This window comes from Quercus lobata, chromosome 12 (genome assembly GCF_001633185.2).
Source record: "Quercus lobata isolate SW786 chromosome 12, ValleyOak3.0 Primary Assembly, whole genome shotgun sequence".
In the NCBI taxonomy this organism is placed as follows: Eukaryota; Viridiplantae; Streptophyta; class Magnoliopsida; order Fagales; family Fagaceae; genus Quercus; species Quercus lobata.
Window position 1 is genome coordinate 15,289,660 of NC_044915.1, and position 71,728 is coordinate 15,361,387.

A 71,728-nucleotide genomic window follows, 5' to 3' on the forward strand; every position below is an offset into this window, starting at 1 on the left:
GTTTTGACCATCCAAGATAGAGACGGAATTATGGGGAAGGAGATAAATAAGCTAAGAAAGGAGATAAATGATCTTCTTGATAGCGAGGAAACCTTTTGGCACCAAAGGTCCAGAGTTCTCTGGTATGGGCAAGGGGATCGCAACACAAAGTTTTTCCATTCAAAAGCCTCGCAAAGAAGGAAGAAAAATACTATCAGTGGCATTTGGGATGAGAATGGGACTTGGTGTGAGACAAATGAGAGTATTACGACGACAGCTATAGCCTATTTTGAGTCACTGTTCACTACTTCAAATCCTTGCCGCATTTCTGAGGTCACTGATACAATAGCCACCAGAGTAACAGAGGAGATGAATCAAGGGCTGATTGCAGCATTCACAATGGAGGAAGTGGTGACCGCTCTGAAACAGATGCACCCTACAAAAGCTCCAGGCCCGGATGGTATGTCAGCTATTTTCTTTCAAAAATATTGGGATGTGGTTGGGGATGATATTACATGTATGGTGCTGAATGTGTTAAATTTTGATATGTCTATTGCTGATATTAATAGAACCAACATCACATTGATTCCAAAAATTAATAATCCATCCAAAATGTCTGATTTTAGGCCGATTAGCTTATGCAATGTAGTTTATAAATTGGTCTCTAAAGTTATAGCTAACCGCCTAAAAAACATCCTTCCTCAAATTATATCGGAAAACCAAAGTGCCTTTCTTTCTGAGAGGCTCATCACTGATAATGTACTAGTTGCCTATGAACTAATGCACTATCTTGAACATAAAAAGGAGGGGAAGGAAAATTTTATGGCGGTCAAGCTTGATATGAGCAAGGCCTATGATCGAGTGGAGTGGGGCTTTATTAAAGGAGTTATGGAAAAAATGGGATTCCATGAAAAATGGATCCAATTAATTATGAAGTGCATTACCACTGTTTCTTACTCTGTGATTATTAATGGTGCAGTCCATGGTTGCATTTTCCCTACAAGAGGTCTCCGACAAGGAGACCCTTTATCTCCTTACCTATTCTTATTGTGTGCAGACGGGTTTTCTTCTCTAATTAAGGAGGCAGCTAGGACACAAATGCTAAGTGGTATCTCTATTTGTAGGGGATGTCCTATGATTACTCACCTATTCTTTGCAGACGATAGCCTCTTGTTCTGCAAAGCATCTGAGCAAGAATGCCTCAAACTCATGGAGATCCTTGAGCTTTACGAAGCTGCCTCAGGCCAGAAAGTTAATGCAGAAAAATCCTCTGTTTTTTTTCAGCCACAATACCCCTCAGGAAAGAAGGTGTGAAGTGTTAGACATTCTTGGAGCGATGCAAGATACAAGACATGGGAAATATTTGGGACTTCCATCCATCATTGGAAGGTCTAAGACTGAAGTATTTGCAGAAGTGAAGGAAAAGGTTGGAAGAAATTTGGCAGGGTGGAAAGGGAAGTTATTATCCATTGGAGGAAAGGAGATTCTAATAAAGGCCGTAGCACAAGCGGTCCCTACCTACACTATGAGCTGCTTCCTAATCCCAAAAGGGCTATGTGAAGAGATAGAAGGGATGATAAGAAATTTCTGGTGGGGGCAAAGGAAAGAAGAGAAGAAAATTGCTTGGGTAAGCTGGGAGAAAATGTGTAGAGCAAAGGCAGAGGGCGGTCTAGGCTTCCGTAACTTCCATGCTTTCAATCTTGCAATGCTTGCTAAGCAGGGTTGGAGACTCTTGTCAAACCCGGAGTCCCTTTGTGCTAAAGTCTACAAAGCTAGATATTATCCAAATGGTGACATCTTGAACTCAAAACTGGGCTGCAGCCCTTCATACACATGGAGGAGCATATTTAAAGGCCTTGAAGTGGTTCGGAAAGGTTCCCGTTGGAGAGTTGGCAATGGGAGACTCATTCATATTTGGGAGGACAAGTGGCTTCCCACTCCAACAACCTACAAGGTAACTTCTCCTCCTAGGCCTTTTGATGATTTTCCTATGGTTTCAGCTTTAATTGATGTGGATACCAAAAGGTGGAAGGTTGATACTTTGAAAGCCTTATTTCTCCCTTTTGAGGTTGAAACAATCCTCAATATTCCACTAAGCTATAGTCTCTCTGAGGACAAAATAATTTGGGTGGGAAACAAGAGAGGGGAATTTTCAGTGAAAAGTGCGTATTATGTGGCACTCTCTGTGATCAATCCGCCAGATAGGGGTGAGTGTTCTCACGGTGACCCCAGAACGCCCCTTTGGAAGCGAATATGGCAACTTAAAATCCCCCCAAAAATAAGAATCTTCACTTGGAAAGCTTGTGCTAATGCTTTGCCAACAATGTCAAATTTAAGGAAGAGAGGAGTTAGCACGGATGGGCTGTGTCCTGTATGCGGCTTGGAGGAGGAAACTATAATGCATGCTCTATGTAGATGTAGTGCTGCGAAGGAGATATGGGGTTTGTGGAAAGATTGTCCGCTTGTTTTTGGGGCTGAACCATTGGATTTCTCTGATCTAGCTCTGAAGCTCTTGGAGGCAAGCAATCCTAAAGATCTTGAGATTTTGGTTGTGGCTGCATGGGCCATTTGGCATAATAGAAACTTGAAGGTGTTTGAGTCAGATAGTCAGGGAGCTGAGCAGACTTGGGATTTGGCCATTAGTATGATCCATGATTTCAAAGAGGCTGAAAAATTTTGTTCCCTGGGTCCGGCAGCTTGTGATGTTTGCTGGAGAAAGCCGCCTGATGGAGTTTTCAAGATAAACACTGATGGGGCAGCAGCTGACGATGGGAGGCGGTCAAGCATAGGCGTGATTATAAGGGACTATAGAGGATAGGTTGTTGCAGCCCTTTGCCGTGTCCTTCCTGGCTGCTTCACGGTGGATGAGACTGAGGCTTTGGCAATTGAAGCTGGAATCCTCCTTGCTAAGGAGTTGGACCTTAATTAGATCATTGTTGAATCAGATTCTTTGTCTACTGTCCAACGCATTCTGTCCAAGGATTACAGTGGGGGTTTTGGGCACATTGTCAATGGTATTGTAAGCTTCCTTGATGGCTTTATGAGCTGGCAGATTCGGCACCTGAAGCGAGACTTTAACAGGGTGGCACATGAACTAGCCCGGTTTGCTCATTGTAATAACGTTTGCCAAGTGTGGAGGGGTGTCTCTCCTCCTGTGGTGAGAAACTTGCTGCACTTGGACGGCTTGTAGGATCTCTGGAGCTGGTTTGGTCCTTTAGGAGCTGGAAGGTGAAATATCTGAATTGGGAAGACAACAGAGCGGCGCATGAGCTTGCTCAGTTTGCTAATGCAGCAGGCTCTTCGCAGCAGTGGACAGGAGTGGAGCAGCCTTTGATCCGGCAAGTGTTGCTGGTAGATAGGGCCAAAAGTTGAGTTTGTATTGTTCTGTTTTTTCGTCCCTGTTGCTGTGTTTTTCTGTTGTATTCCAATTTCAGATTTATGAAATGCAAGCTCAGTTTCAAAAAAAAAATATATATGAATTTACAATCTTTATTATTTCTTTGATTTGAAGTAATAACTTGTACGTAAGTATGTACTCTAGTTAGTAAATTCCTAGGTATGTTTTGACGCAAAGATAAAGTACAATTATATATCCGAGATATTAATTTGGAACATGACTCAATTTTTTAACCTCAATCATTTACAATGACAACTACTATAATACTAAGTGGACTTTATTAATTTTAAACTGATAACATATGTACCGAAAGCGATATGAGATACATGAATTAACGCCATAATTGCTTATATTAAACGAGATTGATGAATAAACCAAGTAAAATTATATATTTCTTGTTAGAGATGACAAAATGTCATATCCTATTTTGTCTTGACCTAACATTTCTCATTATTATTTTCAAAATACTCAGTTTTTCTCTATCAGTGATCTTATCGTCTTTCTCAATTTTTTCATATTTATTTTACTCTCATATGTGGGACAAAATTTGCTGAATAGCATGTTTTTAGAAAAAATTTAGGAAAGTAACACACAAATGAAGTTAATTAGTAGTAATTGTTTTTGGAACTAGACTATTTTTGGAACTCGAGTTTGGGTTGGAATTCAAGTTTGACAAATTTGAGTTCCAAAAATAGTCTGCTTAACTAATTAACTTTGTTTGTATGCTATTCACCAATTTTTTTTTTCCTAAAAGGGTACTATTCAGCAAATCTTGCCCTCATATGTGTCAGTATTTTCTTATTTTCCCACACAAATCTTCTACACCAAATGAGGCTAAACAACTATAATTTGATTATCCCATCTTTAGAGCATTCACATATGGTTATTAAAAAATTTAGCATTTAACACCCCAAAAAGTTAGTTTATCTATTTTAACATCTCACTTAATAATACACTTTACTTGTCATCTCATATTTTAAGATATAATCCATTAAAATAATATAAACAATCTAATAGAAATTCATTTCACTATAACAACCATCGGAACCATGACACTATCATGATCACCCACCAGTTCACATCACCCACAGCACTATCTGAACCCAGAATCACCATGATCCACCACCACCACTGACACCTAATAAAAAATCCACTGTGATCAACCCAATTGAAAACCCAAAACAAACTCAACCAATTGCCACTGGTCCATCTTAACCAACCCAACCAAAAATCTAGACCAAACTTAATCAACCACCACAATGACCAAAAACCTAGATCAACACCACAATCCATGAACCCAAAGATCAGATCAACCATGACCCACGAATCTGCGAACCTACCATATCATAGTTGCGAGAGCCATTATTGACACAACCCATCCACAAGAGTCGTTGCCATTATCAACGCAACCCATCCATGAGAGAGAGAGAGAGAGAGAGAGAGAGAGAGAGAGAGAGAGGGTAAAAAGAAGCAGCAACTTTCTAGTAGCAGCTTACTATATCAAGTTGATAAAATTTCAGATTTGTTAACTTTGGCAACTTAGATATAAGATGTTTTTGGTATTTGGGGGGTTAAAATAGTTTTTTTTTTTTTTTTTTTTAAGCACCTTAGATGTCAATGATAATAATTCTCATATAAAGTGGCAACCTAAGAGCTTTACTTTTTGCTCAGGAAATCAACATTTCTTCCATCATCCTCGAGGGTGATTAGGAAGTAGTCATCAAATCTTTGATAAGTGATGCTGATTCTTTTGCTTCATATCAACATTTCTTCCATCATCCTCGAGGGTGGTTATGAAGTAGTCATCAAATCTTTGATAAGTGATGCTGATTCTTTTGCTACATATGATCATCTGATTAACAAGGTAAAAATTCCAACACGTTCCTTTATTGATGTAAGTTTTTTTCATATTAGGGGACATGGTAATTTTATTGCACATAATATTGATAGATTTTGGCTTAATTTTCTTTATAAAAGTTACAACATTCTTCTCGAAAGAGGATAAAAAAAAAGTCCAAGCACCTGAAAAATACACTCAATTATTGCATCTCATTTTACCTCAAAGGTCCAATAATTTCACTAAAAATATATAATATCTCATTGTGACAACTAAAAAAATGTTTATTTGACAAATAAAGCTGTCAAGTATTTCTCATACAAATTTCCAATAAAAATATCCAAATGACCGTTGCTTCAACAATTGATTTACCCCATAAAAAAAAAAAAAAAAAAAAAAAAAATTGTGTCCTATTGTAAATTGTAGTACTATTTATGACGCTCTCTCATTTTGTTTCAGGAATTAAATTATAGTTTTTTTTTTAAATAGGAATTAAATTATAGTTATTATCAATCAAATCTAGTCACGTGATTTGATATTTATGTAAATAAGCAAAGCATTGAAGGGCTGTCTGAAGCATGTCAGTTTCTAGGAAACTTCGTGCCTTCTCTTTAAAACTAAAACCTTTCACTTCACCTACATTTCTCGAACGCTGTCTCTGTTTTTTCAACTCTTCCTTAATAAACAAACAAACACTGCACCAAACACACACACAACACAACACATATTCTTCAAATTCAAACCTCTATTCGATTCGAATCCCTATATTTATCTCCATGAATCCACGTTCTCTAACGTTTAACCGGCGATCCTGCGACGGCGCCGTCAGAGTTCCTTCGTCGTCGAACTCCTCCTCCTCCTCCTCCTACTACAGGTCCATGCAGACCTTCCCGCCGGAGAGGCACACCGACCTCGTTCGCAGCAGAGGAGGCCTAATCACTGTCCCCAGAAGAATTTCTCCGGCACCGGAGACTGGTGGTGGGTCACAATCTCCTAGGCTGACGAAGTTGCTGCTAAACGTGACGATCGAGAGGAGCTTGGGGCCGATACATGTGGTAATATCGCCGGAGAACAAGGTCCGGGATTTGACGAAGACGGCGCTTGAGATTTACGCGAGGGAGAAGAGGAGGCCTTTGCTGCCGGAGACTGATCCACACTGTTTCGAGCTTCACTACTCCCAGTTCAGCTTGGAGAGTGAGTTTTTCAACTTTTCACTTTATAGTTTATACCTCGTGCGAGTGTGTAACAAAAATGTGCTGTTAATGTTGTTATAATAACATTATTTGTATGTTTTTAAGATATGTGTAAGTAAAAAAAAAAAATATAAAAATATATGTAATATTGTTTATAAAGAAAAAATTGTGGTTTAAAATACACTATTAAACACCCCTAGTTTCTTTGTTCTGATTCTGAATTCAACTTTATAACACGTATAATATAGTTTCAATCTGCACCATCCACGCAGCTCAACAATAATAATTGCAATCAACTTTTACTTCGAGACTCGTAGTGGCCAGTGGGCCATTTTTTGGAGAATTATCTCGAATTTGCATGAAACCCCCTCTGTTGTTTTTGGATTTACTGTGTTGTGTGTCGGTTTTCTTTTGTCTATCAAACGATATGGCATCTCGGAAATTAAACAAAATCTTATCTGCGAAATGAAGTTTTTACACCTAAAATGAGAAAGAGACGATTGCATTGCTTCACAGCAATACAAAAGAAGCAGAACCTTTCTCTAATCATTAAGTTATGGCCGTTTGGATAAAGATTTTTAGTATTATTGTTTAAGTGTTGTGAAAATATTTATGAATTAAAAATATTGTAAAAATATGTGTTTTTTTTGTTTAAATACCAAAAAATTTTGTTTAAACAACCTATTAAATATACCATTTTAATGTTATATATATATATATTAATCTACTGTCCTTTTTTTGTTTTGGTTGCCTTTTGGGCCTCTAGAATGGAGCTTTCTTAACTGGGAACTGTAGATTTATATTTTGGTGGGGTTGGAGTGTAGAAAGAATTTTTCGGATTTTTTTTTTCCGTCTTTTTCCTTTTACTTTAGTCTTTTGTTCGCAATTTTCTACACCCCAAGTTTTTTTATTCTTTCTTTTCTTTATGAACTTTTTTCATATTGGATCTGGACTTGCAAATAGTAATTTTAGAGTGGCGTTGATGCCTAATTTGTGATGATTTTAAATATATACTGTTTTGAGTTATATATATTAATTATATTAACATCAGTGAGTAACGCAAAACCTGGGGTCGTCCCTTTGTGTGAAACTATTGACACAGTGATTAACGTCATTTTAGAGTGGCATTATTGTTCCTTTTATTCACTTGAGTGTTCGAAAATTTTGGAAAAGTGCCTATATATTAACAGAGCTTGTCTTCTTATCTTAATTATGCCACTATACATGTTCATTTTTTATCAATAAATTAACATGGACCGGCTTTGTGTGGATGGTGCAGGTTTGAAGCCGGAGGAGAAGTTGATAAACTTGGGTTCTAGGAATTTCTTTTTGTGCTATAGGCCTTCTACCTCTACGGGTTCATCTTGCTCTAAGGAAGCAAAGAAGGCAATTAACACTGCATTTCCACTAACAAAGCTAATGGATTTCTTGTTGTAGATCTAAGATTTTTGAGTTAATTAATGATAGCATGTGTATATAGATCTATGCTTCTTAATTTGTAGCGTAATTAGCTTTAATTTTTGTATTACCTATCCTATAATATTAGTTTTTAACCAGTTCCAAGTTTTCAACCAAGAAAGGAAAAACCTTTCCGTTGCTTTGTCTAACATTTTTCCTGCACGTGAAATTTAATTAAGTTCGATCGGATTCGTAAACCCAATTGTGGGGGGCACATGTTGAATACTCGATCAGTTCCATCTCGATTGAATTTAGTAGCATAACGTACTGCTTAAATTCACACTATTCATTTCAGGGTTGGCAAACTTTGTTAGCCGAAAGTCGGTAGCCACTAGAACTCGCAATTGCGAACTGAATTCACTTTTTAAGTGTAGTGGGCCGATTCTGCATGGGCTGGTGACATATCAAGCTGACACGCAAAATGTGTATAGCATATATGACCTAATTTAGCACCCAACTTCAGTCATGGATGGCAACGTATGGTTTACATGAGTAGGGGGACAAAATGGGCTTATGCCCTTTTCAAGAAAATTAATTAGTCTTTTACCCTTCTTCCCAAACTAAATAAGAAAATGCCCCTCTTTTGAAACTTCACTTTCTCAAAATCGAGTTAAAAAAAAATTCTAGAGCCCTATAGTGACGTTTTTGTAAACCTATAGTGACGTTTTAAAAACCTATAGTGACGTTTTATAACTTGATATCCATGAAATCGAGTTATAGACAATTTTTAAAATTGCCTATAACTCGATTTCATGGATATCAAGTTACAAAACGCCACTATAGGTCCTTAAAAACGTCACTATAGGTCCTTGAAAACGTCACTATAGGGCTTAACTCGATTTTGAAAAAGTCGAGTTTCAAAAGAGGGGCATTTCTCTATTTAGTTTGGGAAGAAGGGCAAAAGGCTAATTAATTTGCCTGAAAAGGGCAGAAGCCCATTTTGTCCTAAGTAGGGTTAGGACAGATAGCATGACCTAATTTAGCACTCAACTTCAGTCATGGATAGCAACATATGGTTTACATGAGTAGGGTTAGGTCAAATTTACGGATTTCCTATCCAGCTCAACTCACACATGGGTCAAGAATTTACGGATTTCCAATCCAGCTCAACTAACACGAATCGGTGGATTGTGTTTATATGTTTTATGAGTTTGGTTGAATTGGTGAATTATATTTATATGTTTCATGTCTTATAAAAAAATTGGGTTTCATTAATCATTTAAGCACTTTTTTAAATAATAAATTATTTTAATTTATATAATATGCTTAAATTATATTCTAAATTTTCAAATAATCATATATGGCATATAATTAATATTAAATATGTAAATTTGATAAATCTTATCCTATTTTCTATTATTTCATTTGAATTTTCTCATATTTTGTGTAAAAAGAAAGCATATAAACCTATTCTAGCTAGATGACATGTACGTTAATGATGTAACATGTGCAAAGAAAGCATTTTATTTTTGGTTATTTATTTATTTTTAATTTTATGTGATGCAAAATCAAACAAATATGCTGGAATTTTATGAAGTAACGCATGAATTGAATAAGTAATTTTTTTTTTTTTTGAAAGCGAATAAGGAAATTTTTTTTTTTCAACTTCAAGATTTCAATGAAAAAGACATATCTTGTCAATCATTTAAGTTCAAAAGCCTCATGAAATTAGACAAACCTTAATATACATATGAAAATATGATGCATGAAACATATGAATCGTGTGATGATGAACATGTTATCATGGCACGGATCTAAATCAAGTTCATAAAAGAATTCTAGCCCACTCAAATCTAATCCTGAAAGCATATGCTACCTAAATGTTACGTACACTCATCTTGATAAGCTTTAGTGGCGAATCCTCAAACCTTGAACGTGCCGGATTTCATGAACATATATGAACTTTGATAATCATGCTGCTTCCTTCCTCCAATTGGATTTCCTTAGTAACCAAACTCCTTTCTCTTTCTAAATTCATGAACTCTCTTCCTATGAATTTTAATGGAGTAGATGTGTGGTTTGGTTGGATGCTTCCATCTGTTGACAAAGATTATTGGTTGATCTACCAAGAAAAGGACTTGAAACTCGTGTCAATGATGTGATCTATGGATTCTTAAGGGAATTAAGTCGTGTCCATGGTGTTTCTTATCGATGGATGTACAAACATGGTGATGAGAATTCGTGGGTTTTCGTTAGGGGTGGCAAATGGGTGGGTTTGGGCTGGACATAATTGGATTGGGCATATAAAACCCATTTACCCATTTAAATCCCATTTAACTAATTGCTTCTAACCCAAGTCCAACCCAACCCAATTATTATGGGTAAACCCCAACCCACCCAATTACCCAATTATCAAAATTATCAAAATGCCACTAAAGTGAAAATGACCAAAGTACTCTAAAATCTTCAAAAATGACCAAAATACCCCTAAAACCCAAAAATGACCAAAATACCCCCTAAAACCCAAAAAATGACCAAAATACCCCAAAAACCTAAAAATGACCAAAACACCCCAAAAACCTGAAAATGACCAAAATACCCCAGAAACCCAAAAAATGACCAAAATATCCCCGAAACCCAAAAAATGACCAAAATACTCCTGAAACCCAAAAAATGACCAAAATACTCCTGAAACCCAAAAAACTACCAAAATACCCCCGAAACCTAAAAATACCCCCAAAACACAAAAAATGAACAAAATACTCCCGAAACCAAAAAAATGACCAAAATACCCCCAAAACCCAAAAAATTACCAAAATACCCCCAAACTCAAAAAATGACCAAAATACCCCCGAAACCCAAAAAATTACCAAAATACACCCGAACCCCAAAAAATGACCAACGTACCCCCAAAACCTAAAAATTACCAAAATACCCCCCAAAACCTAAAAAAAGACCAAAATACACCCAAAACCCAAAAAACTATCAAAATACCCCCGAAACCCAAAAAATGACCGAAATAACCCCGAAACCAAAATACCCAAAATATGACCAAAATACCCTAAAAACCTTAAAATGACCAAAATACCCCTAAAACCTAAAAATTACCAAAATAATCACAAAACCTACAAAATGACCAAATACCCCCACGAATCCAAAAAAATGACCAAAATACCCCTGAAACCTAAAAATTACCAAAATACCCCCAAAACCCATAAAATGACCAAAATTCATTCGAAACCAAAAAATTACCAAAATACCCCCGAAACCTAAAAAATTACCAAAATAATGTCGAAACCTAAAAATGACCAAAATACCCCCGAAACCTTAAAAATGGCCAAAATAACCCCGAAGCCAAAAAATTGACGAAAATAACCTAGAAACCAAAAAATGATCAAAATACCATTGAAATCTAAAACATGATCGAAATACCCTCGAAACCCAAAAATTAACTGAAATACCCCTTGAAACCTAAAAAATGACCAAAGTACCCCTGAAACCTAAATATGACCAAAATAACCCCTAAACCTTAAAATGACCAAAATATCCTCGAAATATAAAAAATGACCAAAATACCCCGAAACCTATAAAATGACAAAAATGCCCCTTAAACCTATAAGTCGATAAAAATACACCCTAAATCTAAAAAAATTACCCAAATCCCTCCTAAAACTAAAAAGTGACCAAAATGCTCCCTAAACATAAAAAATGACCAAAATACCCCCTAAACCTAAAAATGACTAAGATAGCTCGGAAACCTAAAGAATGATTGAAATATCCCCAAAACCTAAAAATTTATTAAACGACCTCCAAAACCTAGAAAATTACAAAAAATGGCCCCAAAATCTAAAAGTTAACGAAACACCCCTTAAACCTAAAAAATTAGTGACATTCCCTCAAAACCTACAAAATGACTGAAATACACTTAGAACCTTTAATTTAACGAAAATACCCTCGAAACATCCAAAAACAAACTTAAAAGGGTGTTTTTGTCATTTTTTTACGTTTTGGAGATATTTTGGTCATTTTTTAGGTTTTGGGGTTATTTTGGTCATTTTTTAGGCTTTGGGGATATTTTGCCCCTTTTTTTTGGTTTTAGAGGGATTTCGGTAATTTTTAGGTTTTGGGGGTATTTCAGTCATTTTTAGGTTTTAGGGGTATTTTGGTCATTTTTTGGATTTCAGGCGTATTTTGTTAATTTTTAGGTTTCGGGGGTATTTTGGTAACTTTTTGGGTGTCAGGGGTATTTTGGTCATTTTTTGGATTTCAGGGATATTTTGGTAATTTTTAGGTGTCGGGGTATTTTGGTCATTTTTTGGGGTTTCAGGGGTATTTTGGTTATTTTTTGGGTTTTGGGGGTATTTTGGTAATTTTTAGATTTTGGGGGGCATTTTGGTCATTTTTTGGGTTAGGGGGGCATTTTGGTCATTTTTTGGGTTAGGGGGGCATTTTGGTCATTTTGTAGGTTTTGGAGTTATTTTGGTAATTTTTAGGTTTTGGGGGTATTTTGGTAATTTTTAGGTTTCGAGGGTATTTTGGTCATTTTTTGGGGTTCGAAGGTATTTTGGTCATTTTTTGGGTTTTGGGGGGTATTTTGGTCATTTTTTGGTTTTGGAGGTATTTTGGTAATTTTTAGGTTTTGGGGGGTATTTTGGTCATTTTTATGGTTTTGGGGGTATTTTGGTCATTTTTAGGTTTTGAGAGTATTTTGGTCTTTTTTTTGGGTTTTGGGGGATATTTTGGTCATTTTATGGTTTTTAGGGTATTTTGGTCATTTTTTGGGTATTTTGGTTTCGGGGGTATTTCGGTCATTTTTTGGGTTTAGGTGTTATTTTGGTTATTTTTTAGGTTGAGGGGGTATTTTGGTAATTTTTGTGGTTTTGGGGCATTTTAGAGTTGGGTGATTTGTAGAAATGATAGTTGGATCATAATTGGGTTAATACCCATTTAACCCAATTAATAATTAGGTGGGTTTGGGTCTAATTTAAGTGGGTGGGTTTGGGTGGAGAAATGGGTTTGGGTTGATTTTGCCACCCCTAGTTTTGGTAGTAGTAAGGTTCTTAAGTACGAGAACTCTAAACTATGCTTAGGTAGATTAATTATGAACCTCCTTCGCTTTAGTTGCCTCCCCCTCTTTACAAAGAAGTGTTTTTAGGGCTTAGGGTTGTGCTTTTAGAGATCAAATCTTGCTTTTTTTCTCCCATGTACAAAATTGGAAAAAATTAGAAACAAAATAGAGCTAAAATTAAAAACCTTGGAACTAGAATGTTGTTGATACCCATTTTTGCAAATTTGCATCCAAAAGCCCATAAGGAGAAAAGCTCAAAAAAGCCCCCCAAGAGATGAGATAAGAGTATGAGCAAAGAGATAGTAATTGGGCTATATTCTAAAAGCCTAAAGTGAAAAGAATGCACAAATAAAGTCTAAGTGATGGCCTAAAAAAGAAGAGTAATTTGAGAATGAAAAATAAAGCCCAAAGGTAGGCCCATGGACCCCTTTTGGGAGAAGAGTAATAGGAGGCCCTTCTTGAAGAGTAATGTTGAGAATAAAAATGAGTAATAAGAGGCCCTTCTTGAGGAGTAAAATGAGTATTAGAAAACCCAAAAGTAGAGAAACAAAATAGAGCCCAATAAGTGAGGCCCAACAAAATAAATGAAGAGAAAAGAAAGTAAAAGGGTTAGCAAGACCAACCTGATGTAGTGAATAAATGAAGATAAAAGAAAGCAAATGGGTTCGGCAAGCCTAACCCAATATATGGTAGAAAGCCCATAACGCCCTTGTGTAAGGGGATAATGATGAATTCCAATTCTGCAGAAGTAAAGCAAGGTGAAACTGTACAAAACCACCGCGGTAGGAAACACACAAAGAAACAAGACAAAGCCATAGTGGCATGAAGTGCATGAAGAAGCAAGTCAAAATCAAAAGTGGTAGAAAACGCGTGAAGAGGAAACAACACAAAATCAAAAGCCACATAAAATGCATGAAGAGGAAGAAGCCAAAGATTGGGAAGTGGAGTAGCTGGAGCCCCATCGACCTACAACCTAGCCAATGCAAGTGAGGCATGACCCATGACTAAAGAGGAATAGAGGGTGTGGTTTGGTGGAGGGGGGAAAAGACCTAGTTTTGGTATCCTGCCAAAACCCCTTTTAAGAGATGCTTTTTTGGGTATGCCCACTTACCAAAATGGGTAGGAAATTGGTGGGAACTATCTGATGCATATTAGGAAGTGAGGAAATGAGAGATTTACGAGGGTTTGTCGTTAAGAGAAAGAGAGAAATAGTGGTATTGTGGCTGGATTGGCTTTTGCCCAAAAGTGGAAAGAAGTTCGTCGCTAAGTAAGTAGTAGGACCACTTCTAGTGGCCAGAAGGTAGTGGAGTGAATCCACCTATACACGACCAGAACGATACGTTATGGGTATTGGTTGAACGCTTGCAGCAGATAAAATGGTTGATGAAAGTAAGGGAAGAAAAGGGAAATCACCTAAGATTGATCTTGGGTACAGAAGGAACAATATCTATGAATATGGGAACAACACAACAACAATCATCAGACAACAGAGAACAAGAAGAATACAGTAACCCAGAGAATCAGAATAATGAGTTGAAAGTGAAAGAAGAGAGAAAGAGGACAAGAAAGGGGGATGTAAAAGAGAATAGAGAGTGAAGAAAGTAGAGTATACACGATAGACCTAACATGCATCACTAGACAAATTTTTCTCTCCTTCATACAAAACCATACTCTCTATTATCTCAATCAAGAGGATAGCTATTCTAACCCATTCTCCAAACTACATAACTTTATGGCCTTGTAAAATAAGGTTAAAGTAAGTTGGAGTTTGGACTCTTTTTAGTATATATCCTGCGGAAAAAATTTTTACTTTTGTTATTCTGTTTGCTGTTATTATTATTTATTTCTGCTGCCAACATTCTCAATCTAAGAGTTATTTTGATAATACTATATACATATACATACATACATACATACATACATATATATATATATATATATACTTCTCTTTGTTTGGAGTGTTTGGTCTTGTGTGCAGATTAGTTCCAAGGGAATCCCGCGAAGAGAGCCAGGCCCAACTTCCTTACCCTATATAGAAAGCCTTAGCCCGATAACTCAAAAAGGCACTCACAAATGTCAATCTACACTCTAATAATTACTAAAGTTTTGATTAGGTCTACTATTGATAGGTAGAAATTCTTGAAGTAAAGCTAACGAACTTGTGGTGGCTGACGACTTTGCTTACATGCCAGTAAATGACTCTAAGAAACTGACGATCCATCTCAAAGACTGACGAGCACACCTAACAGTCGTTAATGTATGGAATAGAAACGATCAGAAGGCATTGACAGACAGCGAGGCTGACGGGTTCAGCATAACTTGGTCTACACGTATAAGTATTTAAGAAATATCTTGCGCCCCACACCTAACCCTAATCAAGAAGACTCCTACAAGAAAAGGATTCCGCAAGATACACGAAATAAAGAGTTTCTTTCCTACAAGAAAACATCTTCTTAATCAAGGTACGGATGTCAACCCTACACTACTATAAAAACCCTAAGACCCTTACAAACCAAGGTATGTATAATTCATTCCAGTTCTGGCACTTTAGAGTTGTGAGAAGTTTTCTAACTTGACCTTCGGAGGGTCTTTGGTCGGCGTCACACCAATGCTCTCTGTTAGGTCTTCTCTTTTTGTTGTACAGGTACTGTTGCGAACGTGTAAGGGCTGTGTGGCTCATTGGTGATTTTTCGGCATCATCAATTGGCGCCATCTATGGGAAATGGTGATCAAGAGATAAGCCATATTCACCACTTCTCGGACAAAAAGTTGCATGGCACTTACTCGTTTGATGGCAACAACCACCAACAATCAGAGCGATGAACTGCGACCCACTACCCTGGAAAGGCAAATCCAAACCCTCACAGCAGCAATGGAACACCTTACCAAGCAGAATCATGACCTAGAGGAACAACTGCGCCAGAAGAATGCAGCGATGGATACCCAAGAGGAAGACCAAGAAGGCACTAGTGCTTAGAGAAGGAATCAAGAATGACCGGAAGGTATCAACGCCCCGAGCGGCCAGAACGATAGGACACGAGTTGCCCATTCGTCACAGATACGGTTCCACCTCACGTAGCTGTCGAGATGCAAATGATAAAGAAATGGATGGACTTTATGATGAATGCCCTTAGAGGACAGGTGTCTAGCGACTTCAACGACTTGGTCCATTGAACTGATTCGCCATTCACAGCGCCCGTCACCTCATTCCTCTTCCGCTAAAGTTTCGTATGCCGCAAGTGGAAACTTACGATGAATCCAAGGATCCCTTGGATCACTTGGAGTCTTTTAAGACCTTGATGCACCTTCAAAGAGTGCCAGACGAGATCATGTGCAGAGCCTTCCCCACCACACTGAAAGGACCCGCAAGGATCTGGTTCAGCAGGCTAACACCCAACTCCATTGGTATCTTCAAGGAGTTAAACACCCAGTTCGCCTTGCACTTCATCGGGGGGCACAGGTATAAGAAGTCCACTGCATGCTTGATGAATATTAAGCAACGGGAGAACAAGACGCTGAGATCTTACATAACCCATTTTAAAAAGGAGGCCCTCTCAATCGACGAAGCGAATGACAAGATACTTATGGTGGCATTCACTAATGGACTGTGAAAGGGTAAGTTCCTATTTTCACTGTATAAGAACGACCCGAAAACTATGTCAGATGTGCTTTACAGGGTAACCAAATACATGAATGCGGAAGATGCACTACTAGCCCAGGAAGACGTGCGGCCGGACAGGGGGTGGAAGATGGTACGAACCAGAGAATGGTGAGAGGATAGACGCTCCAAGCCCCGTGCATGGAAGTTCACAAGTTTCACCCCGCTAACTACCTCGATCGACCAGATTTTGATGTAAATTAAGGACGAAGGAGCCTTGACTTTTCCCGGCAAGCTGAAGGGGGATCCTAATAAGAGGTTTAGAGACAAGTACTACTGCTTCCATCGTGATCACGGCCATGACACAACTGACTGCTACGACTTAAAGCAATAAATTGAAGCCCTCCTCAGGCAAGGAAAGCTGCAGAAGTTCGTCAGTAAGGAGAGGACGGATCCACCCCAAGAGCAGGCTCTTCAATGAGAAAACGAGTGTCTTAGGCCGCCCATAAGAGACATAAGAATGATTGTAGGGGGCACAAAGGCTGCCAGGTCGTCCAAAAAGGCCCGTAAGACTTACTTGAGGATGGTCTATAACGTTTAATTGATAGGTTCTGTGCCAAAGATTCCACGGATTGACAACCTCATCATCGAATTCTAGGAAGAAGATGTCTGACGTCTTCACCACCCGCACGACGATGCACTTGTTGTTAGCATACGAGTAGGAGATTACAACATGCACCGGGCTTTAGTTGACAATGATAGTTCAACTGACATCCTTTACTACCCAGCATTCCAACAAATGAGGACTGATAGAGAGTGACTAGTTCCGACGAATGCTCTGCTCGTTGGTTTTGGAGGAATAAGGGTATACCCCCTTGGCACAGTCACATTATTCGTAACGGTGGGCTACTACCCCTAGTAGATCACTAGGGACGTAACATTCCTTGTGGTCGACTACTCATCTGCCTACAATGCCATCTTGGGATAGCCTACCCTCAATTCATGGAAGACCGTAATCTCAACCTACCATTTAATGATCAAATTTCCCACCGATTATAGAGTAGGGGAGCTGCACGAGAATTAAGTAGTCACACGCGAATGCTACATAACTATGATGGAGATGGATGACCACCGCTAGGCCATGAACATAGAGGAGCACCGAACAATGACAGAGCCCGTTGAAAAGCTTGAAAAGATACTCCTCGACGACTCCAAGCCTGATCGAAAGACCAGGATTGGTACTCTAGCCAACTCGATGATCCACCAAGTACTTACAACTTTTCTCAAAGGTAACCGAAATGTATTCGCTTGGAGTCATGAAGACATGCTAGGAATTGACCCTTCGATCATGGTACACAGGCTAAATGTATTGTCCTCTTTTCCACCCGTCCGTCAGAAGAAGCAAGTATTCACTCCAGAATGGGACCAGGCTATAACAGAAGAAGTTCACAAGCTATAAGAGGTGAACTTCATCAGAGAAGTTTATTACCCTAACTGGTTGGCAAACGTGGTAATGGTCAAGAAAGCCAGCGGGAAATGAAGGATGTGCACAGACTTCACCGACCTAAATAAGGCATACCCCAAAGATAGCTACCCCCTCCTGTGGGCCGACGTCCTAGTTGACTTTACGACCCAACACTAGTTACTAAGCTTCATGGATGCCTTTTTCGGTTATAACCAGGTCCGAATGGATGAGTTGGATCAGGAGAAGACTTCATTCATTACCAGCCAAGGCCTCTTCTGTTACAAAGTGATGTCGTTCGGCCTCAAGAACGCAAGTGCGACATATTAGAGGCTCATGAACAAGATGTTCGTGAACCAAATTGGGAGGAATGTTCAAGTCTACATCGACGACATATTGGTAAAGAGCCAAAGGGAGGAGGACCATTTGAAGAATCTTAGGGAAACATTCGACACCCTTCACTCTTACAACATGAAGCTCAATCCGAGTAAGTATGCGATTGGTGTTACGGCGGGAAAGTTCTTAGGGTTTATGGTGTCTCAAAAAGGTATTGAGGCCAACCCGGACAAGATTAGGGTCATAGTAGAGATGGGCCCCCCCAAGAATATAAAAGAAGTACAAAGTTGTCGCCCTGAACAAGTTCGTGTCAAAGGCAACGAATAAGTGTCTACCCTTCTTCTGCACGTTGAAAAAGTCTTTTAAGTGGACGGCCAAGTGTCAGCAAGCGTTTGAGGATCTAAAGGCCTACCTCCCTTCCCTATCGCTATTGAGTCCTTCACAACCAGGGGAAGAGCTCTTCCTCTATTTAGCTGTCTCCCTCATAGCCATTAGCACGACCTTAGTCAGGGAAGAAGACAAGGTTCAGAAGCCCGTGTACTACACCAGTTGAGCACTTTGTGGTGCAGAAGAAAGGTACCCGCCAATGGAGAAGCTCGCCTTCGCTTTGGTTACAGCAACCCGCAAGCTCAAACCATACTTCCAAGCCCACACTATGATCGTCCTAATCGACAAGCCCTTATGGTGGGTGATGAGCAACCCTAAAGTTGTCGGGCGATTGGCACTATGGGCGATAGAGTTGAGTGAGTTTGATATTTAGTACCGCCCACGTACCGCCATCAAGGGACAGGTCGTTACTGATTTCATAGCGAAGTTCACCAATGGGGAAGGCAAGGGGGTAAGAGAGTATCATTAGTGGAGTATACACACAGACGGATCATCCAACAGACGGGCTGGCGGAGCAGGCATTGAACTTCGTTCTCTAGAAGGGGACGAGATCGAATGCATGGTTTGCCTTGACTTCCTTACGACCAACAATGAAGCAAAGTATGAAACTCTAGTTGTGTGACTAGATCTCGTCAAAGCAACAGGAGCCGCAAGTGTGATTATTCATTGCGACTCCCAGGTCATCACAAACCAAGTAAATTGTGAATACGAGTGTAAGGGCGAGAGGATGAAGAAATACTTGGCGCAAGCAAAGAGAAGGGTGGACGACCTATAGGCCAAGATTGTTCAAATCCCCAAAGGGGAGAACGAATAAGCCGATCGTCTTGCCAAGGTCGCATTAGTAGAACACATGGTCATTCCCGACAAGGTACTCTCCTTTATTTAGCTTTCGCCATTGATAGATGTCATCGATGTGCGGGAAATAGGTTCCAAGAGCAATTGGACCACCCCTTTAATCTCCTACTTGAAAGATGGCACATTAGCTGAAGGTAAGAAGGACACCAAAAAGCTGAAGGTTCAAGTGGCACGGTTTGTCTTGATAAGGGACATATTGTACAAGAAGGGCTTATCTTGCCCATACCTAAGGTGCTTGAGCCCTGAGGAAGCAGACTATGTCATGAGAGAAGTCCACGAAGGGATCTGTGGGAACCACTTAGGGACACGATCGTTGGTACACAAACTGATTCGAGCCGAATATTACTAGCCCACTATATAGAAGGATGCCCAGAATTATGTCAAAACTTGCGACAAGTGCCAAAGGTTCAACAACGTCATTAGACAGCCGTCAGAAGAATTGGCTTCGATGACAGCCCCGTGGCCATTCACTTAATGGGGGTTAGACATCATGGGCCCATTCCCAACAGCGGTACGACAGCTGAAATTCCTTATAGCAGGCATAGACTACTTCACAAAGTGGGTAGAAGCTAAAGCCTTGGCCACCATCACAGAGAAGAACGTGCAGAGCTTCGTCTGGAGGAACATTATCTGCAGATATGAGATCCCCAGAATCCTGGCCTCAAATAACGAGAAACAATTCAACAATGACTTTTTCAGGGATTTTTGCTTATAGTTGGGGATCAAAAACCACTACTCTTCTCCCGCCCACCCTCAAACCAACGAACAGGTTGAAGTCACAAACCGATCCTTGCTTAAAATTATCAAGACTCAACTCGAGGGGGCAAAGGGTATATAACCTGAAGAGCTTTCCAAGCATACTATGGGCATACAAGACAACGGCTAGAACACCTACAGGAGAAACACTGTTTTGGCTAGCATATGAGAGTGAGGCGATTATTCCAGCGGAAGTGGGGCTCACAAGCTACAGGGTGGACAATCACAATGAAAGAAAGAACGACAAAGCAATGCATCTATAGCTTGACCTACTAGATGAAGTCAGGGCCACAGCTGAGCAGAGACTCACATGTTACCAGGACCTCATGGCTAAACACTACAACTCCCGGGTCAAACACATAGACTTCAAGGTTGGAGACCTCGTCCTAAGGAAGGTAATAGGCACTGCCAGAGACCCCACCCAAGGAAATCTTAGCCCTAACTAGGAGGGACCTTACAGAATCACGTCTTGACAAAGGAAAGGCACCTATCACCTAAAGACGCTAGACGGATAGAAGTTGCACCATCCATGGAACACCGAGCACCTCCAAAAATACTACCAGTAGAGAGGATAACATGAAGAATGACACCTTATTTTCCAGTTCATTTTAGTTAATTTTTGCTACAAATACTATTTAAGCCCAAAGGGCAGGTTTCTTCTTCTTTAAGGAACAATTTTTCTACACGTATTTATCATAATAAGAGGAGTTTATTAAGATATTTTTTGTTTACTATATGTATTTATCAAGTCCACAAGTGGACGAGTTCATGATTTAGTCCACAAATGAACAGATTTATGATTAAGTCCATAGAGTGGATGAGTTTATCCCATAAGGATGAATTAATATTATCAAGTCCACAAGTGGACGAGTTCATGATTTAGTCCACAAATGGACGAATTTATGATCAAGTCCGTAAAGTGGACGAGTTCATCTCATAAGGATGAATTCATATCCACAAGTGGACGGATCCATAATTAAGTGGACGAGTCCGCAATTAAGTCCATAAAAAGGATGAGTTCATCCCACAAGGATGACTTAATATTATCAAGTCCCCAAGTGGACGGGTTTGTGATTTAGTCCACAAGTGGACAGATCCATAATTAAGGTAAACGGATTTATAAAGTCCATAAAGAGGACGAGTTCATCCCACAAGGATGACTTAATATGGCTTGATATGATCCATAATTAGGGTAGACGGATCCAGTAGAGGATGGATTCATAACTTAGTCGATAAAGTTGACGAGTTCATCCCATAAGTCCACTAGTGGACGGATTCACGATTTAGTCCACAAGTGGACGGATCCATAATTAAGCTCATAAGTGGACGAGTTTGTATCATGAGGGTAATTTCCACAAATGGACAAATTCATCACATGAAGAGATTAAAATCCATAAAGGAACAAGTCTCTTAGCCCACAAAGTGGACGAGTTCATTATAAAGTTCATTAGCCCACAAATGGACGAGTTCGAAATGGACAGACCAAAATTATCAAGTCAAAAAGTAGATGGATTCATAAGGGCAAAGAATGAACATACACATACCAATAAGCAACACACATATTAAGAGCAATGAATTCGAAATACCATAAATAAAGTGAAGTTTTTACAAAAAAAGCCCAAAAAACAAAGGGGCATTAAATGTTGTATGGAAATTAGATCAAATTTACAATGAAAAGAAAAGAAAAAGGCTAAGTTCAAGAGGTTGGGGGGTCTTGTTGGTTTCCATCACCCTTAGGAGGAAGGTCCTAGACGTCTTGAGCATGAGGATCTTCAGCATTAGAAGGGTTGGTTGACGGGGTCAGAGGGATGATGGGTTGGTCCACGGCAGGTTGGGCGAGGATGACATTGTCATCTTTTGGAACCTTCTCTAACTCGGTGGAGTCATCAATCTCTTCAAAAATAGTGTCACCTATAGGTGTCGACGGCAAGGGATCATCCATAATGACCTTGGATAAATCCAAGTGAGGGAAGAAGGACTTAACCTACTTTAGACAATCCTCAAATCTGTCACCTTAATAATCGGCACAAGAGTCTTTAAAAGACTGTGAAGCCTTAAACTCCGCTACGGCATCAGCCTTGACCATCTCCATTTGACCTAAAAGCGTCGTCAACTCTTTTCCACCGACGCCTTAGCTTCTTGTTCTTTCTTTTTCTGACGACCCTCCTCCTCCAATTTCCCCCTCAAATCCTTCACCTCCCGATTAAGGGTACGGACAGCACCCTTATATTGTTCTTGCTCGTCGATCAGGATCTTTACACGCTTATACAGATGGGTAAATCACCACTTCTTTGGCGACGCCCCTATCCTGCAAAGCTTTCATACAAACCTGCGCCTATAAACAAAATAACCGTCAGCTATTAAGCATAAAAATGAAGAAATAGAGAAAGAAAGGAAGAAACATACCCAAGCAAGGTCAAAGAGGCTTGACGCCCCCAACTCCTTCATCCTTTGCTTAGCACAAGGGTCCACGTCCTTGTCCCTAATGATGGACTCCATCATCTCCAAGGCATAGCCCTTATGAGTGAGAAGACGGCGGTCAGGATCCTAAGTGACGGGGCCTAATGTCGTCATTAGCCCTTTGCCGGCCCCATGCTTTGGCTTGAGAGGTGACGGCTTCTTGGGAAGCTTCTATCCAGGAGTGACGGAAACCTTTTTGGATGGGTGGTCATCCTTTCCGTCACCCTTCCTCTTAGTCGCCCCCTTACCAACAGCCTTAGGGGCTGATTAGGATGCTCCCTCCTTTCCCTTGGCCTTTTCCTCCTTTTTCTTGCCCACAACAGCAGCCCTTACCTGCGCCCTCAGCCTAGCCGCCTCCATTTCTGCAAAAGGGCAAATGATGGCCTTAGACAAGCTGATGGAAAAGAAAAAAGAAAGGTTAAGGTGGATAAACTTACGACGACGGGAGTAAGCGTTAAGACGACGAGCTGCTGGTGTTGGCTCAGGACCCCCACAATAAGCGTGTAAAGTGTCGAGTGTAATGAGATCTTGACACTTCCGTTCGTCCAACGGGATTTCTGTTACCTGATGAATAAAAGCTTCTTGCTCATCTGTGATATGTGGACGAACACTAGCTGAAAGAAAAGAAGAAAAGTAGACGATGTTAGAAATTCGAAACAAATAATCTGAAAGAAGCAAACGGGATTAACCTGAATCCTTGACATAAGCCCAAGTGTTGTCAAAACCATGAGGCATCATCTCCCACTCTTCCTGACAACATACCAAATTCATCACTTTGACGAAGAAATACCTGCCCTTCCAATTCCTATTGGAATCGGGCATATCGAATACCAGCCTTAACCCTTTTTTACTTGCAGCAAAGTGGTATATTTCCTGGGACGAGACGATGTTTTGAGGACGATAGCACCAAAAGAACTCGTCAAGAGTTAGTTGACAGTTTCCTTCACTTAGACGATCCCACAAAATCTCAGCCCCAATGAATATTGTCCAAGTGTTGGGGGCAATTTGGCTAACGGACAACCCCAAAAAATTAGCCAATTGACGATGAAGTGCCATTAGAGGCAGTCTCAATCTTGTCGCGAACATGGCATCATACATGCCGACATCCGCGATCTTCCCTGAATAGCACTTCTCAAACTTCCCAGGGAAATGAATTGGGATGTTGTCCAGAATTTGGTAATGGTCACGTAAAATGTTGAAAACCTTGTCCAACATCATCGATAGAAAGTCATTAACCGTTCATTTTTTAGGGAGAATGAAAGGACGATCATCTCCTAGGCTTCCTGAAGTACTCTTTAAGACCTCCTCATCACTGTCATTTTCATCCCCGTCACTTTCTCTCCCCCTTTCATCCTCGTCATTCTCGTCTTCGCCCTTACTTACTACCTCATCTTCTCCTCCACAACTTTCCATTTCCTCTTCAAAAGATTGGGCTGACATTTCCCTCTCTGACGACCCTCCTCGGGCTCATGACCTGATGAGAAGACCTCGTCGTAGCCCGCTCCCTTGCGGATTGACGATTGTTCACTCGTCGCCTCTCTAGACATCTGACTACCTACAAGCAACGGAGATATTCTAAGAACCTAAGTTGACAGCCTTTCTAAAATAGTTTTCACAATCAACTAGGATAAAAGTAAAAGATAAGAGGCAGTGAGAGCAAAGGTGACTTACCAAGTAAAGCAGACGGTTTCGTGAAAGGTGACGGTCTTAAGCAAAAGCACGATGACGTGGGCGAAGTCCTTGAAGTGACGAGTTCTCTCTGATGATCAACAACAATGGAATAGAAGAAAATAAGGAAGGAAGGGAGGTATATACAGGATAAAAAACGCACAGAAGACGAATCGACACCCTCGTCCAGAAACAAGGCCAATTGGCTTGAGCCACATGTTCTGACATTTATGGCTACTCGAGGAACCAATCAATAAATTCCCCATTTACTAAAATATATATATATATATAAATTAACTCCACAACTTGACAGCTGGAATTGACGGGATTATGGAGTAGGGGGCAGTTGATAGGTAGAAATTCTTGAAGTAAAGTTGACGAACCTGTGGTGGCTAATGACTTTGCTTACATGCCCGTAAATGACTCTACGAAACTGACGATCCATCTTAAAGACTGACGGGCACACCTGACGGTTGTCAATGTATGGAATAGAAACGATCAGAAGGCATTGACGGACAATAAGGCTAACGGGATGAGGCTGACGGGTTTAGCATAACTTGGTCTACAAGCATAAGTATATAAGGAAATATCTTGCATCCCACACCTAACCCTAATCAAGAAGACTCCTACAAGGAAAGGATTCTGCAAGATACGTGAAATAAAGAGTTTCTTTCCTACAAGGAAACATTTTCTTAATCAAGGCATGGATGTCAACCCTACACTACTATAAAAACCCCAAGACCACACTGGTGCTCTCTGTTAGGTCTTCTCTTTTTGTTGTGCAAGTACTGTTGCGAGCGCATAAGGACTGTGTGACTCACTGGTGATTTTTCGGCATCATCAATTATTCAAAGTTTTCCACTTATTATGGACTTTTTCTTGATTATGTCTCCCAAATGATTTTTTTTTCTTTAAATTTTAAGGTAAGTACATTATTAAACAAGATAAAATAATTATTTGAGATAACTCAAGAAATTACATATTGGATTTTCTTGTACTTTCATGTTATCATTGATCATGATTTAAACCAATAGTAATATTTTGAAGGGCCAACTGAAAATAATCATAATGTTCCTACACATGCATAGTACCTGTAGGGACACATTTTGTAGCCCAAACCCAAGACGTATGGGATCTTGGCCTAGTGAGCCCAGTACAATAAATTTGTAGAGAGTGAGTCAAAGAACTAGGCTCTAATGAATTGGACAACGGCTAATATGGATTTAAATGATGATCAAACAAGAACAAGAAGCACTGATCTGAATCAATTCACTGTCCAAGGAGGTAAGTCTTTATATAAATCAACTAGACTGAATACACGTATAATTTTGATGGCTACAGTGTTCTCTTTCTGTTTTTCCAATCCCTTCCTCATGGAGGGTCTCTTACATTATATAGCTCCTTTTGGACCATCTTGACCCTACAATTATTGATTATCTGAGCCTTTATTTGAGTACTTGTCCATCAGACACCCTCTTGGCTTTCTGTGAGTTGTGGTAGTCAAGGCAACATTATTTAGAAGTCTTTTCCACATAAATCCGACCAGAAAAGTAGCTGCAGTGCATTCAATACAGTGGTAGTAGCTTTCCCTTAGATATTTTTGGGTTCCGCTCATTCTCGTATGTTCATGATGCACGTCTCTATTAATGGAGTTTCATGGAAAGTCACTCTAATCATTGGAATACATATTTGAGCTGTACTTATCGTATCTGAGGAGATATTCATCCTCGGACAATCTTCCTATTTGCATCTTGCTCATTAAATCCTGAGCCTGAACCGTTCATTAGCATTCATTCGTCCTCGGACTACTCATGCTCTTAGCCAAGGCCCAAGGCCTAATATGTGATTTGGGCCCTTAACCCTATAGTACCTATGGTAAGACCTTAACTAATAAAAATCGACCTTTCATATTACCTAGGTCAAAATATGGATTTTCACTCAGAAAAAACCAGTTTATCCTTAATTCAACAATGACCTTACTATTTTGTCGATTTAAATGTTGAATGTTGAGTGTTGAATGGTGAAAAACCAGTTTATACACTATGAATTTGAATGTTGAATGTTGAATATTGAATGGGGAAAAACCAGTTTATACACTATGAATTTGTATGTTGAGGTCAATTATAGAATTTTCTACCTAAGTGAAATTACTATTTTGTCCTAGAAAAGTGAATTTTAATGACTGCAAAATAGAGTATTTATTTACACATCTATTTTTAACCTAGGATTTATGTTTATATATTTGTTTGAATAATGATAGATAGTGTTATGAATTATGTGACGCTAATAAGTAATACATTTATCCTATTAAATTTACAGAAGATGAAACTATATACTAAGTGTGAATTATCGGTAGGCTTATTACTTTGTGATATATTATGGGTTTAAATTTATTTGTTGAGAGTTATCAAAGAGAATAACTATATCTTCTCATAAAAAATAGTATAAATATATCTAAAAGGACAAAGTTTAGTTATAAAATTGGTTGTAGATTAAGGCTACTACCTTACTCAATAAAATAAATATTACTACATATTTTAAAAATCTAACCGTTAAATTGCTTGTCTTTTACACTCTTAATACACATGTCAAACTTTGTGTCAATCGGATATTATTTACCATATGATCTGTAAGTTTATATTTTATGCATAAGAAGTAAATGTAATTCAATAGTGAATTTGTCAAAATTCATTTCCAGTAAAAAAATATTGAATAATGTTGTAGTTAATTTTGTAGCTAAAATTTATCCTATCTAAAAATATAGTAATTTTTAAAAACTACATATAAGTGAATTAATTAAGAAGCTAATACAAACTCACACGGATTCATAGCATCTTATTTTAGTTTTTTGATAGTGGTTTAGAATCTGTACATTAGCAAATGAATATATTAACAAAATCCTTTATTATGTATATTAGTCTATTATTACATATTATTGTTTTTGTTTTAGGTAGTCATATTCCTTTTTTGTTTGTTATTATAATTTTTGTTTTCATCCTTTTAGATGTTTTATGTTTATTAAGAATTGACCCAAGAGGACCGTTGATTATCGACTCCAAAGTCTAAAGTCTAAAAGGGAAAAAAAAAAGGAAAAAAGACAAAAGAAAATGTATATCAATCAATCATACTAAAAAGTAAAAACAAACAAGTAAAAAAGAAAAAATAAATCTCCCAATTTACTCACCCTCGGAGCTCCGCGTAGAGATTCCCAAAATCTGGACCGTCCAATCCCTCCTCCTTCGTGGCTCCTGCACCTTCCTCCTGCGATCCTTTTCTTGTAGTCTCAGTCTCTCTCAGCCGCCCAACCCCAACACACACGCACACACGGAGCAAATCCGTGCGCATTTCGCACACGGTGCAATCTATTAAGAACGACGCGTTGAGCTAAGGAAGCCAAATCTTCTTCTTGTTTTTAATATATTGTAATACAGAGATTTGATATAACCGAGCAGAGCAAAGCAGAGGTGAAGAAGAAGAAGGAGGAGGTGGAGGTAGAGGTAGAGGAGCATGGCTGAACTCTATTCGTGGCTCGTCTCCTTCTTTGTCCTCATAGCACTTCTCATCGTCATCGTTTACCAGGTCAATTTCTCTAATCCTAATTTCCTCTTTTATAAATATGTTTTATTTTTTGGTTTCCCTGATTGTTTAAAGTTTGATTTTTTATTTCAAATTTGCAATAAAAGGGTGTTAAAGTTTTGCTATTTTGGGAGTGTTTGTAACTGAGTTTGTTTCATAAATTGTTATTCACCGAGAGAAATGGGATTAAAGTGCTTTTTGGCAATGAAAATGGTATCAATGAAGCTCTCTGTGCTATACCCATTTTTTGTTTTTTGGGATGCAAGAGTTTTAGGTACTCTACTGGCAATGCCCAGATGGAATATACTGTTTAGAAATATATATTCTCATATAATAAGCACTCTGTTTTTTTTTTGGCAGTCTTCGTCAATGCCCAAGTATAGTTCTTCATATTTAAACTGGTTCAGCTGTTTATACATTCTTCTCTTTTCTGTTTGTGAGATGTAGCTCATAGGTTTCAATTCATAATGATTTTAATACTCAACTATGCAGTAGTGTAGTTTACATAAGGAGTAGTATCATTTCCTCCCCTTGCTCTGTGATCTTTTAAGGATGGGGGGTTTTAGATGGATTGCTACTTAATTTTGAGTCACACTTACACACACATCTTGGAATGAGTACTGGCTTTTGACATCTTACCTTTGACCTTAAACTACTGAAGTTAGAGCTTCAAGTTGTTTTATGAGAAACAGCCAAGAACCTTGTGGCTTAGTGGCATTGCTTGTTCTCTTTTATGAGGAGAAGTGTAGAACTAGGGTTTGTTTGTATTCCCTCGCTCCTACTTGTAACAATTGAATTATAAAAAAGAAAAAAAATTTCCTTTAAGAAAAACATTTTTGTTCTGAAAGTTAGTGTAGTAAAACTTCTAACTGCAAAAGAATCCCCTCCCCCCCCCCCCCCCCCCTTCCCCCCGGTGGATGGGGTGCGGACAAAGAAGAAGGAAAAAAGACTACTATAAGCAAGTAAGAATTATGCTGTCTTTAGCATGCATTGGTTCTATTGTATTTGAACAGGATTCATTGGCCTGTTTTGGTGACCAGTGAGTTACTTTCATTAGTAATAAGTTAACTTATTATAGCATATAGGCCTCAAACTCAACCTTGAGGGGTTGGCTCAGTGGTTCTTAAGGCCTCATGACATTCATGAGATCTTGGGTTCAAAATATCTTGGGGCCACCCCCAAGAGATTCCTCTTTGTAATAACTTGGTGTGTGTAGGCTGGGGGGATTGCACCTGTTCGATAGAATTGTTAGATACTCGAAAAGGTTTGGATACCGTCATTTCTAAATATATATATATATATATATATATATACTCATCATTGACTTGTCATTTAGTGTGGGCTAATGTTAATGCTGATAATACTAATAGGAAGCAATTCAAGTTTCATGTTAGCTATTTGGCCTCTTTGCCTAGTAGTATTGTATAAGTACTAAGGGATCTGAATTGGAGTTGAGGTTAGGGTTTTGAATCTTCTTCTTAATTCTTATCCAAAAAAAAAAAAAAAAGAGTTTGAATCTTCTTGACCAGTTATTTTCGTTGACATAGGACAAATTAGGGAATTTGTCCGTGTGGTTGTGGTGGGTTTAGGGTTAGGAGAATTTGTGGATCTAAGTAGTATGTGGGGACTGGAGATTTAGTGTTATGATAGGTAAAAGAAAGGGCTTGATTTAGGGTTGTAAGGAAGAGGAAAAAGAGAGAATATTATGGTTTATAGGGGCTGTGTGAACAGTATCACAAGAAAGGGAAGTAGAAGAAAGGAGAGAAGAGAAAGGGTGAAAAGAACCCCCAATGGCAAATGTGCTTCTATGCTCAAAACACTCAATTTTATTAACCAACTCCAATTTCTTTTGAATACATTGAGAGCATGTATATATATATATATATATATATATATATAAAGACTCTTTCTTGTACTAGTAGTATTAGGACTCCTAGATTGACTAGTAAACTAAAACCTAAGATCCTTAAGATCTACTAGAAAATTCTGGACTCAATTAAACTACCAAAATACCCTTAGTTCGCGGAAATTGCAGATTTTCCCTTGACCACAAAACTGACCATAACTAATAAAATAAAAACCTGAATGAAATTTTTTTTTAACCCTAAAAGACTCATACCTATACCTTTAAAACTACATGAATTTTACTTCAATTGGACTTTACACGTGGACATTATAAAATAATTTTTAAATAGGCGAATTTGCAAAGTAATAGCAGATAAGTTTTTCTGGGCTACGTCACTAGTCATCTAGCTCTCACCCATAGCATGGATTATGTGGTGTTTGGCTCTTCAATTGCCTGTTAAACCATTGAAAAAGATGTTCCAAGTTGCTAGAATCATGCTTGTGTAAGTGTGTTGGAACACGCTGGCTCCATATAATTAAAGCTCAGGAAATGTTGTTTGGGTTTTACATGTAGTCACTCTATTGGCATTCTGTGGTTTTACATGTAGTCACTCTATTGGCATTCTGTCATTGTTTGTCTAGTGTTATTTTAGATGTCTGAAATATGGATTTTTTTTGGTTTAGTTTTGTTTTGAGAATCCTGAAATTTGAAATTTAACAGTGAAAATTTTGTTGCAGCTTATGTGCCTCGCGGATCTAGAGTTTGATTATATCAACCCTTATGACTCTTCATCTCGAATAAATAGAGTGATTTTGCCAGAGTTCATCACACAGGGAGTGTTATGCTTATTCTATCTTGTAACAGGGCATTGGTTTATGTCACTGTTATCTGTTCCATACCTCTACTACAATGTGAGACAGTAAGTTTATGTCTTCAAACTTCACCAAATATGAGATTTTGTGTCTAGCAGAAAATGTTTATATCAGGATTTTGCTTCTCTTATTAGTGATGTGTCATAATTTTTTGGATAAATTCTGGAGAACTCCTTTGATGTTTGTGACAATGTAAATTACCTGTCCTAACATAATGTGGAAATAGCATTGGAGTAATGGGGATATTTACAATCAAGATGTGGATAACATTTATATTGCTGCCATGATGTCACTAGTTACTACTTGTCCAAAAAAAAGATGTGTGCACTTGTAGTGGTCATGTCTTGTTGTCCTGACCCCTGGAGAAGCTAGAATGTGCTAAGTTCATGATCTTGCTAATTTCTCCCCTAAATGTGACTAGGTACTTGCAAAGAAAGCATCTGGTAGATGTCACTGAGATTTTCAACTTGCTTCATTGGGAAAAGAAGCAGCGGCTATTCAAACTCTTCTATCTTATTTTTCTGCTCTTTCTCACCATATTTTGGTACTGTCACCAGATACAAATTACTTTTTGTTTCTCAGAAATTTAGTTTTTTAATTTTGATTCTACATAAAAAGATTGTTTTGACTCTTGTTTGTACTTCTGTTGTAGGATGATTCTAACTGCATTGGATGAGCATGATTAATTGGGGGCTATTGCTATGGAGTATTACTGGAGGGTCTTAAATCTCAATCCTGTGACTGTTGCCCGAGTGTAAGAGATAAATTGCTGCCTTCTAGCAACACCCATTGTACCTGAAATAAGTTCAGGGTTTGTATTTGAATTAAATTTCAGGGTGTTGCTGTCTCCTAGCAACACCATTTGTAACCGAATTATTCAATTATCCAACACCTGTTGGATAACACGTCAATCTCTTCAGGTTCAGTATTCGGGCATTTCCGCCCGTTCATCCTCCCACTTAATCATTTTATTTTTCTCCTTCTCTCCTCTACTTGCTTTTGGATTTTTGCCAATTTGTGTGCATGAAGAGGGGATATTTATATTAGTAACCACAAAAAAAGTGTTGATTTTGAATGTAGGCCACGGTATGTACTATGTAGACGTCTATGCCAAATATAAATTAACCTTGTGGGGTTTTTATTTATTTTTATTTTTTTATGGTGATGAAAAAAAAAAAAAGGAAAAAAGATGCCAAGTCAATTGAAATTTTTTGAGATATCTGAAATTCTGAATGATGTAAAAAAAAGAAAAAGAAAAAGAAAAAAGATACAAGTCAATTTCACTCTAATCATGTTGACCAGATACGGTTTCATCAAAGTATTTCTTAGCTTGCATAAGTCTTGCATGGTAGCTAGATTAGTTAGAACTTAATACAGGGCTATTGTACAAACCGATAAAGCACACATAAATCATGTTGACCAGGTTCGGTTTCATCAAAGTATTTCTTAGCCAGCATAAGTCTTGTATGGTAGCTAGATTAGTTAGAACTTAATACAGGGCTATTGTACAAACCGATAGAGCACACATAATTGACAAATATGTCACTGAAATGGGCATTCTACCATTGTCTTTCCTGAGGAAGAGACCTTGGTAAACAGGGATGTTGATTAAAATCAATAGACCATATAGAAGAATTTGCAATATAAATGGTTCTGAAACCAAAGTTTGCACATCCACAATCACCCTCTTCATTCCTCCAGCAAAACAGAATGCGTTCAGCAATGCAACTGTGGCTAAAATGGTGAACATTGGAGAAGGTGTACCGAACTCCATCACCTCTTGCTCATATCTCTGCGACACATCGTTGTCAGCCACTTTTGTTGTGATGGTAAATGTTAACTGTGAAAACCCCATAGTTTTAGGATGACGTTAAAGAAGGCAAAGAAGTAGGAATTCGTTCTTTTAAACAGCCACATCCTTTGATCATTCCACCAACCTAGTAGTGTGCCACCACACCATACAAATTCTCCTAGGCTATATGCACGGTGGACAAAGATGACAGATATGAATGGCAGGGCCCATGGGTTTGAAATCTGCTGATGCAAATTGATGAAGTTCTTAAGAGATGGTTTAGCAACAATCGTAGAAATGTATGGTTTAAGAAAGAATAATGCTATTCATTACTATAATTGGGGTAACATTGCTTTTACTTGGATTCACCACAGGCACTAATTTAATTACGCACAAATCACAGTAAATAATGTATACAGTTGTGAAAAAAAATTATGTATCAAGACTTATTGGTTAAGAAATTAAAGTTTCATACCTCTGGAAACAAGCAGATGCCTTTAAGCAGAAATATTGATGGCACAGTAACATAGTACAAGGTAGGCAAGCAGTTTACAGCCCAAAGCATATAGGGACAATATGAAAGTAGAAGTTTTAGAGGAATGTTTTTATGCCCATTCACCAAGGGGCAATAGCTTGAGGCAAAGATCTGAAAACCACCTTCACACCAGTCTTTCTGCTGTATAAGTGACTCCAGTAACGTAGTGGGAGCAACTCCTAGGAAGCCATTTCTTTTCGGATTGAAGTATATTGATCTCCAGCCTCGATATTGTATAGCTAATCCTGTAAAGATATCGTCAAGTCGACACCCATACTTTAAACCCATCTGCAAGTCAACATATAAATGAGGTTCATATATATATCAAGTGCACTAATTATTGTTGCATATATTTAGGTAATACACTGCCGGACATACTACATACTTCAGCTAAAATCATGTTTTCATGAAAACACGATTTCAATTATGATTGTGAAATGGAGTGTCTAATTATTACCACTCATGGAGAGAGAGAGAGAGACCTCCTTTCCCCATTGAGTGTTTTCTTCATAGGTACAACTTGCAAGGACTTTGCATGTTTCTTCTAATACACTTGCACTCTCTCGTGCCTCTAATTTATTGATCCATTTCTTCCAATCTGCCTTATGTTCCTTGTTATATCTCTGCCCACAGAGAGTCTCTCTCCTGTGAAAGCACCCACTACCAACATAACTAGACCCTCCATTCCCATCAAACCCTGGAAGCTCCACCTTTATTGCAAGGCATACCATGGGCAAAAATTTGGTTAAAAGCATTTGTAGTCAGGGACACAGGTTCAATAAAATAGTTTAAAATCAGTTTAAGTTGTTTGTTGATGCTCACCATCTTCATTACATGGAATGAATTACTATATATATCATTCTTTGTAAGATTTTCCATTGCTTGTGGAAACTGTGCGAAGCCAAACTCATGACCCTTTTCTTCATCCATAAAAAAACATAGAGCATCTCTCACCGATTGTGAATTGTTCGAGTATATGTCGCAGTCTACGTTAAGAATTATGGGTCCATTGCTTATCCTGGATGACACTCTTATTTTTTTGTTTTTTTGATTATTAAGGACGGTTGATTAGGATCATAAAATAAAAAAATTAAAAATTAAAAAAAAAATTTAACACACGAATTCTTTGGAAATGGAGATTGCAAAATATAAAACAAAACAATATAGCTTGCATTTCGCATGCAGCTTTTAGACTATACTTGCGTGGTATTCCAAACCAATAAAAAAAGGTCACCCAATATAAAAATTAGGTTAGCTGACAAGGTACTTTAAACCAATAAAATTAAGACATATAAGATCCGTTTGGATGCAGCTTATTTTGCTAAAAATTGAAAACATTGGCTCCGTATGGTGGTGCATTATCTAAATGAAAACTTGCGTTTTTTGTCAAAAACACTGGAAGCTATGCGTTAGGCATTATGTTTTTGAAAACCTCACATTTGCGAAACACAATGGTGGATAGCTTTTGATGCAGTTTGGATTCAGCGTTTCCACTGAATCCTGTGTTACCCCTTTTTTTTTTTTTTTTCACGCGTTTCAGGGAGGAGACAAAATTTACTATTCATGAGACAAATATCACTGTTCACACATTGTTCCGGTACTATTCATGTATTGTTCATGGGACCCACAATCACTTTGTTCAGAAAAAAATTAAAAAATAGATCCCACAGTATTATTCACACATTTAAAAATTATTTTACTGCAGTGTTTTCAATTTCAACAAAAATAAGCTCAATCCAAACGGACCGATTGTAGCAAAATAATTTTTAAATGTGTGAAAAATTACAGTTCACCTTTTTTTACTGTTCATATGCATTGATATACTGTTCATAGGTGCACCAAGCGCTGGTCTTTAAAAAAGAAAAAAAAAAAAACGGAAACACTAAGAGCAAAACACGGATCCAAACCCAACCATAATATAAAAATTAATGTTTTCATATGACTTTTTGAGTTAATTTTATGTTAGATGGCTTGTTTTTATTGGTCTGAAATACCACACCGACTATATTCCCCAATTACCGATAGTTTTTCATGATATAAGGTTTACCAATGCATTCATGGCTCCTGCTTTAAAACTGTGGTGATATTGGGGTCTCTTTTCACGTGCCAAGTAAACCAGAGTGGGTAAAGTTTGTCCTTCAATGCAAGGATGTTAATTTCGTACCGTACCGGCCGGTACGGCCGATATATATCGTACCGGCCAGCAAACCGGTACCGATACCCCCTTTATTTCGTACCGGAAAAAATACCGGTCGTACCGGCCGCGTACCGGCGAAATCCGGCTGTTTCGGCCGGTAAATGCATACCGGACTGAAACAAGAAAAAGAAGAAGAAGAAGAAAAAAAAAAAAAAAAAACGTTCTCACTCTCTCATCTCTCCACTCACTGGCGTTCGCAGTTTGTCAAACTCATAGTGCACAATCTTTCCTCCCTCAAATTCCAGATCGATCTTCTTAGCCGGCGTTCTCCTACTCTCTTTCAAATTTACTTTCTCTTCCCTCTTTCTTGGTTGCGTCCAATGTATGCCAAAGAGCCTGAATTTCAAACTCTTTAAACACCCAATAAAGTTGATAGCCTGCAAAGTGATGTATAAAGTCAAAAGTAGCTTTCATATGTCAGTTTTTTTCATTTTTTTAATTGTTTCTTAACCCCTAAAACGGTCAAAAGTCCTCTCACATCATCACATGTCAGTTGTTCTTTTTTTTTTTTTATTATTATTTTTTTTCTTTAAGCCCTCAGGTAGTTCACGTGTGAAAGTATTGAGAGGTAAGCTTGGTATTTTAAATTTAACTTAATTTTTAATTCATTTTTATAGATACAAATATATAGTCTTGGGCTTTGGCTTGAGTTTGTATGGGGTTTAAGATTAAAAATTAGTCTAATCTATGAATTTATATATATATATATATATTTATATATATAGCGGTAAACCCGAAACGGTATGCCGGTATTGACCGGTATCCGAAATATATCGTACCGCTGGTCAAACCGGTACAGCCTCCGGTACGGTATTGACACCCTTGCTTCAATGTCCACAGCTTTGGGGTTTCTCCCATCAATAAGTATCTACAAATTATAAGTTACAACTCTATGAACTTTGCATTTAGGGGGAAAAAATCTATTAACTAAGCCTAGAAATTGAAAAAAATTTGGATCTGTAAATAATCATTCCATGAGACAGGGACATTGTAGGAAGTACCTGAAGAATCGTTTGATGATCATATTGGCTTGCAACGAATGTCCACTCACTAAATCCCTTGTGTTCTTGGCGTATTTCTTCTGAAATTTGACCTTGCTTTGTACTAGTTTCAACTCGTTTCTTCATGTCTTCATATAATTTCTACAATTTGAAATAGGATTTTATCTTATATCAAATGTGAATTAAAAAAAAAAAAAAAAAAAACTACTAGATGTTTGCCAGCTAATTTAAAATTTGGAGATTATATGTAATTATAATTTGACAGAAATAATAATTTATTTTTTGCTAAAAATAATTAAATATTTTTATCTTATATACTTTTGAATTTATAAATTTCTATCTTTTTTTTTTTTTTTTTGAGAAAGTATAAATTTCTATCTTCATTTCACACCCAAAAATAAAATAAAATAAAATTGACAGGACTAATACTACTAACTAAGAAGCACATGTGTGGATTCCAGTTAGCTCAACTGGTAAAGTCTTTGATGATTGTATAAGACATCTGATGATTGAAACTCTCTCTCTCAAAAAAAAAAAAAAAAAAAAACTAAAAAGCACATGTGAGCGTGGTTCGCCAACACATACTTCCAATATCATTATTCTCATCTGTAAAATAGCATGACATTTTTTTAGACAGCTGTGCAACAAATCGTTAGTGAGGAAAAAGGAAAACTACGAGTTCATATCTTCTGTCTCATTTTTCCTGTACCACTCAATACTCCACCAGTAAAAACTTGTCACATACCCACCTATTTAAATTAAATATAATTTTTCCAACTTTACTCATTTTAGGTTTTTAAAATATATAAAAATAAATAAATTCAAATAACCCAGCTAGTCAACCACCCCTATCAACCCATTCCCACCGGCCACCACCACCAGCTTTCGCCGGCTGTCAATATCCAACTACCACATTCGGCAGCCATCCACCACCTCCGGTCAGTGGCCCAAAGAAAACCCAAAACTTAAACACCTCCCTACCACCACCACCAAAACTTGGCCGGCGCCAGCACACAGCGCCCTCGACATCGTCGCTCACGGCAACCACCGTACCTCGATACCCACCTTCGAGCAATAAATCTGGAACCACCACCCACTACCTTCGAGTAGTTACAAGAATAATAATAATAATAATAATAATTTGGAAAAAAAAAAAAAAAAAAAAAACAACCCAACGCACCACAACAGTCACCACCGCTCTACTCTAACGCCACCAAGAGGCTGCAATGCCATGCGGCAGTGCTGGCCTCCAATCTCTTCATGTTGGCACCGGAGAAAGGTGGTGGTGACTGGTGAGGAAGGTTTTGGGTTTCTTTTTGGTCACTGGACAAAGGTGATGGATAGGGGTGGCTGGGTTTTCTTTGGGTCACTGAATGTAGATGGTGGGGTGGATGGCTGGCCGAAGGTGGTGGTTGGATATTGACGGCCGATGAAGGGTGGTGGTAGTGGCCAATAGGGATGGGCTGATGGGGGTGGCTGGGTTATTTGAGTTTATTTTTTTACCAAACATAAATTTTGTTTGTCGTGAGCGATGATGTCGAGGGCGCTGACTGCTGGTGCCGGCCAAGTTTTGGTGGTGGTGGAAGGGAGGTGTTTAAGTTTTGGGTTTTCTTTGGGTCACTGACCGGAGGTGGTGGATGGTTGCCGAATGTGGTGGTTGGATATTGACAGCCGACGAAAGTTGGTGGCGGTGGTCGGTGGGAATGGGTTGATAGGGGTGGTTGACTGGCTGGGTTATTTGAATTTATTTTTTTATATATTTTAAAAACCTAAAATGAGTAAAGTTGGAAAAATTATATTTAATTAAATAGGTGGGTATGTGGCAAGTTTTTACTGGTAGAGTATTGAGTGGTACAGGAAAAATGAGACAGAAGATTTGGATTCAAAAACTACAAGTTGTTTGAATTTTTGGATCATGTTAATGGGTGCTAGGAAATTTTTTAATGGACTATTTTAAGAAAGTTTTGGCATCTCCTTCATGGAAAATATACAAAGTTGTGAAAAAAATCTTCTTCTTTTTTTTTTTAATAAAAAATTTCTAAAAATATTTCATAAACTAATACCTTTAGGGTATTCGGTATTTGTTAACTTAACTCTTAATTTTTAAGTGCTCAAATGATTTTTGATAAACGAAAATTCCTTATTTATTAGATATTCCACTTTATATACCATTAATATATAATGTTATGTGTCTTGTTTTTTTTTTCTTTTCCAATTTTATTATTTTTTAATTAGAAAAGAAAAAGACACGTGAGATGAGATGTTGCCGTTGATAGAATATGAAGTAGACTTCTCGCCTAATGTTAGTGAGGAGTTGAAGGAGGATATAAGTGGAAGATTGGACATTAGAGAGACTAATAATATTGGAAAATACCTCGGTTTTCCCATAAAGCACCGAGGGGTCCCTAGAAACCCTTATAACTTCATTGTGGAGAGGGTAATGAGTAAGCTTGCTGGATGGAAGGCCAAGTTCCTCTCTTTTGCTGGCCGGGCTGTATTAATTAAATCAACCATGTCGGCCATTCCAAATCATGTTATGCAAGGAGCAGCCCTTCCTGTGCATGTATGTGAGAAATTGGACAAGATCAATCGAGATTTTTTATGGGGGTCAACAAATGAAAGAAGGAGAATGCATATGGTGGGTTGGAATAAAATAGTGAAGTCCAAAGAAGAGGGAGGATTGGGTATTCAAGAAGCAAGAGCTAAGAATATAGCTTTGTTATCTAAGTTAAATTGGAGGATGTATCATGAGCAAGATGCTTTATGGACAAAGGTTATTTTGAATAAATATTGTTCTCATTCGAGAATTAGATCAAGAGAACCAGAAAAACTCCCTTCGTCTCCTAATTGGAAAGCCATTAGTTTGGGATTCCCTATTTTCAAAAAAGGGATTGCCTGGGGGATTGGAAATGGATCCGGGGTTAGTGTTGGATGGATGATTGGGTGAATGGTAAATCATTACAAGGCATGATTGAAGGTCCTCTTAAACAGGAAGAGCAAAATCTAAAAATTTCAGAGCTGTGGTGTAGACAGGAATGGAAATGGGAGCTGATTTCCTTTGACCTCCCTCAATCCATTAAAGAGAAGATTAAAGCAGTGCCAATCCAAGTTCATGGGAGTGGGAAAGATACGGTTCTGTGGAAATATTCCAAAAATGGTGATTTTTCTACAAAGACTGCTTATCGGCTTGCTGTGCAAGGGGAAGAAGATGTAGAACAATTTAATGGGCAGTGGATATGGAAACTGGACATATTGCCGAGGATTACAACCTTCCTTTGGTCATGCTTACATGGCAGTATTCCAGTTAAGGGAGTGTTAGCAGATAGAGGAATAAATTGTGATAAAGTGTGCCCTTTATGCAAAGATCAAGATGAATCTATTGTCCATCTTCTCCGTGAGTGTTTAATTGCTCGTGACCTGTGGAGAAAATTAGAAGTTCCTCCTACTCATGTGAATTCATTTGCTAGTAGCCTTGAGGTTTGGCTAAAAAACAATTGCTTGAGTGAAGTGATGTATAAAGGAAGCATTCCTTGGTGTTTTCTATTCCTCTTTGCTGTTTGGAATCTGTGGAAAAGTAGGAATAGAGTTGTGTTTGATAACTCTATTCCAAACCTCACACTGGACAAGGTGTGCCTTAGCCAAGCTAAAGAGTACTACTATTGTGTAAGCAAGGCTAAACAGGTTGCTGCCAGAGCTGTCATCCCTGTCAAATGGTCTAAACCTTCACCGGGTTGGTATAAACTAAACACTGATGGGGCCTCACTTGGGAATCCAGGCAAGGCGGGTGGTGGAGGCTTAATCAGGAACAGCGAAGGGGGATGGATTAAAGGTTATTCGAGATCAATTGGATACACTACTAGTGTAATGGCTGAATTATGGGCTTTGAGGGACGGATTAGCTCTTGCCAATCAGCTGGGAATTAGTCATTTAGAAGTTGATTTGGATGCCAAGGCTATTGTGGAGATGCTAAATAAGGCTGACAACTCTAACAAATTATTTTCTCCTTTGCTTTTTGATTGCAAATCACTCATGGCAAGGTTCACATAGGTTCGGGTAGCACACATCTTTAGAGAGGCGAATAGGTGTGCTGATTTTTTGGCTAAAAATGGATGTTGTATGAGGGAGGATTTTGTTGTCTTTGATGTTTCCCCCTCGGATGAATTAGATAAATATATTGTATTTGATAGAAATGGACTATACTGTTATAGGCAGGTAGCCAGTACTTTGGCCTCTGTGGCCAGTATGTAATTTTCTTTTTTGTTGAATATAACGTCTATTAACCAAAAAAAAAAAGAAGTAGAGCACCTATGTTAGGAAAAATTATTTTTATTCCCTAAGGTTGAAACAAACCGACAATGAATTTTTATTTTTTGTTTTTTTATGTGACAAACCGACAATTATTAATTGGCGATTAGTATTGTACTTTCACTGCTTTGTCCAAAAAAAAAAAAAATCCACCACCCAATCTATATACTCCATCGAATCATCGACCACAACCAACTTGTCATGATTGGTGAGGATTTTTAATTTCTTTCTCCGTTCAATAATTAAAATATTAAATCATGCTTCTATATTAAAAAAATATTCTTTCAAACTCCCTCACATCCACTATTTTATACATATTCATAATTGATATAAAAATGTCCATATTTAACACATAAAAGTGGATATAAAAAAAGATATTATAGAAATAATAGGTGTGTGATAATGAAAACCCCTCTAACAATTAGAAAGAAAAGATGACTCTAAAAAAGAATTAGAAATCAGTTACAAACACAACTAAATCCACATCTATTTTAACAACATGTTAGGGTTGACCAGTAATTCTATTAAAGACACCGGACGTTTGGTATAATAATTTAACAATATATTTTTAATTTTTAAATAACATTACACGTATTTTTATATATTTTTTAATTATATTTTAAAAAAATATAAATAATATTATTAAAAAAACATTACTAAACGCTTATCAGTAGAGACTTTTTGCCAACTCTGACCCCTTTTGGCTGATTACTTACCGACGCACACATTAGCCAATTGTGAGTTGTGAAACTTAAGACTGAGAATTTTGATTTGAAATTTCATTTCAGTTTGATTTGATATTGTGTTTGCAATTTTGCGTGCAAGTATTAGTTTGTCAGTAGTACTCAGTAACTTTAGTCAACTTCAAGCTTAAATCTTATCACCTTACCTATAGGCTGTAGGCGGTATCTTATCAGTTATCACTTCACCTAGAGAGTAGAAACTGATGAGGATTGAAAATATAATATTCTTTTTTCTAAAAATTCTTTAACCTTCGGTGAGGGTGGGTATATGGGTTTTCTATCCTTTAACCCATTACCCGAACCGAATCTTTGGTTTTTAATAGTAACAAAAAACCTAAATCCGACCAACCATGCTCTTTGGGTCCGCCCATTGGGCTTTGGGTTGGGTGGATCCGGTCGGTTTGGTTGGGTCACTTAGCCCGCTGGACAGCCCTAAAAAAGGGTGTGTCAGTACTATTTGGGCGTGTCTTAGAGCTTTACATAGTGTATATAAGTACGAGGTACCTTCATGGTCGACCACTCCTTAGCCTTGAACAGGAGCGGCCCAACATAATTTGGAACTAAGACGAAAAATTTATGTGAGATCTTTAATATGTAAATATTAATTAAATAAAATTATTTAATACTAATTAAATTAAGGTTAATTTGATACATTAAATACATAAATAATACCAACTAGATTAATGTTAATTTCATATAGAGAATTGAATATCATAATTGAATTATAAATATTAATAAAAAAGAAATAAAAATATATTGCGATTGAAAAAGATACTTTATTTTGGATATAAGACTATGCATAGTTAAATAAAGTTGTAATCTAATTTTTAATTTTATATTTTGATTTTAAGAGAGGGAGAGAGAGAGATATTATTTGGTGTATAGTTTTGTAGGATATTAGTATACAAAAATCAAAGTCTCAAACTATTAAGGGAGATTAATCTATAATTGATGATTTGATACATTTGCAATATCTTTTTGAAATATTTTAGGATTTCAATTGAGTTAAGGTTGTCTCGTACTTTGAGAGTCTTAATAGAAATGAAAAAGAAAAATGCGCTAATTATAAGTACTATAAAATGTTCAAAATATAATGTGATATTATTTCTCATTGATGAATTTCATTAATTTAACTAATGAATGTTTATATCACATTTTTTATGATTAATAACATGACAATTTGTAAACTAATAGTAAAATTTGTACATCACTAATAAAAAAAATGTACAACCTTTAAAAAATATATATAATTTTATAAAAATTTAGGCCTTTAACTATAAAAAATTGGGTCTTTTTTCTCAAGAAATTTTTTTTTTTTTTTAGTGGGGCCTTAGGCCTAGGCCTTGAGCCGGCCCTAGCCTTGAAAGGCTCTCCAAGTGGGTGAACAGCAGTGCAGAAATAAGCCTCTGGGGATCTTGGTTCTACTTTGAACTTCTTGCAAAATGGAAGCCAAAACTTTGAGAAACGTGCCGCCTCTACCATAGCATAAAACGTTAATTCTGAACCACCATCATCTGATAGATAAACACTTAGAGCCAGTTTGGCCAATCATTTTTCATCATTCAATTTCCATCACTCATAACTCATCACTCATCACTCAATTTTTCACACCCGTTTGGCATCATCACCCAATTTCCATCACTCAATATTTTTCACACTATTTGTGAGCCCATACCTATCAGCCGATGTAGCTTTTTTTTTTCTTTTTTTTTTTAGTACCCAAACTCACCGAAGCTAAATAAAATAAATAAATAAAAAAGTCAAAAGGTGGTCAAAAGTTGCGGCTGTGGGTCTCTCCATATGTGTTTATTTACGAAAATACCATTGAGTTATGAGTTATGGAAACTGAAAACAGTCTTTTGGTTGTTTTCAGTTTCCATAACTCATAATTTAAAAATCAGAGACTTGAGTAATGAAAACAGAGTTATGAAAACAGAGTTATCGTTTGGCCAAACAACCTTATTGTTATGAGTCCCACCATTTTTGAGTTATGAATTATGGAAACTGATAATTGAGTTATCAAATTTAATTGGCCAAATAGCCTCTTAGCTTCTTAGGTGGATAGTCATAAGCCATGACTAATAGAACTTTGTTAATCACCATAGCTGGTGGTTCTATAAGGGGGTTTGCAGTGCACACGAATATGTCTATGCCTAGCAAAACCTTCTCGTATCTGTTTATTTGTCCAACCACACTTAGCAACAACAGCGAAAAAAGCATGCACTACATTTGGAAAATACTGTTACACACATTAATTTATAGATTCTATACACTCTTACACGCGCCAAAAATGAACTGAAATCGTGACTTGAAATCACGATATGTGCTTACATATAAACATGTGAAAGAGAGAGAGATACCTGTGAGAGAGGTGGTCCTTGAAAGTGCAACGATAGATGGGATTCCATCGAACAATCATAGTGAGAAACCAATAAAAACAAAACCAAAGCTATGAAAGAAACAATCCTACCCAAGCCCATCTTCCAGCTTCTTGTTTTGCAGGTATGTGGCTCAGCCTATATACAAAGATCAAGCATGCACATACCAAAATTATAAGAGCATAGAATCGGACTAGGGTCCGTCCCTTCGCTGATTTTGTTACAAAAAGTGGTGGATGATCACCATTTTCCATCTCTCTCTCTCTATCTCCTATTATTCCTAAAACGAGTTGTAATAAAGCTTGTATTGTACTAGTGCTCCCAAAAGGATTTTTATGTTTTTGAAGCATGAATGGTAGGAGCTGAGCCAAAGGTCTTTTCAAGAGTAGGATGAAATGTAGACTGGTTAGAGCAAATTGTCCAAACTTGCTGATAACTCAAAAATAGTACACAAATTGCATTATACACCCTTGAAAAATAACTTAAATTGTGACTCGACTTCAATGCTAAGGGAATTTACAAATATAAAATTTTAGTACATAAGTGTTACAAACTAAATGTCACCGACCGATTACAAAAAATGAATTCAAATATTCATTTATTATTAAGTTTTTTGATAGATTTATTTATTATTATATTTAAGTGATATCAATCATATACTTGTCACATTAATTAGTAAGATTTTTTGTAATATAATTTGACAATTTGAAATAACGTATTTTAAAAAAAAAAAAAAAACCCAACTTCTAGAATTGCTGGTAATGATAACGCTTGTTTAATTATGAAAAAGATGGCAAGGAAAGTTTGGATGTGCACTTACAACAATTTGACAGCTTGTATGTGTATATCTCGCACTGTTGCTCCACAATTATGGCAAAATGGCGAGAAAGATTAGAGATGAGGAAGTGATACAATCACAACATTTTCATAATATTTTTCGTAATAAATTATAAGTGATAAATTATTATTGGTTGTTACTGAATCGGTAAAAAAATAATTTTAGTAGCGGGTTCAAATTATAACTAATAACAACTAATTATCATCTATGATTTGGTGTAAAAGTGTTGTGAAAATGTTATAAGCGTAATACTTCTCTTATATAGAGATACATGGAATGCATATTATGACAAAAAAAAAAAAGTAATAGTTGCAAAGTAATCAACAATAATCTTCTTATAGTTGTTTCAGTTTCGATTCTATAAATTTCAGTATGTTAGGTATATGATTTTTTTTTTCTAATTTTAATTGTTATATTTTGGTTATCTCATAAAAAAGGGAAAAGCGACCTGTGATAGGTTATAAATTTAATTTTTGGTTGAATAGTGATATATTATTATTGGTTGGACAAGAGGGAAAACACTAATGGTGGGAAAGATTATTTTTATTCATTGAATTATGATACACGTACATGTAGATATGAAAAATTAGGAATTAGGATGCTTTAGAGTTTTGAGGAATAGAGATGGCAAAACATGGACAGAGATAGAGATAACTTGTCCGCACCTCATGATAGACAAAACATGTAAGTAATGTTTCAATAAAAAGTTCAACCAGACCAAGTTGCACAATTTTCATCTTGAGATTTACAATAATCCCTTATTAACAAATTAAAGAACCACGCATAATATTACTAATTAGAGACTAAATTTTTTTTATCCCCTCGTATTGAAGTTCTCACAATATTCAATGTTCATTCTTGAAAATTTAAAATGTCACACACTTCTTCATTTTTTTCCACTTTCCTTAAATTTTTATCTACGTGTTTATAGAATACATATTTTAACCTACACTCTATCTTAGGGACAAAAAATGATATGCTTTAGGTTTTCATTTTTCTTTTCCTTGACATATCATTTGGGTTTTATTTTAGTCCATGAAACTTAATGAAGGACAAAATGTAAAAGATTTAAAATTTTTAGGAAATTTTTTTAAAGAATATAACAGAGAGTAGACTATATTTTAAGGAAAAAAAAATAATATTTTAGTCTTAATTTTTTTCATTAAAGAAAATATGACTAAATGTTGCACCATTTTCTAAATTTATACTAATGATTAGTTACTTATTATGGTTTAGAATATATTATTCAAGATTTATGAGTAAAAAAATTAGAAATTAATAATTTATGGTGGGAAGGAAAAAAATCAAGATTTGCGTCAAAAGTTTTTAAATACGGTAGTTTTGTGTTTGCCACTTGCGTAGAACCTTTTGACTCAATGGCATTACATGATTCTCCCATGGATGAGAACCTATATTCAAATCTCCACCCCCCCCCCCCCCCCCCCCCCCCAATTCTTGGTAAGAACGTAAATATCATAATCATAACTTTGTGTTTGGTTATCTGTTATAATTTTTTTCATCAAAAAATGATTTCTTCAAACATACCTATAATTACTGTATTTTGTTTATGCATGTATATTATAATTTTTCTAATAAAAGGAAAGAGATTTTCTTGATATATGTTTTAATATGCAGATACATCAGTTAAAGCAATAGAGAAACAACTTGCAGGGAACTCTTCTAGCCAAACAATAGAGTCAGAACACTCTTTTGCATAGTTGGCTAACAACAGCATATATAAACTGCTAACTACGAGACCCTATCAACAAGTGTTGAATTTCCCCTACCAAATAGCCAAATGGTGCAGTTGAAGGACATCCTTGCGAGTGAGTCTTGCATTATTTTGGTTGATATTTTGCATTATCTATCTGTGGGGGGAATGAATGAGAGCTCGGCTCGAGGACCAAAGTCCAAGAAACTAACTTGAGGAATGGGCTCAGCCCAAAGTATGGTGATAAGTAAATTAGCCTGCTAAGTACAAAGAAGCCATTTGGGCCTACCGTCATGGAGATCCGTAATGACTTCCTTTTTCGAGGCTCATCGAGGTAATAGATAGAGCCTTCTCCCCGAGATGGTGAAGGGATCTCGGATAACACCTCCCTTCTCCGATCGAGATTCTCCACTTTCCAAGCTCATCCTGAGGGACACAACATAGAAAATGTAGAACCCAATGAAGCAATCACCTCAACATTAATGAAACCCCTCACCTAAAGTTAGCTATATTAAATGCTGAATGACTAGCCTGAACAGTGGAAGTACTTCCAAAAGTCCCTTCTCATGATCAAAAGATGGCAGTGCAGAAGGTTGATGAGACAAGTATCCCCCAAATCTAGTTGGGGCAATCCAGCTGGAGGAGGAGAGAAGGGGAGAAGATGGCTATAAAAGGAGAAGAGGGACAACAGACAAAGGGGTTTAGAAAATTAGAAAGAGAAAGTTTAGGCAAGAACGAGAGAGAGAGAGAGAGAGAGAGAGAGGGGAAGCTAAACCAGTGAGATTGTCTTCTTAAGTTTTTAACCTTTGAATCCTTCCCATATACCTCAAGAACCTTGTTCCAACATATATGAAAGCTTGGGATATGTTTGGTAACTGTTTTTCTCCTTATTTTCGGTTTTCAAAAACAATTTTCTATTTTTGAAACTAAAAAACTTGTTTAGCAATCCAAAATGGACAAAAAATAAAAACTGTTCTCAAAACTCAATTTGTGAAGGAAAATAAAAACATACAAAAGTCTGTTTTCAGTTTCTAATTTTTAAAAGTCAATAAAAAATGTATTTAATTTAATGAATCCGTCTCATTTAATAAGTTAGCATTAGAGTTCAATCCTAGTAACAACATATTTTAGTATTTTCTATTTTTTATTCAAAAAACTATCTTTTTAATTTCAACTAACCAAACATGTTTTTTATTTCAAAAATATAAGAAAATTGTTTTTTCTTTTTATTCCCAAAAACAAGTTTTTGAAAATAGAAAATAAAAATTGTTACCAAACATAACTTTGATTTAGTTCTTTTTCATCTTCAACTGATTGCTTAAACCTCCCATTGTGGATTTTTTTTCCATCTTTTAGGAATTAATTGTGTAGATCAATTATCATCATCGTTGTTCCTGTGTTAGTTTTTTTTTACCCCCGCACTATCATTTTAGTATCATATTTTACAATAAATTATAGAGCATTGGGAAAGTTATGATAAAGATTAAAGACGAAAATAATTTGATGTAAAATAAATAGAGAGAGGGGGAGAAACAGTTTCTCTGACCTAGGGCAAGGCCTGCCAAACCCTAGCAGTTAGGAGAATGGCTTAGTGCCTACTTCTGAGTAAGGCTTTCATAGTTCTCTTTCTTGCATTATTTGCTAAACCGAGGAAGAGAGCTGCTCTGGTTTTTAGTAATGGAGAAGATGATGGGATCATGGAAGAAGTTTTCTCTTTCAGAATTAGAAGGCAACAAGTTTACAGTCTAGGATGAGATCGTGGTGGAGGAGCATTTGCTAGCAGCCAAGGTCCTCACTAGAAGGGCTTTAAACATGGAGGCTATAGCCAGGACCTTCAAGCTCTTGTGGAAGACTAGAAAAGGCTTTGAGATAAGGGATATGGGTGATCATAAAGTTCTTTTTGCGTTCCCTGAGGAATCTGATATTGATAAGGTTTTGCAGGGTGAACCTTGGACTTTCGATAGACATCTTGTGGCATTACAAAGAATGGAAAGAAGTGATGCAATCAGATCCTTGGGTTTTAATTCAACTAGTTTCTGGGTTCAAGTCCATAACCTACCAGTTAGGAGTTTTTCTTTAGAGGTGGCAAAGGGTATTGGATCGATAGTGGGTAGTGTGGATATGAAAGCGTCAGAAGAGGGAGATCAGTATGGGGCCAACTTCATAAGAATTAGGGTTGCAGTGGATATCTTAAAACCCTTATGCTGAGGACGTACGATTACTATAGCGAGGGGAAAGGAGGGATGGGTGAGTTTCAAGTATGAACGACTACCCAACATCTGTTACTGGTGTGGTAGACTTACACATAGCGATAGAGAATGACCACTGTGGGTAAAAAGTAGAGGCACCTTAAAGGTAGGGGATCAGTAGTTTGGTGTTTGGTTACGTGCAGCCACACCAAATCCATCTCGAAAAACAGTGATCCGTGTGTAGGGTTTAGATGATGAAGAAGGTTAGGAAGAATTCGAAATGCATGAGGATAGGGTCAGGGAGAAGTACGAATCGGGATTAGGTGGAGAAAATGATCCAATGGATAGACAGGAGGCTGATCAGTACCGTGAGGTCACCGGAGATCAATCAAACCCGGTGGTTGACCTTGATACAAGATTGGAAAGTCCACATAATCAGGGTACCAATATGGAAAGTCCTAATAACATGGAAGTTATCCCATCTAGCTTGGGCATTTTGAATTTGACCAAAGATACTCAGACTGGGTTATTTCAGGAGTCAGAGGAGATTGATAATGAGCTTACCAAATTTGATAACGTGGGAGTAAAAGGGGGAGAATATGGTGCTGATGAGTTCAAAATCCATCTGAGGCCGTTAGCGGAGCAGGGTTTAATGGGCCTGGTACTTTGGGCTTAATCTCTAATTGGGTTGTAGTAAAAGAAAAAGGAAAAAAGTTGGGTACGTAGAGAACAAAACAGAGGTGAGCCCACTAGACAACACTTATCAATCTTATCAAAAAAGGCTTCTAGGGATGAAGACATAGAAGATGGGGAGACAGAGGGGTTAAGAAGAAAGTGGCTAAGTCTGGCTTAATGTCATTAGTGGAGGCTGGTCCCAGCTCCACCAAAACCAATGAATCTTTTAGCATGGAACTGCCGACGGCTTAAGAACCGTCATGCAATTCAGGAGCTTGTAGACATCATACAAGCACAAAGTCTCCGTGATTGTGTTTTTGTCGGAAACATGGTCAGATATAGAGAGGATGGAATGGGTTCGTTGTCGGTTAAGGTTTGATGGTTGTTTCACTGTCCCTAGCAATGGTTGGGGTGGTGGATTGACCCTCTTATGGAAAGATGAAGACATTGTTTAGGTGGATAGCTTCTCGAACTACCACATTGATGCTATTATGCAAGGAGGATCAGAGAATGCGTGGCGTTTAACCAGGTTCTACGGTGAACCTAAGACAAGTAGAAGAACTGACAGGTGGAATATGTTACAAATGTTGAATTCAAAACTGAAGCTTCCATGGTGCTGCTTTGGAGATTTCAACGAGTTATTAGAGGTGGTGGATAAAAGTGGAGGATTACCACATTCTCACAATCTCATGTAGTCTTTCCTAGATGTTCTTGATAAGTGGGGATTTGCTGATATGGGGTATTTGGGACCAGATTTTACTTGGCATGGACGTCGGAGAGGAGAATGGATTTTGGAGTGACTAGATAGAGGTGTTGCCAATTATGAATGACTAACAAGATATCCCACAAGAAGAGTAAAACACCTGAATTGTTTTACTTCGGACCATAGGCCCTTCCTACTAGCTCTTGATCGAACGGGGAAAGCTAGGGATGGAAGCGAAAACTGTTTCGGTTTGAAGCGATGTGGGTGACAAACTTGACTTGTGGCAACACGGTCTCCAGAGCTTAGGCACATCAAGAAGAAGACGGCACCCCTATGTTCACCATAGCAAAGAAGTTGAAAAGATGCAAGAAACAATTGAAGAAGTAGAGTCGAGCTCTTTTTGGTAATGTCAAAAAGCAAATTCAGCAGACCAAGGAGTTGTTATGGAAGGCAAAGGAGATATCGGTCAAACAAGATAATTATCAAGAAGTGTCAAGATTGAAGTCAGAGTTGAATAAACTGTATGACAAAGAAGAGCAAATGTGGCACCAAAGATCTTAGGTTTAATGGATTAAGAGTAGGGATAAGAATACAAAGTTCTTTCATAGGACAGCTACTCAGAGGAAGCATAGGAATTTTATTAAGGGGCTTAGGGATGCTGATGGAGTTTGGCAATCAGAGGAAGCTATTTTTTAGAAAATGCTTGTTGATTTTTATGCAGGAATCTTTACAACGTCCAGCCCACATAATCTTGATGGTGTTTTGGATGGGGTGCAGGAAGTAGTTACTAGTGAGATGAACACAACTCTCACAGCACCTTATAAGGCAGAGGAGGTAGAGATAGCAATAAAAGATATGGCTCCTTTAAAAGCTCCTGGACCGAATGGTATGCCTCCCTTCTTTTATCAAACATATTGGTCTGAAGTTGGTATGGATATTACTCAAGCTGTTCTCTCTTGTCTTAACTCTAGCTTTATTCTAAAATCCATAAACCATACTTTTATTAATTTAATTCCAAAAGTAAAAAACCCAGAAAGAGTCTCTAAGTTTAGACCAATAAGTTTATGTAATGTGATTTATAAAATTGTCAATAAAGTCATTGCTAATAGGCTTAAACTTTATCTCAATAGTATCATCTTAGAAAAATAAGGTGCCTTTATTGCTGACAGGTTGATTATTGACAATGTTTTGATTGCTTTTGAATCTTTGCATCTTATAAAAACTGGTTGCTCGGGGAAGACAGGTTTCATGACTTTAAAGCTAGATATGAGCAAAGCTTATGACCGAGTAGAGTGGGCTTTTTTGGAGAAAATTCTTTTGAAGATGAGTTTTCAGAACTCATGGGTAGCCTTGATTATGGAATGTATTTCCACTGTATCCTACTATATCCTAGTGAATGGTAAGCCACAGGGAATGATTGTTCCAACTAAAGGTTTAAGACAGGGGAACCCACTATCTCCTTATCTTTTTCTCTTTTGTGTGGAAGGCCTAAATGAAATTTTTAGAAAGGCTGCTAATGATGGTCATATTCATGGTTTCTCTATCTATAGACGAGGCCCGAAGCTTACTCACCTCTTTTTTGCGGATGACGACTTATTATTTTGTAGGTCTACTTTGGCCAAGTGTGACAAAAATAAAAGAATTATTGGCTGCCTATGAAGTTGCTTCAGGCCAAATGGTGAACAAGGATAAGACTACCCTTTTCTTTAGCAGGAACACGGATGATGCCGCTCAAGAAGCAATTAAAGTGTCTCTTGGTCTTCTGGCAATCCAACATTATGAGAAGTACCTAGGTTTACCCTCCTTTATAGGTAGGGAGAAGAAAGCCTGCTTTACTCAGATCAAAGAAAGAATATGGTAAAAAATGTAAAGGTGGAAAGAAAAGCTGCTCTCTCAAGCGAGAAAGGAGGTCATGATAAAGGCGATGCTCCAATCAATTCTAGCATATTCTATGAGTGTTTTTAAGTTACCGGTTAGCCTATGCAAAGATACTAAGATGATGATCTGAAAGTTTTGGTGGGGGCAGGGTGAGGCAAAGAAGATCCATTGGGTGAAGTGGAGTACCTTATGTTCATCAAAATCTGTCAGGGGTATGGGTTTTCGTGATATCCAAAATTTTAACATGACGATGCTTGCGAAGCAGGTCTGGAGGTGATTTCATCAGAATGAAACACTTCTATACAGAGTGTTTGGTGCTAAATATTTCCCAATGGGAAGTATCTTGGATGCCTTGGTGCCTTTGAAATGCTCCTATGCATGGAGGAGTATTCTACAATCCAGAGATGTGATTCAAAAGGGAGCAATTTGGAGAGTGGGGGATGGTCGTATGGTGGATATTTGGAACCATAGATGGTTGCCGGATCCCGGACAGAGAAGAGTGGTCTCGCCTAGGAATGGTGCATCGGTAGAAAAGGTGTGTGATCGCTTTTATCCCAATACCAAACTCTGGGATATTGAGCTATTACAGGATCTTTTCTACCCCTGGGAAGTTGATTTGATCAAGAAGATATATGTGAGTGTTGTGAGCAACAAGGATGTCCTGGTGTGGCCCTTGTCTCTAAATGGAAATTACTTGGTTAAGTTTGCTTATCGGTTGCTTGATATAGAGGTCGTAAATAAATTTCTTTTCTCATCTGGTGGTGAGTGTTCAATGGTCTGGAAGCATATTTGGAAGATTAGAGCTCCCCAAAAAATCAAACATTTCATTTGGCAAGCGGCAAAGGACTTACTCCCCTTGAGACAAAATCTGGCGCGTTGGAAAATCCTAGTGGATGAGACATGCTCCCTCTGTGATGATCATCAGGAAACGATTATGCATACTCTATGGCTTTGTGACCAAGCCAAATCGGTCTGGGAATCGGAACCTTGCTTTTCTCAATTGTATCAGACCGCGTATAGAACTTTCATGGATTTACTTGAAACCATATTCGAGCAAGGATCATGCTTCTCAGTTGCTTTCTTCTCGACAATTGCTTGGACAACGAAGGAGTAGAATTAGAGAGCTCCAACCCCATGAGATCGGTCGCAGAGCCAAAGAATTGGTGGTGGAGTTCTTAGATATTCACAAATAGCCTCCCAGCCAACAATACGTGCTCCTCATGTCAAATGGTCGCCGCCACTATTGGGTATGTACAAAGGAAATTTTGATGCGGCTCTGTTTGATAATAGTGATATGGCCGGACTTTGAGTGGTAGTTAGGGATTGCTTAGGAAATATTATGGGAGCTTTGAGTCAAAAGATAGCTTTGCCTCAATCTGTGGAGCATGCATAAGCTCTTACTGCTAGTCGGGCTATGACTTTGGTAAATGAGCTGTTTTTATTCCAAGCTTGTTTTGAAGGGGATTGCCTATAGGTTATTCAAGCTATTAATACAAACCCTACAGAATATGGAAACCTCTCGCTCTCTCATGCTCTCAACTGAAGAGCAAGAGGAACTCACACATAGTAACAAAAAAGTGAAGAATGTTGGCCATGCAGGTTTCCAAGAAGGCTTGGATATGCCCTCATCGTCATGTAGCAATGGCCCTTGGAATTAGACAGGAACTTTTAAGGACAAATTGGTGGGTGAGGTTCCGGGTGCCTACACCCAGGCCTTTAGCTTCGAAGACTCTATGGAGGATGATATAGATTCGGAAGACGAGGTGGAAAATCTCTGAGAAGGACTGGAGCAGTGAAATTTTCTAAGGATCTCAAGAATGAGATTCATTGTCCTTGGACATGAGCTCTCATTGTGAAGGTTTACAGTAGGTCTGTGGGCTTTAACTTCATCCAAAATAAGCTCCTAACAATGTGGAAGCCGGCGGGGAGGTTGGACTGCGTAGGCCTAGGACAGGGATACTTTCTTACTCGGCTATCGCTCAAGGAAAACTACGAAAATATCCTTAGGAAGGGACCATGGTTTATTGGAGAGCATTTTCTTTCCATTAGACTGTGGGAACCAAATTTTCATCCGGCGACGGCTAATGTCTCTTTGGTGGCAGTCTGGGTTAGACTTAATGAGTTGCCCATTGAGTATTACAATGCGAAAGCCTTGCATTAGATTGGCAAGTCTATTGGCAATGTACTTAGAATTGATACGCATACAGCCACTGAAACCAAAGGAAAATTCGCCAGAATTTGTGTGCAAATAGATGTAAACAAACCTTTGGTTACGGCAATCCTGATAGGGAAGTTTGAACAATCTGTTTGCTATGAGGGTATTCAAAAACTCTGCTTTGGGTGTGGAAGAATGGGTCACTGGAAAGAATCCTGCCCGTACATTATCCGACAAAAGTCATCATCTGAAAGAACAGAGGCGAGGGCTGAAAGGAGTGTGCCTTCCTCTCCATGCGAGACGCATGTTCCTGACAAGGTACATAAAGGACAAGGCAGCAACGAGAGTGTGAGTGGGAGTGCAAAAGAGGAGGCAACAGATGGTACGTACGGGCCATGGGTAGTGGTGACGCGTAGGCGCAATGGGACAAAAAATTTGATGAATGGTGGGGCATCCATGGATCAGGTTCAGGAATAGCCAAGACGTGGTCATGAGAGGAATAGAAGTTAGGTAATGAGTAACATGGGCAATGCACATCCCAGCCATAACAATGGGCCAGAGAAGGATGTGAAGCGGAAGCTATTGCCCAATAGGGAGCTAAATGGGCCTTTCTTGGCTAGCTCTTTGTAGCGGATAGTGCAGGCATCCAACGCTTGGGTTCATAAGGAAAATGAGAGAAACCTAGGAAGCCTGGGTGTGGAGAAAGGCACAGGTTAAATTGGGCTTGGAAAAGAGAAATATGTTCTCAAGCCCAACTCAAGTGGTTCGGTTAAGGGAAAGAAAGCACTGGCACGTGCTAAAGCTCTCCAAGATAATTCCTCTGGCACAACCAGATTAGCAAAAGGGAAAGTTTTTTCCCTGACTCACCATGCCCAAGACTAAACTACTCTAAATTGCGATGGCGGCCAACAACCATGGGGCTCATCGGGGTTTAAGTTCACTGCTGCACCTTACCCAGATTTGGGTTGTCAATTTAAAGGGCGAGATCACCGAGAGTCTCGAAGTGTCTCTTACCGTAGCTTGTGCGAACCCTATCCGAACCATGGGTTGGTTCAAGGTACTTTGCCGGCGAACATGGAAGAGCAGCCACTTGCTGATGGAGATGAGCACAAAGAGAGTGAACCTAGTGGCCCCAGCGAAGTGTTGATCCAAGCAGAGGATGGCAACAATACAACTATATTACCCGAGCCTCTTGAGTGTCAGGCTGTTCAGTCTTCATGTGGCTTCGCAAGAGAGGGTAATGGGTGTGCTGCGAACCGGATGGATCTCGAGGGAAGCGATGATGATGGTGCCGACCTTCAATGAGTGCCCCATCCCAATCTCTTCTTTCCCCATGAATATTATAGTTTGGAATTGTAGAGGGGTGTCAAAGCCCTGTTTTCAAAAACATATTGACGAGCTGGTTCGGACTCATAACCCAACGATCTTGGTAATAATGGAAACCCGTGTTGGGGGTGGCAGGGCAAAGGCAATCATTGACAGACTGCCTTTTGATGGCTCAGTGCATACAGACACTATTGGGTTTACGGGTGGTCTCTGGATGCTGTGGGATTCAGATAGAGTGGATGTCACTCCGCTGGCTGATACTGAGCAGGAAATTCATGCTACTGTTAAGGTACAAAATTCTAATTCTAGCTGGCTTTTTACTGCTGTGTATGCTAGTCCTAGAACTGCAGAAAGACATATTTTATGGAATAACCTTATTAATATTGGTGAGTTGCATAATTTGCCTTGGGTGTTGGTGGGTGATTTCAACGAACCTCTATCGGAGGATGATAAATTTAGGGGAAGGGCAGTGAGTGTTAATAGGTCGCTGCTTTTTAAGGAGTGTTTGGATAAATGTAACATGATTGACATTGGTTTTTTAGGTCCCTGATTCACTTGGACTAACAAAAGAGAAGTCCAAGCTCTAATCCAAGAAAGAATAGATAGGATTTTTGTTAACCCCAACTGGTGTTTACTGTATCCAGAAGCTCGAGTTGTCCATCTTACCAAATGCCATTCTGATCACTGCCCTATTCTGTTGGAGTTGCAACCGAGAATTCATAGGTGTAGAAAGAGGCCTTTTAGATTCCAAACTTGTTGGTTATCCGAGCCATCTTTCCCTTCTATTGTTTCTCAAGCGTGGAGAGATTCTCCCGCATTAGGAGATGCAGTTAACAGATTTACCCAGGCAGCAATAAGGTGGAATGGCTCTCATTTTGGTAATATCTTTACTAGGAAGAAGAACATCATGGCTAGGATTAATGGGATTCAACGGGCCTTATCTATGAGGCCCTTTACTTTCCTTGTAAATTTGGAAGATGAGCTTTTCAAGGAGTTAGATTGTGCGCTGAACCAAGAAGAAGAGCTTTGGGCTTTAAAGTCCCGTGTCAACTGGATGAATCAAAGTGATCGTAACACTAATTTTTATCATGTGTCCACCCTTGTTAGAAGAAAAAGGAACCAGATCTTAGCCATCAAGGATGTTATGGGGGAGTGGGTGCATGAAGAGAGTGCTGTAAAGGAGATTATTAGAAGCGAATTCAATAGTATTTATACTTCTTCTTTTGTCTCGAGCTCTTGGGCTGTTTTGGATATTTCCCAATGGCAGACTAGCTTAACAAATGAGGAGAGGGAGAGTATTGGTGGGATTGCTTTGGAAGAAGAGATAAAATCTGCCCTTTGGTCTTTAAAAGCTTTCAAAGCCCTGGGACCGGATGGTTTGCACGCTGGTTTCTTTCATAGATTTTGGTTGATTGTGGGCAACTCAGTGGTTGATGTAGTAAAGAAGTTTCGAAATACTTGAATAGAACTCTTATTACATTAATTCCAAAGATTCAAAGCCCTGTGACGTTGAATAACTATAGGCCCATTAGTTTGTGCAATACCGTGTACAAGATTATCACAAAGATCATTGTTGCTAGACTTAGACCTTACTTGGACAAGCTTGTCTCTCCCCTTCAAACAGCCTTTGTCCCGGGAAGGAAGGGCATTGATAATGCGATCATAGTGCAGGAAATCGTTCATACTCTTAGTAGGAAGAAAGGGAAGGTGGGGTACATGGCTATCAAGATTGATTTTGAAAAGGCATATGATAAATTGGAGTGGAACTTCATAAGAGACATGCTCATTAGGGCAAATTTGCCAGCTGGTTTGATTGACATTATTATAAGTTGCATTTCCACGGTATCGACCTCTGTTTTATTTAACAGAGAAGCTCTTGATCCAATCCACCATTCGAGAGGTATAAGGCAGGGAGACCCACTATCTCCATACTTATTCATTCTTTGTATGGAGTTTTTTGGTCAACTTATCGAAGAGAAGTGTAACGCTAAGCTTTGGCAGCCTGTGAAGGCATCGTGTGGTGGATCGGCTTTCTCACATTTATTTTTTGCAGACGACTTGGTCTTATTTGCCAAAGCTGATCACACCAATTGCTCAGCTGTGAGGGATGTTATTGATGTGTTCTGTAGTGTCTTGGGTCAATCTGTAAGTGATGCTAAGTCTAAAGTTTACTTCTCGCCAAATGTGGATTGGGACTCTAGGGAGTCTTTTTGTGATATCCTTGGTTTTGCCTCAACCCCCTCTCTTGGCAAGTACCTTGGAATTCCCATTAAGCACCCCGAATCTACCTCTCAAGATTTTAACTTCATTCTTGATAGGGTGAAAAATAAGTTAGCAGGTTGGAAAGCAAACTTGCTCTCTTTAGCTGGCCGAGCACTTCTTATCCAAGCTTCCTCGGCGGCTTTTCCTGCATATGTCATGAAATGCACTCTCATTCCTAATAAAATCCTTGAGGGAGTTGATCGGGTGAATAGGAATTTTCTTTGGGGTTCATCGAAGTTAGCCAAGAAGATTCATTGGGTGGGTTGGCAAAAGGTAATGAAACCAAAGAAGGAAAGGGGTCTTGGTTTGCAATCTGCTAAGGGCAGAAACACCGCATTACTAGCCAAACTTAATTGGAGGTTGCATGTTGAAAAGGAAGACTTGTGGGCCCAAGTCCTAAGGCAAAAGTACTACAGTCAAAGGAGGATCAGCTCTATCAATGCGGACAGGCTACCTTGTTTGCAGACTTGGAAAGTCGTTAAAAAAGGGAGGGGTACTTTTAATTAGGGCAGCATGTGGACGATTGGAAGGGATAGTAATCTCAGTTTTTGGTGGGATAATTAGACAGGTAAAGGGCCTCTTCGCTGTATGTTACAAGGTCCACTAACTCGAGGAGCGGATCAGTGGAAGGTATGGGATATCATTTCAGACTTGAGTTGGGATTGGGGGTGGATTCCTTTTGACCTCCCTCCTCAGGTCAAGTCCATCATCCAAGCCACCCCCATTCCTATTGCGAGTAGAGGGCAGGATACTCTAGCTTGGTCAGGCAGCCCGAGGGGAACTTTTGACCTTAAGAGTGCCTATTCCTTTGCAACGGCTAATGAGATTGTTCCCCCCTTCAATTCTGGTTGGATTTGGAAGCTCAAAATGTTGCCCAAAATCCGAACATTCCTCTGGATGTGCCAACATAACAGCATAGGAGTTAAAAGTTGCCTTACTAGGAGAGGGGTGGTAGTTGATGAGTTATGTCCCATTTGCCATAGGGAACCCGAATCAATCATTCATGCCTTGAGGGATTGTTCTTGGGTTAAAAGAGTTTGGATGCAGCTAGGTGTGAGCACTTCTAATCAAGATTTTTGGAGTAGTAATATTCAAGATTGGATAAACCTTAATAGGAAAACCAGCCTCAACAATGCCCAAGGAAAACCCCCTTGGAAAATCACCTTTTCCTTTGCTATGTGGTATATATGGAAAAGCCGAAACATGGTTGTTTTTAATGGGAAAATGCTGAACCAAAATCTGCCTAAGGAGATTTTGAACCAAGTTTTAGAATTTGTCTACCATGTGCATTCTCCTAGGAGCCTGATTCAAAAAATCAGTAGGAGGCTTCGTTGGGAAAGGCCTCCAATAGGCTAGAAAAAATTAAACACTGATGGATCTTCTTTGGGAGGTTCGGATAAAGCTGGTTGTGGTGGCTTAGTAAGGGATGAGCAGGGGGAGTGGGTTGCAGGCTTTACTAAACACATTGGCTCAACAAATAGCTTCATAGCAGAGTTATGGGGGCTGCGAGAGGGTCTCCTTTTGTGCTGCAATTTAAATATTCATTCCCTTATTGTTGAAGTGGATGCTCAAGCAGTGGTGGCTGTTTTGAGGAACAATGATTTTGTGAATAATGTTATTTCTCCCATATTGGATGATTGCAAGTAGTTGGCAGCACGCTTCCAGCAAATTCAGTTCAACCATTGTTATCGCCAAGCCAACCGTTGTGCGGATTTGCTTGCTAGGATGGGTGCTTTTCAGGACTTCGAGTTTATTTCTTTTGCTAATCCGCCTGTGGACATTAGCAATGCACTTAAGGATGATTTGAATGGTGTGTATTTTAACAGGATGTGTACTGATCCTACTGTATTTGGTTAGTTTTTGTTTTCATCGTCTATTTACCAAAAAAAAAAGTTATTAATACGAAGGGGGCATGCCAGCTATTAATACAAAGGGGGCATGCCACACACTATTTGGTCACATTATAGAGGAGATCCGATGCAACAACTCTACTTTAGTAAGTTGTAATTTTCAACATGTCCGCAAGGAGGGTAATAACTTGGCCCAAGCCCTAGCTAGGAAAGCAGTTCTATCTGCAGACACAGATGTATGGGTAGAAGAGCTACCCAATGATTTGGAAGATGTATTCCAACTTGATTTAGTTCAATAAAATTCACTTACCTTTCTCTCAAAAAAAAAAAAAAAAAAAAAAAAAAAAAAGAAGAAGAAGAAGAAGAAGAGAGGGAGAGAGAAGAAAATAAAATAGTAATAATATTTTAGCAAAAAAATAAAATTAATGTACAAAATTTAATTGACAAATGAAGTGTTAATATTTCAATGCAGCCATGGCCAACATCATCAAACCAAATTAAATCCATGGTTGTGGTGTGAAAAGAAAACCGTTATAAAAGAGTTATAATCCTAATAGAACTCTTTTTTTCTTTTTCTTTTTTGGTGGAGAATTTGGAGGGGAGGAGAGGATTTCTACTTGTATTAATAATAATAAATTGTCAAATTTGTCCTTAATTCATTTATTTCTTTAAATTTTTTTTTTTAAAAGTTTATAATTGTAATTGCATTGAAATCATTAGCTTGTGTGGGTGTAATATCACACTCCTAACAATATAAGTGATTGGAAAATGCAAAAATATTGTTGGACAAACACATAAACCTCAAATTGGGATGAAGGGAAAGTTTTGACATTAGAGTATTAAACCAAAAAAAAAAAAAACCTCTTAGAACACACTATGAGGCATGAGACTAGTTATTATCATGGTTTTAAAAACCAAAACGGATAAAAAATCGAAAAAAATAGTGATTTTTGCCCCTTTGGTCCAATTGGGGTTTAGCCAATAGTAAATATTATAATATTTATTAAAAATTTTAAAAATAAATTTTCATATCTTAATTAAAAAAAATAAAAAATAAATAACCAAATCATTATAAAAGTAAATATATTTTAAATAAATATATATTTTTTAAATGATAAAAAAAAAAAAATCCTCAACTCCTCAAAGACGCAATTATGATCTCAATCTCCACCTTCCATTTCCACTTCATTGCCATCAACGGCTAAAGCCCACCCACAAACAATAAGCCCACTCTCATCCAACAGCAAACTCAAAACTATCACATAGATTGCTCGCTGCTCTCACATTCTCTCTCCGTCTCCTTGGCCTCAATCTTTGCCGCTTATCAACGCCACCACCAAGGTTTGCTACTTTCCTATGCTTTTTATTTTTTAGGCTAATCCGGGGTTTTTGTACTGCTGTTTATCTCTGAGTTATGGACATGTTTCATTGTAATTTTGAATGATTTCGTGCTTGATATTGATCTTAATTTCTTGAATTTGCTGCAAACCGTGATGGGTATAGCTTAATGAAAGCTATCTGTCTCATATATTTGGTCCAGTTGTAGTTATGTCCTTGATACCTCGGGTTGTATAAATTGGAGTAATATGGTGATTTGGTGGCTGGGTCTTATGATTACACTGTTGTTGGTTGCTGTCTAGATAGTGATAACTTGAAACGGTACACCATTATTTACCGGCACTGATATATTTTGTTTCATTCACCAATTAGAGTGTGCCCATTTGGTACAACTTATTTTTTCAGTTTTTGGAAAATAGAATGCTTAAAAAAAATCTGAACTTTGAAAAAAATGCAGATTCAAAACGGGATGCCAAACGAGCACAAGTGAGATGAAAAAGAAGGGGAATAGGTGGTGGTGAGAGTAGTGAGAGAGGTAGACCAGTTTTTTCATTTTTGGATAGTAATAAGATATGTATAAAAATATTAGATTATATACATAAATAATTTGAATTTATATTATAATATAAATAAGTATATATCTACACACACTCGGGGTGGGGTAGGGAAATCCCTCCCATCCCCTCATGGTGGTGGGGAAAACTCATACAGGACAGGATGAGAGTATGAGATGGATTGAATTGTGACAGATTTGTGCGGAGGCAACGATATTGCATAACTAGATGGTTCATGTTGTTATGTTAGATGATGAATAATTTAACAAAGGACCAGATTGGTGAGGTGATCAGAAAGCAAGTCAAAGCTTGAATTGAGGGCAACAAGCAGTATCCCAACTCTAGGCTTAACTGAGACATTTGTCATAACAGGGTAATTGCAGATTCTATTCTCAAGTCACATAACTGAAGTTGAATTATGCTTTACCAGTCTGTATAGTTAGTTTTTTTTTTTCTTGTCTCTTGGTTGATTGGTGTATTTTTGTTCTCTTCTTGTAGTAAGGGTGGTTAGGTGCTGTGCAGGCTGTGCTTTGCTTTTGGTTTTGGTTGTTTTTGTAAGTTGGTTTCCTCTCGGATGTTGTTGCTGGCTATCCAGGTTGTCCAGCTTGTTTTGAATGAAACCTAACTTGATTATCAAAAAATAAAAGGAAAAAAAGATGAAGAATAAGTTTTAAATGCAAAATTTGGAACTCTATGTTTGATATGAAATAATATAAGGTTTAAAATCTAATTTATCCTAATTCTTTTACGCATGGAATTCCAAATAAACTGAACACGATAGTCCACAACTTTTTAGCAATAGGACAGTGTAGGAGTAAATGGTCCGCAGACTCCCCACTACATTTGCACATATAATACCAATCTAGCACAAACAGGTGTCTTTGCTGCGGATTATATCCATTATCTAAATTTTCCCCCAATGCTGCAGTTTACAAAAAGAAAGCAACTCTAGGTGGCACCTTCGTCCTCCAGATGTTTTTTTAATGAAAAGACATGTTACTAGTAAAAATAAAAGAACGATAGGACCCTCTGGCGGTCACATATAATGTAATAAAAATCTTACATTTCTGTATCTGTATTTGTTTGATTTGTGTGTGTCATGGTGTCATAACATGACTTTATTTATTTATTTTAATTAAAGGGTAATTCCGCAATTATCATAATTTAATTATGTATGAGTTGGCCATTTCCATATGTCAACTGGTTTATAATTTGCTGTGTTGGCTGTGGCTGTGGCTGTGTTATTCATGGACTGCCATTGCACATACAATGAGACTTTTGTTATTGATTTGGATGAATCTCTTATGTAGTTTCTGCAACATATTAAAATTAAATTCCTTGTTTTGTATGTGCTATTGTGATTGTAACATGGTGACCTTGTCTGTTGGTATCTGTTCATTTTGCAGTTAAAAGGTCTGAGGTTGCTGATATACAATGGTTAACGCCACTAAAGGACTGTTCATTTCCTGGTATGATACCTTTTCTAACCTGAAGCATTGCCAATTATGTCAAGGACTGACTGCTCACTCTGTGCATGGGTGTGTGTGTTTTTAGTTAATTAAGTATTCTTCTCTTGGCGAACTAGGTTCTCTTTTTCACTTGAGTCACCACTTCGTTGCATCTTACATCCATTTAAAGCTCAAAAACAGTTAACTGAAACATCAAACATCAGATTTGTGACTGTTCATATTGCTTGGAATATGTTTACCGCATGATTTTTTGAATATGGAATGTTTTTTAGCTGATTATCATTGAGCAATCCAAAAATGTTAATCTATTAGTTGGATTCTGATTAGTATCATTATGTGATCATTTGAAGGCATCAATTGCCTCTCATTCCAATAATTTAACTGATGAATGGTGAGGAAGGCGTTTTCATGCCCGCAGAATTTTTGTTTCATGTTATTGTCCTCTTATAAAATGTGTCATTGATGCTGAAAGATCCTGGTCATGGTTCTCTCTTGCAGTGACATACCAATGGCACAATTCATCATAAATTACAATGCCTCATTGCCTGCATCACAGAAGTTCATAATACAAGTTCTGGATAGCACTCACCTTTTTGTGCAACCCCACGTGGCTGAAATGATAAGAAGTGCCATTGCGGAGTTTAGAGACCAGAATTCATATGAGAAGCCAAATTGATTCTTTCTTTTTTCTTATTTTATTATTTTCTATTGCCCATCGATGAAGATCTTTCGTAAATGATGATGGGCATGTATCATAAAAACCTGTGCAACTTATATGTCAAGTCATTTTATATTGCTTCTCTTATCTGTTGCATATGAATTGCACATGAGTTATTGCTTCCTTTGTTTATGTGTTAACTTTTGGTAAGACGCTAATGGATTTAAACGTACTTTCTGCTGAATAATGCTTGCCCCTTCCTTTTTATTGGAGTTCATTTGTGATTTAACCAAGTTTTTGCAGAGTTCTTGAATTGGTAGTGAAGTTTGTGAAAACAAAACTGATGGTCTGGTTATAGTGCCATAACTATTTCACTGTATGAGTAACATCTCTTGGTGAGTTTGACCAGATGTAGCAGGTATAATGTACAAGCTCTTGAAATAGTTGAAAAGCATGGGGAAGAAAACACTGATGAGTTTTGAATTCATGACCTCACAGAGGAGGTGGCACCAGTTGAGCTGGAGCTCATTGGCAAAAACCTGGATGGTTGGTGGCTTGGGGAAGAAAGTATTTAATTTTTAAGATGTAGGCTTGGAGGGAGGAGTGCAATGTTTACAGTGTGATTTGTGTGTGTGTGTGTGTGTGTGTGGTTATTTTAAATGTGTCAGTGGTGCTGAAAGAACCTGGTCATGTTTATGTCTTGTAGTGACATACCTATGGTCATAATTGTCTATAAGGTTTCGTATCGTAAAATTGTATTGTAAGTGTTCATGAATTGTTCGATACATAAGTACATATATATCATATGAATTGTATCATACTAGTTTTAATGCCATAATTAGCACTAATAGAGCAATATCTCTTGGTGGGTTTGGCCGGATGTGGCAGTCATGATGTGCAAGCTCTTGAAATGTTACGGGAAGAAATCACTTAAATTTCAAAGTTATAGACTGGGGAGGTAGAAAGGGTAGCAGACTCTCATTTTGTTAGCTTTGTTGTCTAGGCCTTCAGTGTCAATGAGAAATGAGAAGTTACTTTCTTGGTGGTCTGGCACTTCTCACTGATCGAACCTTTTGCCAATATGTGATCGAAGTCCATTCGAAAAACTTGACTATGTCACCTGCGATTGGTATGTTGGGTAGCAAGCATCTGGAGCTATCATCTTTATCTTGCCATCAGTTTTTAGGCTAATGCATTTATGTCTCCTAAATCTCACAAAATGATGAACTTAGGATTGTAAATGAGCTGAGCATGGGCTTGTTCATTTAATTTAATTTCAAACACAATCAAGCTAGAGCTCATTACCAAATAAGATTACATGTTAAAGTTTGGTTCATTTTCTTATTAAACAAGCTCAAGTTTATTCCCAAACTACTTGATTTACCCCTTCACAAATTTATGAATTTCCACTATGAATGGACACTTTATATTTTATCAATAAACAATAATAGTAATTCGATATCATATGAACTTATTTACAAACTTACACTATCTAGTCTCAAGTCTATATAAGTATGGTTTTAGACAAGTATTTTTATAAAAATATAATATTATATATAGTTAAATTGAGTATCATGTTCATGAGCTTGTTCATGAACACATTATAATATTTGATCTTGACTTGTTTAATAGTCAAGCTTAAACTTGAGCTTGACTTGTTTGCTAAACAAATGACCATAAACAAGCTTTTTTTCAAGTTATTCATAAACAGTTTGATTCATTTACAACCCTAAATAGAGTTCATGTTAGATGAAATTGCACTAGGGGTACATACATATGTGATTCTCATGCTTCCTTTTTTTGTTTCAAAGTATGACTATTAACTTGGCTAGCTGTTGTTTTCACTCAAAGAGACTAATTTAACTTGGCCAGTCATCTAAGGCTGAATTTCAAATTTCAAGTGGACAATTAGTTGCAGATGTTTCCATTCTCAAATCAAAGAGTGCAAAGGAATGGATTGACTTCTTTTTTTTTTTCGGCTTACAAGAAGTCGAGGAAGGAGATTCAAACCCAAGTTTTTCCTATTAAAATAATTGAGTAATGCTATTGAATACAAGTTAACGGTGGCTTAATTAGTATAAAACAAAATTTAAATTTGCTAACAATTCGAGTTCTTACCAAATATGGTTGGATAACCATTTGATCCCTTCATATTCAACCTTATCTTAGGTCTAAAGAGGTACAATTTGGGTATAGTTCTCTAGGTGCAATGGGTTAGGTTTTTCAATTAAAATCAAAGACATAACTGAATTAAAATTAATTTCTCTTAAAAAATGATACTTTTTGTGTTTTATTAATCTCTACAAACATGTATCTAAATTTAGTTAAAAAGCTTAACTAAATTTGTCAAAATTCTACATTAAGACCGTAAGAACTAAACCTTCTTTATATTAATTTTTTTTATTGATACAAAATAGAGATACCAATCTAGTCTAATTTAATGTGTGTGTAACTTCCTCTTAGAGACTTCCCCCTTCTCATTCCACAAGAACTTTGCAATTGTGGAGTGATCTAAACTAATTTTGAAATCCTCTCCTCTTTGTACAAATTAATTGCTAAATAGTCAATGCCTTTGAAGGGAAATATTAGACAGCAAATAAATAAATAAGTGATACAATTTTTTTTTTTTTCCTAACACATCTCATGCTTTTTGAATCGGTTGATTATGAGTGGTGAACACAAAGGAAAGACTCATAGACCCACTACTAACCGTACACTATTTTAGTAATTGTAAAATTTGTTGGGAAAAATAAAGTTGTTTTCAAAGCATTATTGATAGATAAATGACCACCCAACAAATAAAAATAAATAAATAAATAAAAGCTACCAAGGAGCAATAGGATTGCCTAAACTAATGTTATTACCGTGATAAAAATCACAACTTGGACACATAAAAAGTTATAAAAGGTAAGTAGTGGTTCTATCATTTTTACCCGACCACTCACGAGTCACAATTTACCACGGGTTAAGTCACGATAGCATTATTAGGCCTACTCGGGTCCATGAGTAAAAGAGACACATCCATCAAAAAATTTAACCATCAACAGCAGATATCAGTCTTAAAACAGAAGTTACAAATACTACCGGCACTATCCAATCCGCCCTCTTTTCTTTTCTAGCCCACTCTCTACGATCTTCTTCCTTCTGAACCCAACCATTAATCTTCACTCTCTTTGAGAAAATGTCAGTCTCTCTTCATACAACCGCTTCTACTCCGAGTTTTCAACCCCAAGTCAGAGCCTCTCACCCTCACCTCAGGTTCTCTCTCTCTCTCTCTCTCTCTCTCTCTAGTAGTAGAAATTTGTATCAATGAGTATTATTTTAATTCATGATTTATGAATTCTTCTTTATGTTTCACAGTTGCACTACAAAGCTTTATTCTGGACTAAAGCTTCAATCTTCAAGTTTGCTCACTTTCCCTTTTCTTTTTCTCTCTCTTCCTTAGTTTTATGATTTATCTACTTTTATTTATTTATTTTTTCTCTCTTAATTGTTCAGGTCCGTTTGGTATTAAAATACCCAACTTGACGGCTGATTTCTATGGCAAAGTTAATAAGAGCTTGCAACCCAGGTAACTCAATTGCATATAATATAGTCTAATTTTTGTGTTACCTTCAATCTTTTGCAATTTAATTGGTGGGTCTCAAACATTATTCTATATTCTAGAACTGTTTCTGGGATTGCGCATTAGTAAATTTTTGGAGCAATGAGAAGCACGTGAATTTTTCACTTCAAAAATATATGTATCCAATTACAAAATGATATGGGTATTTCTTGTTCTTTGATGGGATTTATTTGAATTGTACTATTTTGAGCTTCACTGAGCAAATTAACATACAAAGAAATGTGTTTTTATATCCTTGATTTATTTTCCCTTTCAAATATATTAATGGAAAGGAAATTCTGTTGCTTATGTCATTGCTTTTCGATGTCATCTTTGTTAAGTTTCCTTCTGAATATTTGGTTAAATGGAGAAAGGGAAATTTTGATTTTCAATATTGCTCTAGGTAAAACCCATTATAAGGTGCCTGTATTTTTTTTGCATCTTAAACTTGCTTTCATAGTCTTAGTTGATTACTTTGTGAGTGATAATGAGTGCCCAGGTTCAAGTGTTGCTGGGTTCCTAGACATAGCGCTATTTCATAAAAGAAAAAATAATTGACTTTGGACGAGACATCTCTAGATCGATGTTATGTTCAAGTATCTTTTCAAAACAATAATTGACTGCTTATGTTGTATAAGCCTTTGATATTTAGTCCTGGATATGCCCAACACATTGATTTAGAGTGCAATTATTTCTACTTGTAGAGTACAACTCACCCTTTAGCTGGAAGTTTTAAACATCCTTTCAGAAGTTGTTCTTTTGTATCCCACTCTTACAGGATAATTGTTTCTAATCATTCTCTTATTTAGTTCTTCCATGATGGCTTTTGTACCCTTAAAAAAATCTGAGCTATTCTACACTATTTTTTGGTTTAGTCCTCTTGAATAAAGAGATGTCTTTTGAATTTGCATGATTTTTTTTTTTCAAGAACTGACCTAATTGCTAAAGTAATATTTTACTGCATGTATGATGTACTTCTGTGTTTGCAGGACTCATAATCATATAGCAGCACGAGGACGAGTTAGAATGATGCCTATAGGGACACCAAGAGTGCCATATAGAACTCCTGGTGAGGGAACTTGGCAATGGGTTGACCTATGGAATGCCCTTGTAAGTCACTGCCAATAACTCCATGTTAAACAAATAGTCAATTGAATTCACGAAAGTTCATTTTTATGGTTAATAACATAGAAATGATGCAAATATGGGGTTTGCTGTCGCTTTTTTGTAGAAGAGAGAGAACATGATTCTCCTAGGCCAAGGACTCTGTCCAATGATCTTACCATCTGCGAGTTTTAAAATTTTTTTTTTTTTTTTCTTTTGCTTAAACATTTAAGAACAGTGCTTTTTGTTTATTGTTTGTGGTTTGGTGTTTTTTTCCAAAATCTGGCCTTGAAATTCAATATGTAAGCCAGGAAATGGATTGAATACTGGATGGCTCATCTATTTAAAAAAAAAAAAGGTCGTACCCAGTGCACAAAGCTCCCACTTTTCCAGAGTCTGGGAGGCTCATCTATTCAAGATTAATATTTATATGCATTTCAAGTTTCCTTGTGATTTCTACCTGATTTACGTTTAATTATATTTCTCTAAGAATTTCACATACTTGGGATGCAGTATCGAGAACGTGTTATCTTTATTGGACAAAATATAGATGAAGAGTTCAGCAACCAAATACTGGCAACAATGTTGTACCTCGACAGTGTTGATAATTCCAAACAGCTCTATATGTACATCAATGGTCCTGGTGGAGATGTGAGTTCGTTATAAACCAGTCATCTACAATCATATCCTTATTCTTTTTGAATATTTTTGACATTTGTGAGATCTTTTCTCCTGATAAAAACTTGCTCTGTTTGCAGCTTACTCCAAGCATGGCTATTTATGACACCATGCAGAGCTTGAACAGTCCTGTCACCACCCATTGTGTGGGCTATGCATATAATCTAGCAGCCTTTCTTCTGGCAGCTGGAGAAAAGGTAACAATTTTGTTTATTAGAATCTGGAGTGATAACATTGTTATACAACCCTATCATGGAGGCAATGAGGATATACAAAGTTATAATGCTATATATGCCACAGTGCAGGGGAGCTGGACCTAAAATAAGGCATTTTGACCTACTCAATCAGTGATGAATGATGGTGGACAGTTCTTTTCCTCTCTTTTTGATCTATAATATCACGGTTTTCCCTTATTTTAAGTTAGTATCTGACGCAGTAGAAACTGGAACTTTACAACACAAAAATTAAAAGACAGGAAAATAAAGGATAAGACCTAAGAGCCAGCACTTAGGCTTGCTTGGAGTTAGCACCAAGCAAAGGAAATCCACTAGAAGTCAGCACCTAGGGTTGGCTGGAGTTGGCACCAGAGCAAAAAAACCAAAAGCAACTTTCATTCATCAAAATAATCTCCATGATAGGAGTACAATGCTTTGTTTATATAGGAATACTAAACCCTAATTCTAATTAGTGTAGGACACCCTAATTGCCTTATTACAAATATAACATTTCTTATAGAAATTAAGAAACTAATAACCTAATAAACTAATAGGACCTAAAATAAAAAAATACAATTGATTTACAAAAAGAAATAAAAATAAATTGTTGCTTGTGCTTCCCGCATCAGCATCTTAATGAACTTCTTTGATAGAATTGTGTCATTGTGAAATTAGGATACTCATCAAGAGTTATAAAAATAAATAAATAAAGGATACTCATCAAGAGTTTGAAGTCTTTTTCTTCAACATGGGTGGAATTAATGAGGAAGGCTATGTTAAACATGGAGGCAACAATGACTATAAAAGAATACATGTAACTTGATTAGTTGATGATGATTTATAGAGCTGTCTTCAATTTAATTGTGACTAATACTACTTGGGTTGAGTATAACATGCTGTTTGTATCGGTTGCATTCACCTTTTCTAACATGCCTAAACTCTAAAGATCTAATTCTATATTTCTTTTTCATAATTTTTGCTTAAAAGGGTAACCGCTTTACAATGCCTCTTTCAAGAATTGCACTACAATCTCCTGCTGGAGCTGCTCGTGGTCAGGTGAGACTGCATACCATCTTGTCATGTAAACCTATTGTAGATACTTTCTGTTAATATGGCTTTTCATTCCTTGCAATATTCATACATATATGAAATTTTCTGTCAGGCTGATGACATTCATAATGAAGCAACTGAACTTCTCAGAATCAGAGATTACCTTTTTAATGAATTGTCTAAGAAAACTGGCCAGCCTGTTGAAAAGGTTAGCTTGCTCAAGACTAAATCCTATGATGTCTTCTTGGCTGTTCTATTTGACTCTTATATATGATTGACTCTACTCTTGTAAATAATGGCTGCTAAGAAGCTGAAGTTCATATCTTGCCAATTTTATTTGTATTGTGTAGAGTTTGTTTCTCTTCATTCCTTGAGTTGATTCCTTTTTATTTCTTAAAATATAGGGTATGATCAGTTTGAAAAACCAAGTTAATGTATTTCTGCAGATTAACAAAGACTTAAGCAGGATGAAACGCTTTAATGCTCAGGAGGCTCTTGAATATGGGCTAATTGATCGTATTGTTAGGCCACCCCGTATTAAGGCTGACGCGCCTCCCAGGGATGCTGGAACAGGGCTTGGTTAGTATACTTGTTTGAGCACTGAATTCGCTGATTGCAGTTAGACAGATCAGAATTTTTCCATAGTTTTTATTTATTGACATGTATAATTGGCTATCTAGTTAGAAATGGTTTGATAGGAATATTTATCCTTGCACTGATTTTTTGATAAATGGTGCCCCACGAGGGCTTTTAGAAAGCAATATTTTGTCTGAATCTTCCCTGTCCACTGCCTTTCTTGTCAGTGGCATACTCATCTATATATATATCTATATAATAACTAATAGCCAAGACGTTTGATTTTTTGTTGACCACGCCTCATTACGCCACGTGACTACCTAAATTTATGCCAAGTTTACGATTAAAAACACAAAAAAAATACACCTTTTCGTTTGACACTTAAACAAACTGTTTCGATATTATTTTCTACTACCGTTGTTGTTTAGTTGCACCGTACCAGTTGGTAGTTATAAAACTGAAACGTTCACCATAAAAATAAAAATAAAAACAAAAACTGCCTATTGCTACAAAGAGACACAACGTTCTGACTCGTCTTGGAGCAGTAATTATAAATAAAACTTCACCTTCTTTTTTATGTCTTTCTCATTGTACGCTCTTTTTTCCTCACTCTCTGCTCCTCTCCGAAATTTACCATTTGCAGCAGACTTCTCTTTTTTGTAACACCAGCCAACGAAGCCAAAACAAGTTTAAAGGTCAGATGCCTTTTCCTCAAATGTATGGTAAATAAAAATTGGGTACAGATTAACGTAGTACAACAGTATTTGTATTATAAACTCAAAGGAATAAGTGAAAATCACTTAAAAAAAATTAATTGATTCTATTTTCTGAAGTATGGGAAAAACTCCACTAAAAGAAATTGCCAAATTGCACCCATCTTAAACCCCAAACAATAAATACATTGAATTTTTTTTTAAAAGACCTGAAAGATTATTTCTGCCCTTGAAATGCCCACTATGTTCTTACTTAGATCATTTTAGAAAAGAGTAGTTCTATAAGAGAAGGATGACAAAGGATCTGTTCTACGAAAAAAAAGGGGACGATTTTTATTTTATATAAAAAAGGTATTTTACAGGCTCATAACACCTTATCACCATTGTTGAAACTTCAACCACCATGAAATCTGTCAAACGTTGATGGTTTTGTTTCAAAGATGAGGAAGAAGAAAACAAAGAAGAAGAAGAAGAAGAAGAAGGCTACCTGCTGTAAGGATTGAATTCTTCGTTTATTCAAATTTGATTTGTGCTTTCTTCTTC

The 71,728-nt window shown here is 37.5% G+C and overlaps 4 protein-coding genes, 1 long non-coding RNA gene and 1 pseudogene across 6 annotated transcripts in view; 4 read left to right on the plus strand and 2 right to left on the minus strand.

Moving 5' to 3' along the window:
• Positions 1–5,843: 5,843 nt before the first annotated feature.
• LOC115972180 (uncharacterized protein At4g22758-like) lies at positions 5,844–7,885 on the plus strand. The gene is made up of 2 exons (XM_031092362.1): positions 5,844–6,407; positions 7,686–7,885. The coding sequence occupies exons 1-2, from the start codon at positions 5,990–5,992 to the stop codon at positions 7,841–7,843; spliced, it is 576 nt and encodes a 191-aa protein (XP_030948222.1). The 5' UTR covers positions 5,844–5,989; the 3' UTR covers positions 7,844–7,885.
• A 19,665-nt stretch (positions 7,886–27,550) lies between these two features.
• On the plus strand, positions 27,551–31,833 carry LOC115972168 (protein cornichon homolog 4-like). Its single transcript, XM_031092350.1, has 4 exons — positions 27,551–27,973; positions 30,554–30,735; positions 31,110–31,232; positions 31,341–31,833. The coding sequence occupies exons 1-4, from the start codon at positions 27,902–27,904 to the stop codon at positions 31,372–31,374; spliced, it is 411 nt and encodes a 136-aa protein (XP_030948210.1). The 5' UTR covers positions 27,551–27,901; the 3' UTR covers positions 31,375–31,833.
• Positions 31,834–31,972: 139 nt separating this feature from the next.
• On the minus strand, positions 31,973–43,893 carry LOC115972614 (annotated as a pseudogene).
• Positions 43,894–60,416: 16,523 nt separating this feature from the next.
• On the plus strand, positions 60,417–63,504 carry LOC115970023 (general transcription and DNA repair factor IIH subunit TFB5). 2 transcript variants are annotated; one of them, XM_031089679.1, is made up of 5 exons: positions 60,417–60,567; positions 61,022–61,099; positions 61,369–61,491; positions 62,525–62,587; positions 63,086–63,504. In XM_031089679.1, the coding sequence occupies exons 4-5, from the start codon at positions 62,553–62,555 to the stop codon at positions 63,261–63,263; spliced, it is 213 nt and encodes a 70-aa protein (XP_030945539.1). In that variant the 5' UTR covers positions 60,417–60,567; positions 61,022–61,099; positions 61,369–61,491; positions 62,525–62,552; the 3' UTR covers positions 63,264–63,504. The 2 variants fall into 2 exon arrangements, with proteins under 2 accessions (XP_030945539.1, XP_030945538.1); XM_031089678.1 differs by lacking the exons at positions 61,022–61,099; positions 61,369–61,491 and having other exon boundaries at positions 60,419–60,567.
• A 2,716-nt stretch (positions 63,505–66,220) lies between these two features.
• On the plus strand, positions 66,221–70,670 carry LOC115972372 (ATP-dependent Clp protease proteolytic subunit-related protein 2, chloroplastic). Its single transcript, XM_031092644.1, has 9 exons — positions 66,221–66,503; positions 66,606–66,649; positions 66,744–66,816; positions 67,839–67,959; positions 68,467–68,604; positions 68,712–68,828; positions 69,834–69,902; positions 70,009–70,104; positions 70,343–70,670. The coding sequence occupies exons 1-9, from the start codon at positions 66,427–66,429 to the stop codon at positions 70,478–70,480; spliced, it is 873 nt and encodes a 290-aa protein (XP_030948504.1). The 5' UTR covers positions 66,221–66,426; the 3' UTR covers positions 70,481–70,670.
• A 407-nt stretch (positions 70,671–71,077) lies between these two features.
• The window catches only part of LOC115972373, a 731-nt gene continuing 80 nt past the window's right edge, over positions 71,078–71,728 (minus strand). Inside the window, exons 1-2 of the long non-coding RNA XR_004087471.1 lie at positions 71,673–71,728; positions 71,078–71,124 (exon numbers count right to left, since the gene is read on the minus strand). The exon at positions 71,673–71,728 is cut by the window's right edge and continues 80 nt beyond it. This is a non-coding gene — a long non-coding RNA (uncharacterized LOC115972373). The remainder of the gene's footprint in view (positions 71,125–71,672) is intronic.

Excerpts from the sequence above, each read along its gene's own strand:
- LOC115972372 (XM_031092644.1), top strand. The coding sequence starts at position 66,427 with ATGTCAGTCTCTCTTCATACAACCGCTTCTACTCCGAGTTTTCAACCC. Across the intron at positions 66,650-66,743 it reads ACTAAAGCTTCAATCTTCAA|GTCCGTTTGGTATTAAAATA; the intron begins GTTTGCTCACTT and ends TTAATTGTTCAG. Across the intron at positions 67,960-68,466 it reads TTGACCTATGGAATGCCCTT|TATCGAGAACGTGTTATCTT; the intron begins GTAAGTCACTGC and ends CTTGGGATGCAG.
- LOC115970023 (XM_031089679.1), top strand. The coding sequence starts at position 62,553 with ATGGTTAACGCCACTAAAGGACTGTTCATTTCCTG. Across the intron at positions 62,588-63,085 it reads AAAGGACTGTTCATTTCCTG|TGACATACCAATGGCACAAT; the intron begins GTATGATACCTT and ends TCTCTCTTGCAG.
- LOC115972180 (XM_031092362.1), top strand. The coding sequence starts at position 5,990 with ATGAATCCACGTTCTCTAACGTTTAACCGGCGATCCTGCGACGGCGCC. Across the intron at positions 6,408-7,685 it reads CTCCCAGTTCAGCTTGGAGA|GTTTGAAGCCGGAGGAGAAG; the intron begins GTGAGTTTTTCA and ends TGGATGGTGCAG.
- LOC115972168 (XM_031092350.1), top strand. The coding sequence starts at position 27,902 with ATGGCTGAACTCTATTCGTGGCTCGTCTCCTTCTTTGTCCTCATAGCA. Across the intron at positions 30,736-31,109 it reads CTCTACTACAATGTGAGACA|GTACTTGCAAAGAAAGCATC; the intron begins GTAAGTTTATGT and ends AAATGTGACTAG. Across the intron at positions 31,233-31,340 it reads CTCTTTCTCACCATATTTTG|GATGATTCTAACTGCATTGG; the intron begins GTACTGTCACCA and ends CTTCTGTTGTAG.